This window comes from Nicotiana sylvestris, chromosome 5 (assembly GCF_000393655.2).
Source record: "Nicotiana sylvestris chromosome 5, ASM39365v2, whole genome shotgun sequence".
NCBI classification, from domain to species: domain Eukaryota; kingdom Viridiplantae; phylum Streptophyta; class Magnoliopsida; order Solanales; family Solanaceae; genus Nicotiana; species Nicotiana sylvestris.
This window is the reverse complement of record NC_091061.1, coordinates 166260485-166332573: the sequence shown is the minus strand read 5'-3', so window position 1 is coordinate 166332573 and position 72089 is coordinate 166260485. Positions and strand designations below refer to the sequence as shown.

General features: G+C 37.8%; 3 protein-coding genes across 4 annotated transcripts; 1 reads left to right on the top strand and 2 right to left on the bottom strand.

Moving 5' to 3' along the window:
* The first annotated feature begins 34644 nt into the window (after positions 1-34644).
* LOC104222456 (NAC domain-containing protein 78-like) lies at positions 34645-41003 on the top strand. 2 transcript variants are annotated; one of them, XM_009773689.2, is made up of 6 exons: positions 34645-34984; positions 35948-36228; positions 36584-36772; positions 39464-39937; positions 40028-40136; positions 40295-41003. In XM_009773689.2, exons 1-6 carry the CDS (start codon positions 34816-34818, stop codon positions 40696-40698), a joined length of 1626 nt encoding a protein of 541 aa, XP_009771991.1. In that variant the 5' UTR covers positions 34645-34815; the 3' UTR covers positions 40699-41003. The 2 variants fall into 2 exon arrangements, with proteins under 2 accessions (XP_009771991.1, XP_009771992.1); XM_009773690.2 differs by lacking the exon at positions 34645-34984 and adding an exon at positions 35576-35670.
* A 555-nt stretch (positions 41004-41558) lies between these two features.
* Positions 41559-46606, bottom strand: LOC104222455 (malate dehydrogenase [NADP], chloroplastic). Its single transcript, XM_009773688.2, has 14 exons — positions 46322-46606; positions 45835-45928; positions 45250-45336; positions 45053-45137; positions 44527-44708; positions 44353-44423; positions 44172-44262; positions 43359-43433; positions 43186-43287; positions 42982-43104; positions 42452-42520; positions 42289-42357; positions 42052-42105; positions 41559-41936 (listed from the first exon to the last, which is right to left on the bottom strand). Exons 1-14 carry the CDS (start codon positions 46486-46488, stop codon positions 41883-41885), a joined length of 1323 nt encoding a protein of 440 aa, XP_009771990.1. The 5' UTR covers positions 46489-46606; the 3' UTR covers positions 41559-41882.
* Positions 46607-47597: 991 nt separating this feature from the next.
* Positions 47598-50244, bottom strand: LOC104222454 (5-epi-aristolochene synthase-like). The gene is made up of 7 exons (XM_009773687.2): positions 50058-50244; positions 49673-49931; positions 49198-49573; positions 48903-49121; positions 48609-48747; positions 48211-48456; positions 47598-48108 (listed from the first exon to the last, which is right to left on the bottom strand). The coding sequence occupies exons 1-7, from the start codon at positions 50166-50168 to the stop codon at positions 47812-47814; spliced, it is 1647 nt and encodes a 548-aa protein (XP_009771989.1). The 5' UTR covers positions 50169-50244; the 3' UTR covers positions 47598-47811.
* Between the last annotated feature and the right edge of the window lie 21845 nt (positions 50245-72089).

Sequence of the window (72089 nt, the reverse complement as noted above, 5' to 3'; positions counted from 1 at the left end):
ACGGACGAAGATGCCTATTCATGATTTTCTATTTAACGACCGGATTACGGTTCGAATTATGCAGGACACATATATTTTTGAATTTTGTTTTAATAAAGTAAATAAATAAAAATGGGCCGAAGTCACAAATAAATCAACAAGGTGCCGCACAGAAATCCAAAATTTGTACAGCAGGGCCAATTATTATTTTTTATTTCCTTTTGGAGCGATTGTCGTGCGAAACAAAAATCACGTGCTCACAGCTGCCCCTCTTTGTTCGGAAACACGAAGGGTTTTCGTGCAAAGATAAAGTGAGCGTGTATGAGCGATTTTTGCCTATAGACCACTCCGTATGAAGCATGTTTTTTTTTTGAAAGATCTGACCGAATCTTGCTTCAAAGATTTCCTACATATCCTGGGCTAAACAGGAATCAGGTCAATGTAGTTCGGGAAGTTTTGGTAGCTGGGACTACCATGGGATTGCAATGCTTGCTGCTACTGCTGTTTCTGTTGCCACTGCTGCGTCACTGACCGCCTTATTACAACCAAGCGAAAATTGGAAACTGAACTAACTACTTATATGCATGTCAACTGCTAGTTACAAGATTCCTATCTATGATTCTTTTACAACTTGATCTTGGGTCTTAGCTGATTTTGCTTGTAGACTTCGATCTGAATCTTGATGCTTGCGAGTTGCGGCGACTTGTTTAATCTCCGGGATACTGAGTGAGACGCGATTGGTAGGGTTCAGGGCCTTAGTCAAATGTTGGAGTCGATCTGCTCTCCATTCACTCTGATATCTCGGGATGTCTTCTTTTGTCTTTTTCTTCTTTGATTCTGAGTTGAGACTCATCTCGTGGGTCATTTCGATCCGTATGGCTCGAGGTTAGACCTGCGGGAAAAACAAACAAACGAACAAAATTTTCTGCCCCAGTTTCAACTAGGAAAATTTCGTTAATTATTCACCAGGAAGTTCATAAAATTGATGAAAGAGGATATGCATGCTCAGTTCAGGGTTGGAGCCCTAACACCGGCTAGCTGGGGAAAGGTTCGGTTTGGGGTTTAAAACCCTAACGCCGAACAAAGGAAGAACTCAGTTTAGGGTTTAAAACCCTAATGGTGATTGCATGGAAAAGCTCAGTTTAGGGTTTAAAAACCCTAATGCTGGCTGAAAGGAAAAGTTCAGTTTAGGGTTTAAAACCCTAATGCTGATCACATGGAAAAGAGTTCTCGGGTTATGCCGAAAAGATTCATCGAGTCATGCTGGGAGGATTCATCGGGTTATGCCGGGAAGTTTTATCGGATTATGCCGAAAAGATTCATCGGGTTATGCCGGGAGATTCATCGGGTTATGCCGGGAGATTCGGGTTATGCCGAAAAGATTCGTCGGGTTATGCCGAGGGGATTCATCGGGTTATGCCGGGGGATTCATCGGATCATGCCGGGAAGGTTTATCGGTTTATGCCGAAAAGATTCATCGGGTTATGCCGGGAGGATTCATCGGGTTATGCCGAAAAGATTCGTCGGGTTATGCCGGGAGGATTCATCGGGTTATGCCGGGAAGATTCATCGGGTTATGCCGGGAAGATTTATCGGATTATGCCGAAAAGATTCATCGGGTTATGCCGGTAGATTCGTCGGGTTATGCCGGGAGGATTCATCGGGTTATGCCGGGAAGATTCATCGGGTTATGCCGGGAAGATTTATCGGATTATGCCGAAAAGATTCATCGGGTTATGCCGGGAGGATTCATCGGGTTATGCCGGGAAGTTGAGGAACGAGGTCCTATGCTACCATGATTTGTTTTTTTTTTCTTTTGGGATGTTCATTTTTATTCCTTGTCTTCTTTCCTTCCTTTGGTTCTCCCCTTTCTCTATTTTTATTTATCAGAAATGCACGAAAGAATTAAGGGGAAACTTACCATTGGTCGTTTTCCGCTGCAAGGCTGTTTCAATGCTTGTGTGCTCCATTTCTTTTGGACTACACCAGCTTCATGCATGGCTGCTTTGGGTCGTACCTGTCTCAATTTCCTACACAAAGAAAACATTGTCAGTTTGGAAATGGCGGTTGGTTTTGGGGGCCTTGATCGTTCCAATTGCTTTGTCTTAGCCTGATTCTTGTTGACCAACTCTGCCATTGATGTGAAACCCTTTGGACTACTCAGACTTGCGTTCCCAGATTTGTGATGATTTGCCTTATAAGGCTTTGGTTTTCCCGTCCCGTTCCGCTTGGGGATTTTCGGTGGGGATTTCATTAGGGAGACTCTGTGGGGATTTGTACAAGAGAAACTTCCGTGTGGATTTGTCCAATGCGAACTCTGTGAGGATTTTTTTTTTTTCACTTGCTGGGGATGTGCTGGGGTGGACTTCTTTGGGGAATTGTACAAAGGGAGATTCCATGGGGATTTGTAACGAGGGATACCCTGCGGGAATTTATCGGTTTTGGAAGCAAATCAACTACCATGGCCAGTCGGGATGGGACTGACGCGTCACTGAGGTCGTACATTTATTTGACTCTTGCCAAACGGAGCCCTGTAAAACCGGTCCTGCCACCTTTCTTGGCGGTTATTACGGAATGAAGAGTTAGATCAAAGAAAACTATGTAAAGGAGAACATATGAGTTTAAAGAGAAAAGCCCCTTTCGGGGGAAAGAAGGACTTATCTGGAGTGTATGCCAGTTTCAAACTGACATGACATGCCTTTTGGACTAGATGCCCGACCTCCGAGAACTTGCATTTCCTCATGAATCAAAACAGATCTATATTTTTCAAAGTTGCCAGGACTTTCTGAGGTGGAATCATCTTTTTGGCCGACAACGCCCTTTGCGGGTTTTCGCTAGTCGACCTCTCTCATTTCTCTTCTTACTGTCGCCTGCTAGTACTCTTTGCGAGTTTTTACTAAACAAGCTCTCTCATTTTCAATTTCTCTTCTCGCATCGCCTCACGGTGCCCAAAGGTTTTCACCGACAAGACTCTCTTGTCTTTATTCTCCTCATTTGTTGTATCGGACCCAAATAATTCCGTCTTCCTATTTTGGAATGCTTCGTTGATTGATCAGAAGGACTTGAAAAAGGTTTGGGGTGAACCGAATTTGGATTGAACTACAACTTTGGAACCTTTTGGGTGGGATTATTGCTGATTCGTTATAACTTCTGCCCCAGTTTTACTTTCGGGGGGGGGATTCCTGTATTTTATTTTGATGTGACTGAACCCCAAAAAGAGGTTGCCTACGTATCCTTTCGGAATCAAGTCAGACGTAGTTCATACGTTCTCTCTTTTTTTTTTTTATCATTTCCTCATTTTTCCAATTCTTTCTTCTTCCTTCTCTTTTTTTTTTTTCAATCAATTTTTTTTTCAATAATATTTTTCAGGTTCCAAAGAGGGTAATCAAAGAAGAGTAATCGGCTCAAATGGGTTTGCAAAGGGTTGATAGTGTTTGGGTAGCGAGAATGAAAGCCTTCGTCATCTCAAACTGTGCAAAGATATCGCTAGAGTGATTTAGACATATCACTGCACCTGCTTTCCAAGCAAAGCTGACGTCGTTTCTTCCGACGTCGCCCAGATACAAATGCTCCATTTGGTAACATTTTTTGATGACGTATGGACCCTTATTTCTTGGTACAATTGCTCGTGACAAACCGCAGTTATTAAGGTTATCATTCTGTACGGGTCTAAATCCTTTTACTGCTCTCAAACTCTGCTTTTGTGACGGACATTTTCCAAACCATGAACCACTTTTCTTTAGTTGTTCCTACTTTTCAAATTCTTTATATCTCAAATTTTGACTCATTATTTGAAATCTGATCGGAGTTCTCGTGATCCGGCCATGAAGTCCGCAAACATGTCATGTTATTTAAAGCTGCATTCATCAGAATTGAAGAGAACACAAAAGAAAACATAGAAGAAGAAAGTGAGTAATCAAGCATGATTTCATTTCTTGGCATTTTGGGGAAGATAAAGAAAAGGTTGACATTCAGGAAATTAAAAACATGAAAAATGAAGAAAACATCTGAGTCACCCTCTGGGGTAATTCGTAATGCAGAGAAGGTGGCAAGGCAGGTTCATTAGGACTTCCGTTTGATCAAGAATGGCGTAGCCTTCTAGTTTTGCAACTAGGTGCTTGGTCCCATGTACGATACTTCAACGGTGCTAGTGCCCTCTCCTGGCTGGACCATGTGTATTTCGCATAGCTCTTCCCTTGTCGCCTTACATATTTCCTCGCTCTTGTCGAGCGGGGACACCTTATCATCTCCCTCTTTGTTGTATTTTGGTTCCTGTGGTATGCGTCCGACAAACACTGGCTCGTTCGGCCGAGGTTGTTTGATCGTCCCCCATACCATGGAGGCCTGCTTGAATACATCACTTATTCCTTTTTCTGGCTCCGGAGTTACCCTGGGTCCTTTTCTGTATCAGCAATAGCGATTATGGCTTTAAGTGCCGGATCAACTTCCTCGTCTTCACCAATCATCCCAACTATCGGCCCGTTGTTGTGGGCGGGCAACGGATTATTGGTCACATTTGGGATATCCTCATCTCTCAACACAATCTTCCCTTGGTCTAACAAATTCTCCACAGCTTGTTTCAATGTCCAACAGTCGTTGGTGTCGTGCCCTTCTACCCCTGAATGGTATGCACATCTGACACCCCGCCGATATGATGGTGATCCCGGGTTCTGCCCGTTCGGTGGTATGGGCTGCAACAAATTCATTTGGACAAGCTTAGGGAATAGGGTGGAATAGGGTTCGCCGATTGGTGTGTAGTTGGGTCTCCTGGGTGGTTCCCGAGGACGGAAATTATTTTGAGGAGGTCGAGGATTGTAGTGGTTTCGGTGAGGAGGCTGATTCCTAGGATGTGGGGCCTGCCCCCGATTGACTGGTTGTGTCCGCTGGATATAAGGCTGGGTGCTCATGACCATGTAGGGCTGAGGAGCGTAGGTCGCATTTTGGTGGGGGAAATACTGTTGCAAGGTTCTTTCCGAAGAACAAAGCCCGGGGTTATGATATTCTCCCACCTCTGCCACTGTCATAGACGTTTCCTCTTTTTTCTTCCCTCTTGCCATTCCTCCAGACCCGCTTTGGACGGCTTGGGAGGTTGCCCTTATGGCTGCCTGACTCAAAATTCTTCCCGTTTTCAGACCGTTCTCCACCATCTCTCCAATCTTAATCGCTTCTGCGAAAGGCTTTCCCATTGCTGACATCATGTTTTGGAAATAGTCGGACTCTTGAGCCTGGAGAAAAGTAGTGACCATCTCTATCTCGTCCATGGAAGGTTTTACCCTTGACGCTTGCTCACGCCATTTGATGGCGTATTCTCTAAAACTTTCCGAGGGTTTCTTCTTTAAGTTTGACAAAGCATTTCTGTCTGGCGCGATGTCGATATTATATTGAAACTACCCTACGAAGTCTCTGGCAAGATCATCCCATATATGCCAGCAAGATATGTCCTGGTCCATATACCATTCCGAAGCGATTCCCACAAAACTTTCTCCAAAATATGCCATTAGCAGCTCTTCTTTTCCGCCGGCTCCCCGCAATTGATTGCAGTATTTTTTAAGATGTGCAATGGGGTCACCGTGCCCATCGTATTTCTCGAACTTTGGGGTCTTGAAACCTGCTGGCAAGTGCACGTGAGGGAACATGCATAGGTCGGCGTAAGAGACGCTCTTCTGTCCGCTCAATCCTTGCATATTTTTCAAACTTTGTTCAAGGCTTCTCATTCTCTTGGCAATCTCATTTTGTTCTGCAATCCTGGGGCTCTGATCCTGCCTGGGCGCAAGCTCGCACTGAGGCGGTAGAGGATTAGTGCTGGTAGCGAATCTAGTTGGTTCCATTGAGAACGATGGTGCTTGGAATGTAAAAGAGGATGAGTCAAAGCTTGGCTTGTACGTGGTGGGTTGTGCCGTAACCGGGCAAGGCGATGCAGCAAAGATGTTCATGTTTGCATCAGTGGCCGACATTTGGGGATGAGGCTCAGAAGGTGATCCGGCAGAGAAGGCGGAAGCGGCTGGGTACCCAAATGGGGTAGCAGGGTAATTTATGGGGACATTAGACGTTTCACTTGACCTGGAGAATAATTCAGGGAATCCGGGGACGACACTTGGCGGCTCTTTCCCATTATTCCAATCGTCCAGCATTTCCAGCATGCGGAGCCGTAGGATTCTATTTTCTTCCGCAGTTGTGGATTCAGGTGTGAGGACGGCTGAGATCGAGCTTTCCTCGGAAACATGGATTGTTTGCAATGGAATTTCTGAAGACATTTCCACACTGCCTTTTGACCTGGTGAAGTAAGTGTGAGTACTACTTCTGGTCCTAACAACAGGTAGCTGAACACTTCTCCTTGACCTCGTGAAGTATGAGTGCGAGACCAGACTTTCACCAAACCAACCGTCTTTCCAAAAACCCTGGAATATGCTCATCGACAAGCGCACGGTTAATTTGCAGCAAACAACAGATAGTTAATCTCACGTTGGGCATGATGCACCTATACAGTTAAGTGGATTACTATATGTTTGCTACGAGAGCATGCGTCATTCCGGCATTTTTCCTCTTATCAGTTCTTCCCCCTTTTTATTATTTTTTTTGTTTTTCTTTTATTTTGCAGTAAAAGAAATGCGACCGGATCCGATGAGGATTGCCTACGTATCACGATGCCTACGTGAATCAGATCATTACGTAGTTCGAAACTAACAAAAATAAAGAAGCAAGTGCTCATCTAGCATAGGGCTCAAAAGATTTGGCTATTCTTTGTTTATTTACTTATTCAAGAATTTTTTATTTTTTTTTTTTTGAAAGAAATACTTTAAAAGAATAAAAAAATTTGTTTATTTTGATTTTTGTTTTATTTTTAAAAGAAAGATCTCTACAATTTATTTGCTTTTGGCTTGAATTCTGGAAATTTATTAAGAAAAGAAAATATGTTTGGTTGATTTTTTTTTTGTTTTGTTTTACCTTTTCTACGGAAGAAAGAATGTATATGATGTTCCCCCTTAAATTTTGAAAAAGGGACTTTTTAAGAAAATGATGTGAAATTCTGAGTTTTATTTATTTACAAAATCACTTCTAAAGAAAAATCCTAATATTTCGAAATTCAAATTTTCAAATATATATATATTTTTTTATATATTTTTTTTATTTAAAAAAAACATTTTACAAAAGCGAGACTAAAGCAAAGAGTATTTTATTTTTTTTTAGATTTTTATTGCTGGTTTTTAATTCTTATTACATTATTTCATATGAAAGACTTCAGAAAGAAAGAGACTTTTTGTTTTTATTTGAGTTTAAGAAAACCTTTATATTATATTTTTTCTTGTTTTTTTTATTTTATATTTTCTAAAGAAAGAACTAAAGGGAAAAAAATTTTTAAATCTTTTTTTTTGATTTTTGGAAATTGGGGCCGGAACCGATGAGGTTTGCCTACGTATCTCACACCCGGTGAGAATCAGACCCGCGTAGTTCGGTGAAATTAACCGAATTATTTTGGAACAAAATTCTTTCCTTTTCAACAAACAATTCTCCAAAAATACAAGACTATTTTTTAATCTTTTTGTTTTTTTTTCTTTTTCTTAGTAAAGCAAATTATTGAAGAAAAACATTTTCCTTTTTTATTATCGCAAAATTTCGGCAGAGTTTTGACTGTAATTGGGCATTGCTATTTTTTAAAGTAGAAAATTAGTCCTATACACTGTTATTTTTATTATATTTTTTTTTATTTTTCGAATACTCCAAAGTCAGGCAGCATGCATGTCCGAGACGAATAAATGCGCGGGAACAAATAGGATGCAACAAGATGGTCTTTTCATTTCAGGTTGCTAGTCCTAGACGGACCCAACCCCTGTGTTGAGTCCCCTAAGTCAAATGCAACATGATGCAAATAAGCGTTCCTACTAGGGATCCGGCATGAAGTCGAGTTATACTAGGTTTAAACCTTGGTATTTGTTCTAGACTGTGTACCCGAGCGGACAACTCGAGTCGAGGAGGGGCAACTTACCGGGAACCAAAAGGCCGTCCGGCTTCGTAACTTATCCGTCCTCTTTCTTATTCCAGGTATCGACACTAACAGAATAAGGAGTCTCGACCAGCGAGCTTCTCCCCGGAGGTGAAGAGAGAAGGGTTCGGCACAGTTTATATGCAGTTCAGATAATATCAAAGCGGTAAAAGACAACATTTAGTATGTTATGTCAAAACATGTAATATATATCAGATAGTGAGGCCAAATACAACAATTATTCTAAACTCGAATTCTTGAACCCTGAACCAGCGGTTCTGGGTCTAATTCTCCAGCAGCGGTTTTGTTATACTGGGTTTATAACCTGGGTATACGTTCTAGACTGTGTACCCGAGCGGACAACTCGAGCCGAGGAGGGGGCTACGTACCGAGGACCCGCGAGATCGTCCGGCTTTGTAACTTGTCCGACCTCTTTCTTATTTCAGGTATTGACACTAACAGAATAGGGAGTCTCGACCAGCGAGCTTCTCCCCGGAGGTAAGAAGAGAAGAGTTTCAGCACAGTTTATATACAGTTCAGATAATATCAAAGCGGTAAAAGACAACATTTAGCACATTATGCAAAAACATGTAATAAAGATCAGATAATAAAGCCAAATATAACAATTATTCTAAGCTCGAATTCTTGAACCCTGAACCAGTGGTTCTGGGTTAATTAATTCCCCAGCGGAGTCGCCAGAGCTGTCACACCTCCTGTTTGCGCGCCCGTCCCCGAGGGGTTAGATGCGCGGGTGGAGTTTTTCCAATTTAAGTGACAATATTCGAAATGGGATTATTTATTTAATTCAGAGTCGCCACTTGGGAAAGGTTTGGTTTTTGGTGTCCCAAGTCACCGGTTTATCTTGAATCCCAAATCGAGGAAATTTTCGACTTTTCCAAATGAAGTCTGCGAACCAGAAATTCTAAGTAAGGAATTCTGTTGACCCGAGGGAAGGTGTTAGGCACCCTCGAATCCCGTGGTTCTAGCACGGTCGCTTAAATTGTTATAATGGCTAAATATCTAATTTAAATACATGTTGTGAATTACGTGCTTTTATTAAGTTTAAACCGCTTTTATTATTATCATTTATTTTATTAAATTGCAACGTCGTGAAAATGCATCTCGAACTACGTCACAATCAATGCACCCGTAGTTGTTAACACATTTTTGACTTCGTTGAGATTTGGATTTGGGTCACATCAATGGGCACCCGAATTTAAGAATATGATTTAATTAAACCGCGCCTAAAGAGCCTAACGCGTTATTACTTTTTTTTGAGAAGGCCATGAGATTCACTAAACGGCCTAGCCTGAATTCTAAATATTTATTATGATTATTTATCGAGGGCCCCGCGATTTTGCATTTTTATTTGGCTAGGCTCGTCTCTATTTTAGAAAGGATATCCTAAAGTGGCTACATTTCTAATGTGTTTTGTCTCTAAAAATAGAAGAAAAGATGCATGCTAACCCAATTATAATGCTTTGGCCAAATCCAGATTTTTAGTTAATCGTCTGATTAATTATTTACAGAGTGAAGAAACGTTGTACCTCATGAAAACATGCTTTTAACTTGATAGAAGAATTATATACAAGATTGATGAAATGCTACGAATGCTGCAAGAGCTCCCTAACTCTGACTTATTTAGACAAGATTAATTAAAACTACTTATTAGAAAATGCGACTAATGATATTTGAAACTCATCCTATAAACTGCCTAATGAAACTGAAACTCAAGAATCTGAAACTGTATTATCTTTAGCTAGATTTAAAACAACCATTTGCCCTTACATATTCAAAGCATGCTGAAAGAGCGAGTTTAAGTTAAACAATTGTATTAAATAGCTGCACATTTCATGAATTGTATTTTCATCTTGTATACTACTTAAACGAATAAAATGTCGCAGTTTCAGATTGGCATAGACTTTAATTAAGTACCACCTTACTAATGTATCTCTATTAGGCTAACAGACTAGAGACTTACAACATTTATATAAAAAATTCGTAAGCAATGCGACAGATGATTATAACATTCTTCAGTTCTTTCGATTCAACTTTCATTGCAACATCAGACAGATTCGAAATGTGTACCTGAGGAAATGCTTACAATGAAGAAAGTAGGGGAGTCAGTTGAGCAACAGTGCAAGCGGAACATCAGTAACAGATGAACAACAGCAGGACAAATTCCCAGTGCAAAAAAATGCTATTTAGAGCCAATGAAAGATGGCAGAATGTAGCAAATTCCCAGTAATATGGAATCGGAATTTAACCAGAATGGATCCAAAACTTAACTGATACTACACACAACTAATAATCTCAAACAAGACTCAGGATAGATCAATATAGAACAGGCAAAATCCAGACTAGTTGAGAATCAAGACAGAGATGAAAAAATGCAGTTCCCTTCTTTTCTGTGTTAGGCCTCTCTTTATCTATTTCTGTCCGTGTGTTTTCAGATCACTCTCCTTTCCTGTTTTCTTGTCAATGCCCCTTATCAGTGTATTCCCTTCCCTTTAATATCAATCTCCCTCTGTGTGTGTGTCTATATGTGTATATGTATGTATTTTTGCTCTCTCTTCTCTTCTCTCTCCCAGTCTATCAAATGTCCTCTATGTCTGTCTGTGTGTATGTCTCTCCCTCCCTGTATTTCAGCTCTCCCCCCCTTTTATAAGCCTAAACCTCAGCCCTTTTAACAGCCTGTTTAGAATATCACCATACCCCTCTCATGTGCTGCCCCTTTTCAGTTCCACTTAGCTACTTAAGTATTAGAAAGTCCCCATCATATTCTCTTGGCAGGCTTACCTTTTGTGATGTTTATTATTTCTGAAACTAAAGTAGGGTATGGGCAACAGAATATATCTGACAACATATGCTGTCAAACCATTTTTAAATCAAAAGCCCTTTATACAGGGACCAGGCTGTGCACAATGCACATGCTGTGCACAAGTGCACATGCCATCAATTCAGATTTCAATTACAGACCAAGCCTCAGGTTTCTGAAATCATATTAACAACTATAAGTAACTGAACTTAGTTCTTAATTGATTCAGGCAATGTTCAACAGAAGCAAATCAATTTATTCTTGTTCAGACAGTTGAAACTAATTGACGACATATGTCGACTCGATTATATTAGCATTAACACATACAATCGTAGCCAGAAATCAGACGTTTAACAGTATCACATAAGGGGTTCATATTACAATGTTAACACAGAAAGGCCCTAGGAACTAAATGAATGACCAATTACGACTTCAATAGAACATACATTTTATACACACGCATTATGAAGAAAGATTTGACTGAATACAGAGGTCCGACCAAGGTGGACAATAGCAGTTCAAAAACATAAAACAAAAAAGTTCGACCATACGGACAGATCTTTAACAACACACAAACATACGAACTGAGATAAAGAAAAGAAAATTTAACTCACCTTAAAGCTTTTTTAAGGAACAAATCAGAAAAATCCACTGGCGTTTGATCATACCTTCTTTAAGGTTGAATGGACTTTTAAACGAAGTGTTTCTCGGATGAGAAACACTTCGATTAAGGTCCATTAGACCTTAATCTCTTTGGTTTGAAAGGATATGGACCAGTGACGAAGAATCAAAAAGTTCTAAAACTCAGATCTGGGATTCATGCTTCCCTGATCAGATTCGGACCAAACCAAGTATGGTTTGGTCACGAGGGGGTCTGGGAGTGTCTGGTATGATTTCAAGGCAGATCGGTGTAGATTAGGTTCCGACTCGAATCTTCAAATGAAGATTCGAGAAGGTGGGATAGGATTCGAGGTGTATGGTTGGTAGATTTGGGTTCAGGACGTCAAGGGGGTTCTATGGTGTTAGGGGCGAGGTCACCAGCGTCCGTGCCGCCGGTTTCCATGGTGAGGGGTACAGGGGCGGCTCTAGGGTTTGGGGGTTATGGTGAAGACGATGAAGACTGGGGTTCGGATAGGGGGGCAGGGTAGTGTTACGAGTTTATATAGTTAGTGGGTAAGTGGATCCTGGCCGTTGGATGAGATGAGATGAAGGGCCAGGATCCTTTGGCTATCAGGGAACGACGTCGTTTCAAGGGTAAAGGGTTGGGGTCGGTCCGGGTGAGACGGGTCGGGTTTGTTGATGGGTTATGGGGAATTGATCTTGGCCGTTGATCAATTTGAGATCAACGGCCCAGATCAACCTGCACCAAAACGACGTCGTTTGGATTCTCTGGGCATCAGGTGGTGTTGGACCGGGCAGGCCTGGGTTTTGGGCTGTTCGTTTGGGCCAATTTTGTTAAAATTGGCCCAAGTCCGGAAGAATAAAGGGACCCTTTCTTTTTTTCTTTTTTCTTTTTATTATTTTATTTATTTCCTTTTTATTTTAAAACAAAACTAAGCCAAAAATCAAATTAAAATTTAATACACACTCAATACAATTATTTGCACACTAAAATATTTCAAAACAAGTAAAGTTAAACAAAAATAAAATCACGGACGAAGATGCCTATTCATGATTTTCTATTTAACGACCGGATTACGGTTCGAATTATGCAGGACACATATATTTTTGAATTTTGTTTTAATAAAGTAAATAAATAAAAATGGGCCGAAGTCACAAATAAATCAACAAGGTGCCGCACAGAAATCCAAAATTTGTACAGCAGGGCCAATTATTATTTTTTATTTCCTTTTGGAGCGATTGTCGTGCGAAACAAAAATCACGTGCTCACATTTACCATGGAGTTATAGGTGCTTGATGTGGCTGTTTCTTACAACTTGTTGTTAGGTCGACCCTGAATTCATGCTGCCAAAGCGGTCCCGTCTACTCTGCATCAAATGGTCAAGTTTGAATGGGATAGACAAGAAATCGTTGTGCACGGCGAATATAATTGGTGTGTTCCCAGCAATGCCATTGTTCCGTTCATAGAGATCGAGGACGACAAGGGGCCATGGGTTTATCAGGTTTTTGACACGGTATCGGTAGAGAAAATTCCAGAAGGGAAGTGCATTCCAACCCCAAAGGTAGCTGCCGCATCAGTCATGGTAGCTACCGAAATGTTGAAAAATGGTTTTGTACCTGGCAAAGGTTTGAGTGCATCTCTGCAAGGTATCGTACAGCCGGTGTCTCTCCCCAAAAACTTGGATACGTTTGGTTTGGGGTTCAAGCCCACAACTGCGGATGTGAAAAGAGCTAGAAAGTTGAAACAGTGGGCTTGGGTCCTCCCAAAGCCCATCCCATGGCTCTTCAGGTCATTTGTTAGGCCTGGCACCGAGAAACGCCCAGTGGCAACAGTTCCCAGTTCAGTGGTTGATGTAGATAGATATTTGATTGAAAAGTTTGAGAGGTTATTCGCCGATGGAGCATGTTGGAAGCCAGAGAGGGTTCGAGTAAAGTGGATGTGCAGTTTGTTGGGCCCAGTGCAAAGATTAACAATTGGGAAGTTACTCCTCTCCCCAACAGGAAGGAGTTTTGGTAGTTTTCTTTGATTTTCTTTCAGTTTATCTGGATTATTCCAGGGTTGTAATTTAGATTCTAGGTTCCGTCCGTTCGGATGTATAAACCTTGTTATCTTTAATTTCAATGAAATGCAATTTCCCTTTTTCTTCCTTCCTGATAGTTTTATTTTTGTTTTTCTTCTCTTCCTTGTATAGTTCTTTTTATGATGGCTTCAATAATATGACATGCATGAGGAATCTCCGGCCTAGTCTTAAAAGCCAATCTAATTCTGAAATAGTAATTCAAGAAATAGAGTGTGATGGTGAATCGGAATATGACGAGGATGAAGCCTTTGAAGAGATTAGTAAAGAATTAAGCCATTTCGAAGAAAAACCCAAGCCTAACCTGAGTGATACAGAAGCAATCAATTTAGGGGACCAAGATAATGTCCGGGAAACAAAAATAAGTGTCCATCTTGAACCACAACTCAGAGAGGAGAAAATTAAAGCATTGTTCGAGTATAAAGATGTTTTTTCATGGTCCTATGGCGACATGCCGGGTCTAAGCACTGACTTGGTGGTTCACAAATTTCCCACTGACCTGGCATTCCCCCTGTTAAGCAGAAGCTGAGGAAATTTAAAACTGATATGAGTGTGAAGACTAAGGAAGAGGTCATCAAAAAGTTTGAGGCCAAGGTCATTCGGGTCACCCGGTATCCCACCTGGTTAGTCAATGTTGTGCCTGTGTCGAAGAAGGATGACAAGACCAAGGTGTGTGTTGATTATCGAGATCTCAACAAGGCAAGTCCCAAGGATAACTTACCATTGCCGAACATCCATATATTAATCGATAATTGTGCCAAACATGAGATTGGTTCTTTTGTGGATTGTTACGCAGGCTACCACCAAATCTTAATGGATGAGGAGGACGCAGAAAAGACGACATTCATCACGCTATGGGGAACGTACTGCTATCGGGTCATGCCATTTGGTTTGAAAAATGCTGGGGCAACCTACATGAGGGCAATGACGACTATATTCCACGACATGATACACAGGGAGATCGAGGTTTATGTGGATGATGTGATTGTAAAGTCTAGAAAGCAGTCTGACCATGTCAGAGATCTGAGAAAGTTCTTCCAAAGGCTTCGCAGGTACAATCTCAAGCTCAATCTTGCAAAATGCGCGTTCGGTGTTCCGTCTGGAAAATTGTTGGGATTCATAGTCAGCTGTCGAGGTATTGAATTAGACCCGTCAAAGATCAAAGTTATCCAGGAATTGCCACCCCAAAGAATAAGACTGAGGTGATGAGTCTGTTGGGGAGATTGAATTACATCAGCAGGTTTATTGCTCAGCTCAAGACAACTTGTGAGCCTATCTTCAAATTGTTAAAGAAATATGTTGCGGTCAAGTGGACAGATGAATGTCAGGAAGCATTTGATAAGATAAAGGGGTACTTGTCAAACCCACCTGTGTTGGTCCCGCCAGAACCAGGGAGACCTTTGATTTTGTATTTGACGGTCTTGGACAATTCATTTTGTTGTATGTTGGGTCAGCATGATATTACCGGCAGGAAGGAGCAGGCCATCTATTATCTCAGCAAGAAGTTCACATCTTACGAGGTTAAGTACACTCATCTTGAGAGTATGTGTTGCGCCCTCACTTAGGTGGCACAGAAGTTGAAGCACTATTTGTCATCTTACACTACTTACCTCATCTCTCGTTTGTATCCGTTAAAGTATATCTTTTAGAAGCCTATGCCTACAGGGAGGCTCGCAAAGTGGCAGATTTTGCTTACAGAATTTGACATTGTCTATGTGACTCGGACTGCGATGAAAGCACAAGCATTGGCCGACCATTTGGCTGAGAATCCTGTGGATGAAGAATACAAACCTTTGAAGACCTATTTCCCTGATGAATAGGTAATGCACATTGATGAGTTGGAACAGATTGCAAAGCCAGGATGGAAATTTTTCTTTGATGGGGCTGCTAACATGAAAGGCATTGGGATAGGAGCGGTACTTGTTTCTGAAACAGGGAATCACTACCCTGTTACGGCTCAGCTTCGGTTCTACTGTACTAATAACATGGCTGAGTACGAGGCATGCATTTTGGGTTTGAGGATGGTTGTGGATATGGGTGTCCATGAAGTCTTGGTCTTGGGTGACTCGGACCTTCTGGTGCACCAGATTCAAGGAGAATGGGAAGCACGAGATTTAAAACTCATACCATACCGACAGTGCTTGCAGGATCTTTGTCAACGGCTCCAATTAATAGAGTTCAGGAATATTCCAAGGATTCACAATGAGGTCGCCGATGCTTTGGCTACTCTGGCGTCAATGTTGCACCATCCCGATAAGGCTCATATGGATCCTTTGCAGATTCAGATCCACGATCAGCATGCTTACTGTAATGTGGTGGAAGAAGAGCTTGATGGGGAGCCTTGGTTTCACGATATCAAGGAATACATCAGGATGGGGGTGTATCCAGTACAAGCCACAGGTGATCAAAAGAGAACAATTAGGCGGTTGGTAGGCAGTTGTTTCTTCAGCAGAGGGGTTCTGTACAAAAGGACCCCAGACCTTAGGCTACTGAGATGCATAGATGCTAGGCAGGCTACAGCTTTTATGACCGAAGTAAATTCTCGAGTCTGTGGACCGCATATGAGTGGGTATGTTCTAGGAAAGAAGATTCTCCGAGCAGGTTATTATTGGCTCACTAAGGAGCGAGATTGTATCAGTTTCATGCGTAAATGTCATCAGTGCCAAGTGCATGGAGATCTGATTCATTCTCCCCCATCTGAATTACACACGATGTCTGCACCATGGCCTTTTGTCGCGTGGGGCATAGATGTCATTGGGCCAATTGAGCCATCAGTATCAAATGGGCACAAGTTCATTCTAGTGGCCATCGACCATTTCACCAAGTGGGTAGAGGCTAAAACATTCAAGTCTGTAACTAAGAAGGCGGTGGTTGATTTTGTGCACTCAAATATCATTTGCCGGTTTGGGATACCAAGGGTGATCATTACAGACAATGGGGCTAATCTCAATAGCCATCTGATGAAAAAGGTATGTCAGCAGTTCAAGATTACACATCGCAATTCTACCCCGTACCGCCCTAAGGCAAACAGAGCAGTTGAGGCGGCCAAAAAGAATATAAAGAAGATACTTCGAAAAATGGTAGAGGGTTCTAAGCAGTGGCATGAAAAGCTGCCATTTGCATTGCTGGGTTATTGCACTAATGTCCGTACTTCAGTAGGGGCGACTCCTTATTTGTTGGTGTATGGAACCGAAGTAGTGATACCCGCAGAAGTGGAAATTTCATCCCTTCGAATTGTCGCGGAGGCTGAGATAGATGATGATGAGTGGGTCAAAACCCACTTGGAACAATTAAGTCTGATTGATGAGAAACGATTAACAGCAGTGTGTCATGGCCAGTTGTATCAACAGAGAATGGCCAGAGCATATAATAAGAAAGTGCATCCACAGAAGTTTGAAGTGGGTCAGTTAGTATTGAGACGTATCCTTCCACATCAGGATGAGGCCAAAGGCAAGTTCTCTCCAAACTGGTAGGGGCCATTCATCGTAACCAGAGTGTTGTCAAATAGCGCTTTGTATTTAACAGATATAGAAGGCAAATGCGTAGAAATGACCATCAATTCTGATGCGGTCAAGAGATACTATGTATGATTTTCTCTGGTTATTTTATATTTGTTTGTACTCGGCATATTTTTGAAGATTTGGAATGACGAAGGCATTTTGTTCTACTATCTAAACATTTTATCATTTGTTACCCCCTTTGAGCCTTATTTATTTTCTTTCATACCCCTTTTTCGGAATCAGTAGCAAATATCAGAAATACAAGCGTGAAAGATAAGTAAAGGAAGAAGAGAAAAAGAGAAAGAAAAAAAGAAAAGAGAAAGAAAAGAATGAAAAAAGAAAGAAAAGAATGGAAAGAGAAAGAAAAAAGAGAGAAGAAAAACAACAAAAGGAGAAAAAAAGCAAAAAGAGAAAAGAGAAAATCACAACAACAAAATAATTTCTATGACATGAACTACGTTCGACCTGATTCCTTTTAAGGATACATAGGCAGCCTCACGGTTCGGTCCCATCAAAATAGAAATCCAAAAGTCCCCAAATAAGAAACTGGGGCAGAAGTTGTGGTTGTTGCCAGAAATCTGATTCCGAAAGTTGTAATTTTGAACTCATTCGAATTGTTTTGAGCCTTTGATATCCTTTTTTTCTAACCCTATCCAAAAGCCCATGTTACGGTCCAAAGAAAGACCTTCCGATCAGTCTTTGATAGATGCCAAGTCAAGCCAGTGGAGGTGATTCATATCAAGGGCAACACTCTGATCCAAGCAGAAAATATTGAAAATGAGAGAGTCTTATTGGTGAAAACCCTCACGGGCACCATAAGGCGACGAGAGCTGAGAGAAATAAAAAATGAGAGAGTCTTATTGGTGAAACCTTCACGGTCACCTTGAGGAGAAAGTGAGTTGAGAGAAACAAATGAGAGAGGCTTGTTGGTGAAAACCCTTCCGGGCACCGCAGGCCGAACAAGGTCAAGGTTTTGGTGAAGAAATCAGGTTATGGAAATTCTGGGGCAACAAGTATGGCAACTGAAAGTTGTTTGGTTGGAAATATTGGGCCGATTAATCTGAAATGCATGTCATGATCATTGGTGTCAGCTGCTCCACTCAGATAAGTCCCTTTTCTTTTTTTTCCTCAGAAAGTCTTCCCATTTTGGATTTTGCTTATCTTTAACTCTGAAAGTCATTGCATTTCACTTCTTTTGGGTTTATTTCTCTAATATGTTCCCAATGTCAGTTTTGTTTAAGCAAATAAGAAGGAATTTCAAAGCCTACTGCCAACTTCCAAAGTTGCACAAGGCGCAGGGCAGCCAAGGCATTGCTAGAGGTAGTATGACGTGAAATGGGACATAAGGTGCTAGTGAAAGTTCCATCGGCGGAATGATTCAGTAATTTCATGGGAGATGCAGAAGTTTAGTTAAAGGGGTCAGAGGTGAAACAACGGTTCGGGTATAGAACATTCGGGTCATCCGAGGTCACGTGGATTGAAAATCAGTCAGAAAGCCAAGCGGTTCAGGGCCAGTTCGGGGAAGTCAGTCAAAACAAAACAATGCGGCGGAAAGACTTTTAGCAAAGAATGTCATCAACTGACCACCACATTTTAAACTAACAAGATTTTTCTTTGATTGAAACAGGGGCAGAAAGTTTCGTTTATTTCAGGGAAACCCTCTATAAGGAAAGGCAAGCACCAGACAGGTTTGACCTTAAACTCTTAGGAACCTCTTGGATAATGGGATTTCATTTGAAGTTTGCAGGACCCGCCTAGATAATGGGATTTCATTTGAAGTTTCAGGACCCTCCTGGAAAACGGGACCTAGTTTAAAATTTAAAATAATTATGAGTAGTAAAACCTAGCATAAATGTACCCCAAAGGAATGTAAGATGGTTTCAAAGTTTGCATGTTTGAGATAGGATTCAAGTAGGAGTTTTCAGGATCCTCCTGGATAATGGGATTTAGTTAAATTTTCAGGACCCTCCTGGATAATGGGATTTAGTTAAATTTTCAGGACCCTCCTGGATAACGGGATTTAATTTTAAAATTTCAGGGCCCTCCTGGATAATGGGATTTAATTTTAAATTTTTAGGACCCTCCTAGATAATGGGATTTAATTTTAAAATTTCAGGGACCTCCTGGATAATGGGATTTATTCTTAAAAATTCTCAGGACCCTCCTAGACAATGGGATTTAGTTAAAATTCAAAACGTTCACGAGTAACAAGATCTAGCATAGGCTCTACCTTGAGGAAATATAAGTTTAGCTTTGAAGTTTTCATGCTTAGGATAAGATTCAACTTGAAGTTTTCAGGACCCTCCTGAATAATGGGACTTAGTTTAATACCTTCCTTAGATGCTAAGATTTAGCACAAGTTTCACCGTTAGGAAGTTGAATTTTGATCTGAAATTTTCACCCTTAGGATGAGATTTGATTTTAAATTTCAGGACCCTCATGGATAATGGGATGTAGTTTTAAGACATTATTAGATAACAAGATTTAGCGGAAGTCACACCTTTAGAAGATATAATTTAGATTTTAAAGTCATCATTTAGCTAGGAGTTTTCAGGACCCTCCTAGATAATAGAATTTAGCTTTCAAGTTCATAGAGATATTTGGTAACATGATTCAATTAACACTCACAGATGTGCCCAACACCAAACTGGGGCAGAAGTTTTCTTTGTTTTTGTCTATTTTTTGGAAAGCAGGCGCTCACCTGAAGAACAAGGGAATACATTTCAAGTTCAGTAATCAGGCGCACATCTGAAGAACAAGGGAATACATTTCAAGTTCAACAATCATGAGCCCACCTAGAGAAAGGAATACATTTTTCAAGTTTAGCAGTCAGGCGCCCACCTGGAGAACAAGGGAATACATTATCAAGTTCAACAATCAGGCACCCACCTGGAGAACAAGGGAATATAGTTCAAGTTTCAGTTTTCAAGTTCTTATTGATATTTGGTAACATGCCAAACTGGGCCAGATGTTTTCTTTGTTTTTGTTTATTTTGTGGCAATCTGGCACCCACCTGGAGAACAAAGGAATATAGTCCAAGTTTCAAGTTTCAAGTTCTTAGTGATATTTGGTAATATGTCAAACTCGGGTAGAAGTTTTCTTTGTTTTGTTTATTTTGTGGAAATCAGGCTCCCACCTGGAGAACAAGGGAATACATTTCAAGTTCAGCAATCAGGCGCCCACCTGAAGAACAAGGGAATACATTTCAAGTTCAGCAATCATGCTCCCACCTGAAGAACAAGGGAATACATTTCAAGTTCAACAATCAGGAGCCCATCTGGAGAACAAGGGAACACAAAAAGTTTCAGTAACCAGGCGCCCACCTGGAGAACAAGGAAAGACAGTTCAAGTTTCAAGGGAAAGTAGTTCCGAAGGAAGACAGTTCAAGATTTGGCAATCAGGCACCCACCTGGAAAACAAGGGAATTCACTTAAGAATGCAATTCAAGTCAGCAACAAAAGAAGCTTGCGGCAAGAATGCGAAACAACAGTCCGAGGTGATTAACAGAAGTTAGTCACAATAAAGAAAGAAAAAAAAAAAAGGCAAGAAGTTAATCCAGATGCAGAAGTTGATGAAAGATGTGGGCGGCTCAAGACATGGCCGAGGTCACAAGCACTGCATGCCCGGTTTTGATCCGAAAAGCTAAAGAGGAATGAGCTAGCACCTGCAACTAGCAAGCGTCAAGGTTCAAATCCAAAGTCTGCATGAAGAACCATTCAGGACTCAAGATCAAGCTCAGAAGACTTATAGATAGGAATTTTGTAACTCGTAGTTGATAGGCTTAGCTAGTCTTTTTCATGTTTTGATTTTTTATGTAACATCAGAACCGCGGACCGGAACCTCGGTGGAACAGCACCTCGACCAGCTCTCCACCTCGGCATACTCCATCATCTCACTCACCTCTGAACTACACGTGACCTGATTCCTTTATAGCCAAGGATATGTAGACAGCTCAGATACCAGGGCTCGGTCACATTCCCCTTTTCTTAGTTTTAGTCCCTCCAAATAAGGGTCGGGTCAAAAAACCTGTCTAGTCATTCTTTGTCTGAAAACTCTTCGCGTTTCCAGTCAAAGAGGGGTAGATGTAGACATGTGATTTGTGACCCTCCCCAAGATTTTTTATATTTTAGCATAAAATATTTAATTTAGGCTTAATATAGCTATTTTAACTCATTTTTACTCTTTTACTTTATTTTATTACAAGAAATTAAAAATTATAAAAAATAGTTTCATTAATATTTTGTAGTCATTTTTAATCTTGAGAAAATACCAAAAAAAAAGTCTTGTTTTAGTATTCAGTCTCATTTTAATAGTTATTTTACTTAAGTAGGACTAATTAATAAATGATATCGTATTTTAATCTTGTTCGCGAGGAAAGAATAAAACTTGGGCTCGAGCCATCCATTTTTAGGCCTAATTTTGGACCTAGTCCATAATTCCCAAGCCCATAATTCCTAGGCCCATACCCCCTTAACCTAAAAACCCTTCTATATAACCAAAACTAGTCTTAAAAGAACCCTAGACTAGACTTAGGAGTTCAGGCGTTTGGACACAAGGGAGGCTTCTTCATCTTCAACCAAAAACCATAGGCTGAACCCTAGAAAATGCCAGTCAGCTCCCAGCCATAAACTACCACCCAATCACCGAACAACAATAACCGCTGCCTGTCAGTCAACTCGCCGGAAAAACCAGAAACCCACTGCCCTAGCCCCTTCGCCTGAAAACCCGTCATGCCGCACCATCTCTCTCTCTTATCGAACCAGCATCAGACCTCTCCTAAAGAACTAGTCGCCGCACCTCCTCATTACCCCAATCGCCACCCCAGTACCCTCCCACGAAATATCCTGATCGGACTGGTTGGTTTTTCGGTCGAAGCCACGTCCTTCACCGGTGACCATACCACCTTTCTGGGAGTTTTGTGCTTTGCCACTGCTTTGCCATATTTTTCGGCGAGTTTCGAGTTTGTCGAGGTCCCTGGTGCAAGCTTTCCGTTTAGTCGTTGAGTCGGGTAGTATTTGAGTTATATCAGCTTTATTCAATGGAGACGCTGGAGCAATCGGACGCTACTTCTGTATTGTAAACTATCATTTTGAAGAAGAAAATTGAAACAGAGCAGAGTTGTGCTTAGGAGATTCGAGTTTGCCATTGAGGTTGTCATCGAGTTTTCCGGTCAGTAAAGGTCCTGCTAGAATCGCCGACATATGTTCTGGTCGGGCGCTGGTCAGTTGTTGGCTTTCCGTTCAAGGTCAGTTGGGATCCTTCTCACTATTTTAGATTCCTCTGTACTAGAAGACTTCAGTTTTTTTAATTAAAAGGTCAGTTCCTTTCTCCACGGCATTATTCCATTTTCAAATAGTTTTTGATGGACTTTGCTAGTGCACTACTGCTTCATTTTCATATATGTTTGTTTTAGAATAACGCATATCATTAGTAGTATGTTTGTTTAATGGGAGTTTAAGAATGATGGAATGTGAATAAGTAAAGTAGATGTATTGAATTGGAAATGCAAAAGTTTGATAGGGATAGTTTGGTTGTTTCTGTGAATCAACTTTCGTTGTGTGGAATCAGAATAAATATATGCCTTAATAAACTAATTTGAGACGTAGGTTTAATGTTAAAACATGTAAGAATGATAAATAGACTACAAAAGATAACGACGATACTATTCTGTTTGGAATAAATCACATTAGTTTGGATTTGTGTCATAGTTTAATTACATATAGGCCTAATAGGTGGAAACGATCATTTCTGATAAATTAATAACATCAAAAAATGAATGTGCGTAGTTGCTTTAGGCGCATCATTTAATAATATTACCTTCCTAAACTCGGGTGCGCATTTCATGTGACCCAAATCAAAATCTTAACAATATTAGATAAAGTATGTTGCGGACCACGAGTACATTTATTTGACGTGGTTCAAGACGTATTTTTGATAACGTTGAATTTTTCTTAAAATTAAATAAAAATGGTTAAAAAGTTAAAATTGCACATAGGTTCAAAATGTTTTAAAATCAGATAATTAAGCCGAATATAACAGTTAAGCGACCGTGCTAGAACCACGGAACTCGGGAATGCCTAACACCTTTTCTCGGGTTAACAGAATTCCTTACTCGGATTTCTGGTTCGCGGACTGTTAAACAGAGTCAATCCTTTCCTCGATTTGGGATTTGAGCCGATGACTTGGGACACCATAAAATTATCCCAAGTGGCAACTCTGAATATTTAAATGAAATAATCCTGTTTCGATTGTCCTTTAATTGAAAAAACTCCCATATACTCCCTTCCGGGAGTGTAGGAAAAAGGAGGTGTGACAGGGTCCAGGAAAAGTTATTCTTCTTCTCCTTCAACAGTGAGAAGAATCGATGGCTTTTGTTCGAGGACCTCGATATGAACCGACCCAAGGTAGCTATACGCCCAGTCAACCTCTGAACGGTCTTGACGTTGTCTACCATGGGCTTTGATTTTGTCGGGATTAATCTCGATCCCTTGATTGGATATTATGAACCCGAGGAATTTTTCGAATCGAACACCGAATGGGCACTTTTCCTGGTTTAGCTTCATATTGTATCTCCTCAATATGTGTAAGGTTTCCTGCTAATGGTTCAAATGGTCCTCTGCTCGCAGGAACTTGACTAACATGTCGTCAATATAAACTTTCATTAATTTTCCTATCAGCTCTTCGAACATACGGTTTACTAGGCATTGATAGGTGGCACTAACGTCCTTTAATCTGAATGGCATTACGTTATAACAATAGGTGCCGAATTTAGTGATAAAGGATGTTTTTTCTTGATCGCTCGGGTCCATTCGAATTTGGTTGTACCTGGAATAGGTATCGAGAAAACTGAGTATCTCGTTCCCAGCCGTCGCATCGATCATCTGATCGATATTAGGCGAAGGAAAAAAAGCCTTAGGGCATGTCTTATTCATATCTTTATAATCCACACACATTCTTAGCTTATTTCCTTTCTTAGGTACTACCACTACGTTGGCTAACCAATATGGGTACTTAACTTCTCGAATAGATCCAATTTTAAGGAGTTTAGATACCTCATCCTTGATGAATGTGTGCGTGACCTCAGATTGCGCTCTTCTTTTCTACTTAACCAGATGGAACTTCGAGTCCAAACTTAGCTTATGAGTGGTTACCACCGGCGGGATCCCTGTCATGTCAAGATGGACAAAGCGAAACAATCTATGTTAGCTATAAGAAATTCAATGAGTTTTTTCTTGAGCTCGGGAGTTAACCTTGTGCCTAGGTATACATCCAATCGGGAAAGTGTTCGATCAATAAGACTTGCTCCAGCTCCTCAGCCATCGATTTAGTGGCATTGGAATCATTGGGAGCAATGAACGACCTAGGAACTCTGTAATCATCCTCTTCGCCTACTCCTCATTCTTCTGGTTCAGTCGGGGCCGGTATCGGTGATTGCTATTTAATTTCTTCCTTTTTTGGTTGGCTTCGTGCTCTTTGATGTCAAGAACACAGGCATCGGGATCACTTCCTCAACTGCGATCATTTTTTTTTACGACTGGCTGCTCTCTATAAACTGGCTTGATCCCTCCCAGCATAGGAAACTTCAGCGCCTAGTGTAATGTTGAGGGTTCGGTCTTCATGTTGTGAACCCATGGCCTTCCGAATAAGGTATTTTACCTCATATACCCATCGATCACGTAGAATTTTATATCTTGAATCATCCCGGCTGTATTCACCGGCACGATTATTTCTCCTTTAGTAGTTTCACATGCCATGTTAAATCCATTCAACACCCAAACCGCCGACACTATTTGATCTTGTAACCCCAACTTCTCAACGACCCTCAATTTGATAATATTGGTTGAGCTGCCTGGACCAATCAACACAAGTTTAACTCGAGATTTGTTGATAAATACATATATCACCAGTGTATCATTATGAGGTTGTATGATTCCCTCGGCATTCTCGTCGCTAAATGAAATGTTTCCCTCTGGGATGTACTCTCAGGTGCGCTTTTCCCTCATGATGGATACTTTAGTTCGCTTTATCATTGGCCCCTAAGGGACATCAACCCCTCCAATGATCATGTTGATGTTGTGCTGAGATTATTCTTGGTCGGTCTATTTGTTGGAGTAACCGTTCCTGAAGTAGTTTTTGGCTCGGTCACTTAGAAACTCTTAGATGTGCCCGTTATTGAACAACTAGGCAACTTCTTCTCTTATTTGTCGGCAGTCCTCGGTCTTATGGCCATGAGTGCCATGATACCTATACATCAGGTTAGGATTTCTCTGGGTAGGATCGGACTGCAATGGTCGAGGCCACTTGGTTTCTTTAATGCGTCCAATGGCCGATACAATGCTGGCTACATCAACGTTGAAGTTTTACTCTGATAATCTTGGTGCTTCCCTTCCCCGAGCGGCCTGCCATAACCATTATTGCTTATCACACTTCGGCTATTGGCCCCATGGTCTCTTATCTTCTTGTTCCTCGTGGGGTTACGCCCGTGCCCATTCCCCCTCCAATCTGCACTGTATGGTTGATACCGATCTCGAACCGGCCTTGATTCATGATCGACGACTCTCTTAGGCCTATCGTCAGTTTTGATGGGATAAACGGACCCAGAAGGGGCTCCGAGTTGGTCGTCCTCAACTCTAATTTTTGTCTAGTACCTATTGTGAACATCAGCACAAGTTATCGTCGGGTACTCTACCAAATTTTGTTTCAGCTGCTGAAAAGCCAAGGAGCTTCGGGGGTTAAGTCCTTGAGTGAATGCCTGAACGGCCCAATTATCCACAACTAGAGGAAAGTACATCCGTTCCATTTGAAACCTTGACATAAACTGCATAAGCATCTCGTTGTCTCTTTGCTTAACCTTGAAAATGTTCGACTTTTTGGTCTTGGCCTTGATGACCCCAACATGAGCCTTCACAAAAGCATACGCGAACATAACGAACGAATCAATAGAAATTGGGTGCAAGTTGTGGTACCATATCCTTGCTTCTTTTGACAGAGTTTCCCTGAACTTCTTTAATAATACTGACTCGATTTCGTCGTCTTCCAAGTCGTTACCTTTGATAGCGCATGTGTAAGAGGTCACATGCTCATCTGGATCCGTGGTTCTATTATATTTTGGAATATCATTCATAGGAAACCTTTTCGGGATTGGCTTTGGTGCAGCGCTTGAAGGAAAAGGATTTTGGACAAATTACTTGGAGTTCGGGCCTTTCAATATTGGGGGCACTCCTGGGATTTGATCGACCTTGGAATTATATGTCTCTACCTTCTTGTCATTTACTTCAATTTTCTTTTCACATGATTCTACCCGTTTCGTTAATGCTTCTAGCATTTTCATTACCTCAGGGCTAACACTAGACTCAGCTTCGCTCGACCTCTAGGTGATTTGCTTATTTTTTCGGTGTTTTACCAAGACGGCTCGGGATTAACTCTGTTGGTGGCGCGACATTGATTTTACAGCTGCACTATCGCCTCTTGTTAGTCCTGCAACATTTCGAAGATCAATCATAGGCTAAATTCGTCGCCTTTGCCTTCGGACGCTTCTCGAGACATTGGTCGGACTCCTTCGCAAACATTGTTCTCGGGGTCAGTAGGCAGGTTGGCGTCGATATCCACCTGCGAGTTAGCATCGACTAGTCTGCAATTGGGACTCCATTGGGATTAGTAGGGGGCACCTCATTGCTAGGCATTAGATTATTGTTTTCACCATGATGGCAAGAGTTAGCCTCAACGTTCAAGTGAGCAAACTGAAAATTTGACATTTTTAAGTTGACCTGAAATTGAGACCTTAAAGGACAAGTGTAAAAAAGAGTGTGTTATGGAGATTTGTATCAAACCACCACTATTATCCTTAGCCCCATGGTGGGCGCCAAACTATTTACCCTTAAAACGGATAACAATTAAATTTGTACACGATTTTAAGGATATGTAGATTGATTCAACACAGGTAAACAAAAATGTTAGACAAACGAATTGAAGATAAAATAAACAACCAAACCAGTTGTGATGTTGAGTCCGAGCTCGAATATAAGTTGAACAATAGTTTTGCCCTTGATCGGACCCTTGATTCGAAGCCCAACGTATATTGACTATGATTAAAATAAGAAGTTTTTAATAGCTAGAAAATAGAGCAATAAGTTTGTATTGCCTTGATATACATTTTACAATGTCACTATCGAATAAGAAACTTTCCCTTTATATAGTAGAGAAATTTTACCTCTAGTACAGTTCTAAAAAAGATAAAAATCCTCCTTGTACATTAATTATTGATACGCTACCGGCATTGGGTGAGATACGCATCGTGATATCCGGTTGGGTGCGAATATCACGGCCCTCTGTTAGTTGTGTGCAACCGTTTGTAGTAATTTCTGAGGTCTTGGAGCTAGTTTCAGGTTCGGGGGGGGGGATGTTGTCATGTCAAGCCCGGTTGCGAGCACCTCGTTCCAGCCTCGATTCAAAGAGTTCTCTTATTCGGTACCTATCTTATACATTTGTATTTCTTACTTCGTTTGACTCACCGGGAACTCGGGTTGTATGCTAACCCCGAGTTCACCAGTATACAACATATACAAGAAATTTATGTCGAAGTTTACGGGGTCCGATAACCCCTCAATATTATACATAGGTCTGCTTTTGGTCATGCTTTCTCAGCATTTTCACTATATATACATTGCTAGAATAATCATCATCATCATATCTCATATCTTATATCTCATCTCATCTCATCTCATCTCTCATATATATAACACCTCCAAGTCAAAAATTGATTTACAATTTTATCCATTAAAAACTAAGTGGCCATTTTACCCTTCAATCAAACATTACTTTAAAATATTTTTGTTTAAAAATGTAAATACACAATCAAATAATTAAGAAAATTAATTGAGAAAAACAAACGTAATACCCCTTCATTTGTCAGCTTTTACACCCTTTTGATCTTCTCTATATTTTTATCCGTTTTGGGTTTTTTCCTACTTTTTGTTATTTTATCTTATTGTGAGAATAAATGTTGTAGTTATTACTTCTTCACCTATTTCTGTTCCTTATTGTATAAGACTTATTGTAGGAATAAATATCTCAATTATTACTACTTTGCTCTTTCATATCTCATATAGTAAAAAGAAAAAAAAAATTAAACGTGTTCTAATTACTACAAAAACCTTTCTACTTCCTCCATGAAGAAAGAAACAGAAAAAAGAATTGAAGCCCCGTAATAAATAAGGACAAACAAAGACACAGTTTCAAAATCATTTTAAATGCATGATAAATAGGAAAAAAAGAGACACCGTTTCAAAATTTTAAATTCGAAACTTCTAGCTTTTCAACTTCCACAATTTTAAAGGTAAAACCATCCTTCACCTATTTAAATTTCGGTGTTTGTCCTTCAGTAATGAAGAATGGAAAAATCGTCCCAACCTTTTCACCATCTTTTTAACTTTTGATCTCCATTCTCTGTAATTCTTTTTTGATTTTTACGCTGCTCTGCTCTTTCACCCAAAGAATTGTGATTAAATTATAGTAGTAATTATTTTAGTGAATTCATTGAGCTTTGTGTTTGATGGTTTGTTTTAATTTGATGTGTTATTTTGAGTTAGATTCCCTAAATTTTCATCTTTCATATGTTCAAAATTGTCAGCTTTCAATTGCCTTTGTGATAAATCGGAATTAAACATAAAATATTCTTGTGGTATATTATCTATTCAAGTTTGTAAAAGTTTTACTTACTTTGTCTCCTACATTCATTGGCTTTATTAATTTTATGATGCATTTAAAATGATGATTAAACAAAAAATATAGTAAAAATTCTTATTTCTCTATGTTGAATATATCTCTCATGTCTGATTCTTGAATATCGTCCTTTTTTGGCGCTAGGGAAAAGAATGTTGAGGAAGTGTTTGCTATGTCCTATTGGATGTTTTATTCAGTACCGAATATGGTAAGTTTTATAATTACGATTTTACATTTGTCTGTAATGACAGTTACTTTTCTCTATATTTGAATCTCTCTGGTTTTTACTAAAGGATTTCTTTTTCTCAATTTATTGTATAGGTGATGAAAATATTAAAATTGCAAGAAGCAGACTGTTGGGAATTTCCCCGAAAATTGAAGAAGAAGATTAATGGAGATTTGAAGGCATAAAGATGGAAGTAACATTTATAAATTTATGGACTAACCGTAGGGAGGAGGGAAAAGATGAATGAACAAATAGAAGATTGAGGGGAAGTAACGAATTTTCTGTATAAGAAAATATTTAGGCGATGGAGAATTTGATAGAGAGATTATGAAATAGAAAAAGAAAGAAAAGAAGAGAGCATTGAAAGAAAGTAATCAAAATACCTATGTTTAATATAAGACTAAGAGAATTACTATGTAGCAAAACCCCGTTACAAATATTACGTCTAAAAATGACAATCTTATTTGAAAATCTTTTTATTTTTTTCATTTATTGAGGAAAATCTAATAATGAAAGAAACAATTCATCTAGGCTCTAATTCTAATAATGATATTTCACAATTGCGATTTCATCAATATTTAAAATTAATTGTAATTTTTACATGAAATAGTTTATCTCATTTTTTTGACTAAACTTATAAGAAAACATTTCTGAATTGACTAATAGATAAAATTAGTATTTCATATAATATAAACTGTACTTCTTGTGTCTAAATTTGCTAGGTAGTTGCATTTGTTTTAGAGAGAGTACGAAAGGATTGATTTTTTTTAAAACAACTCTCTCAATAGAGTGTTCTGGTCATTAAGAAATTTGCTTGTCTGGCTCTTCGGATAGTCTAATGTCTACTTGTAATTCCTTTCTGAAGGTACAAAACTTCATGTTTGGTTAGTATTTGATTTCATGTATTTGCATTAAATTTCTCTTTTTTCCATTTCATTAGGTGTTTGCACAGTATGTATTTAGCTTTCTTTGCCAATATCTTTTTCCTTTACTCTCTCAATCAAAGCAATATTCCTATCGTTAATGTTTATTAAGAGTAATATGTATTGATGCATGCTATTTATTATAAGGCCACAAAGAAATACAATATACGAGGCCTGCAGTGAGCTAAGGAGTCAAAATCATAATTTCCTACCAACTTATAAATTTGATCACGTTGACAATATCCTTTGAGAACAAAGTTTTTGAAGAGGAAGATATACTTCAACGATTATTGATAGTTTGTTGATATTAAATGCTTCAAGGTCTTGTACATATATATATATATAGTCTTGATCTATAGAGAGCTGACGTGACACCTCTCCTAATAGGCCAAGTAATGTATTATCTTTTCTCTCTTCTTTGTAAACCTTTTATTCTTATTTTCTTAATTTGAGGTTAATCTTATTTCTACCTTATTTATTGTATTTTATTAAATATTAATAACAAATTATTTAATTTCATCAGCTATAAGAAATCCTTTGGTTTATTTGTTATTCAAAAACATGTTTCAATAATCTCAAGTGATTATTCAAAATCTTGTAATTAAAAAAAACTTGGATTACACGTGCAATACACGTGTTCAGAGACTAGTATACTATATTATAAGCGGAAAGACCTAAATTTAAAGTTAGATTACAAAAGTGACCCTCAAAAGTTGAATGACCATTTTGCCTTTCACTTGAATATTATTTCAATATATATGTCTTTCTACGGAAAAGAACCTATATTTCAATTACCAAAAAGAAAATGTATATTTCAATTTCAATGAATATGATAATGAAAAGATAACTGTTTTGACTTTCGTCCATTAGTGCAGCCTTTTCAATTTACTCGAATTGCTTTCATCTCCCTTGATTAGTGAAAACGTATAGGAGAATAATTTATCTCAATCTTTGGGTTGTTCGTCCTTTTAATTTCAACCGTTACTGCAGAATGCAGATTAAAATACTTGGGCATTCTCTCATCTTTATTTATTGCTAAATGATTAGCTAACACAATTCAACAATTCATCTCATCTATGACACACCACCATTATACACCTTTCAAATCAGGTAAACTTTTTTCTTTCTTTTTTACTTTTCACCTAAGTTTTGTTAATTTCTATCACTCTTTCTTTTGCTCTTCCTAGCCGCTTGGCTATACACGATAGTAATTGCGTAGAAAGTTTTTATATTTTAATGAATTGATTGTCAAATCTCGACAATAGCTAGACATATAAAAAAAGTAAAAGGTGGATTACTATTTTGGGATATGCAGTTCTTAAGTAATTTAACATTTCTTCATTTGTTATGGTATATAAGCTAAATTTCTTTGTGTATGAAATTTGTTGCTACAATACAATCTTTTATTTAATCATATGAGTCATATTTTTTCTTGCTAGAATAGAGCTTTTCCTGTTCATTGTCTTAGTGGCAAGTTTTGCTGGAAGTTTTGTTTATTATTTATTTTCAGTATGTTTATTCACTTTTTCCTGCCAAGTTTATTTTGATTGAATGGAAAAAATTTCTTTCACCTAACAAGTAAAAAGGAAAGTCCTCAACAGGTACGTAAGAACCCAACATAAGTAATTAACTAGAAACTATATTAACGTTTGATTTTTTATGGTATGCGTGGACTAAGGTCTCATACGTATATACCAACAAAAGTCATGATGGAATAATAAGTATTCAATTATTTTTAAACCAAAGATTTTGAGCTTAAATTTTGAGAATAAAATTGTGTTTAACTTCAGTCATTAAATCACGTTCTATTAGAGTCATGCATTTTTTTCCAGCTTTATTCTTTTTCAATAGTCATTTTGTTTAACATGTTATCCATTTAAGGAAGGCACATGTGTTGATCGAGTTTCTATACAGCTTTTACAAAATATTATTTTTATTCAACTACCTTCTTGGTTATGCATGCGACCGTAAGCTGGAGGACTACAATTTTTTCAAAAGAAGGCAAAACTTTAAGACATGAAACATTTGCAACTATAGCCGACGCTGCTTAAATTTATATCTAATTTACATGTTGTTGAGATATAAAAATGTGAATTATTGTCGGGGTAATTTGTTTTTTGGCTCTTTACAAACTTGTTTTTAGTTTTATGACCTTACATCTTTTTTTTGTTACACATGAGAGTTTTGCTTTTACACGTAAGAGATTTATTTTTTACATATAAGAGATCTAGAAAAGTCATTTTCTTAAATTCAAAATTGTAAAGGGGCATAATGTACAAATAGCACATTATTGTCAATGAATACTTGATATATTATGGAATTGCATAATTGAAGTAGTTCAAATATTACCTTTCAAATCCATTTGATTGCAAATTTTCAGTATGATTGTGCTTCAATTTTGAGATTGCATTTTCCTTTCACCCACTTAGCTAGCGTTTGGACATCGATTTCATTAAAAGTTGATTTTTTTTGAAAGTTGAAGTTGTATTTGGACATGTATATTATGTGAAGAAAAGTTCAAGTTTTGTGAGTGGAAGAAAAAATTTCACCCAAAACCTGGACAATTTTTGGGAACTTGAAATTTTTTTATCCAAACATGATCATATTTCATAAACAAACAATATATTTTTTTTATAAAATAAAGCCAAAAATCTATGGCTAAGCTGGAGCTTAGTACAATATTTAAAATGTGTACTAATTAGCATAGGTGCAATGCACGTGTTCGAAAACTAGTAGTTTAAAAGGAAAAAGACAAAAAGGAGAAAATTTAACTTTTTTTTTAATTAAAATGTTAAAAACCTGTGGCAAAATTCATCTAAAATGATTTTGGGAAGACTAAGAAAAAGAGATAAACATGTAAAGCAAAACGAAACTTAGAACAATTTATATTTAAGAAAGAAATACAAGAAAATACACTTCACTTCACGTCTTAACAAAAAATATCTATATTTTTAAGTTTTACTTGACCTAGCTCATATTGTAAATATTTTGAAAGCACTAGCAAATTCAAAATCTATTTTCTTACAACTATTGTTTCTAAAAGCTATGGAGTTAAATCTATATTCTCACAACCATTGTTTTCACTCTCTTTTCTTCTTACATCTTCTACATATTCTTCAAGGGGCCGTCCGCCATTACTACTTCTTCCTTGTGTCACCTGGTTGCAATGTAAGAAAATTAAAGATTCAACATTCCACCATTGAAGGACATTCAAAGCTTTACTGTCAAAAATAAGAATTTTTGAGTTTGTTAGTTGTTTGAATTGGATGTTGTTCCAATTGATTGAAAATATCAAAATGAGTTCAAAAGTTAAATTTGAAGTGATTTGGAGTAGATTTGAGTTAAATTTCAGAAAAAACGCAAGGAAGAAGACGAAGACATTTTTTTGTATAATTATGTAGAATCTTGTATAATAGTGTATATAAGTGTATAAACACATCTTATACACTATTATATATTTTTATACACATTTATACAAGCGTCTGTAGACGAACTTCTTCCACGATTTTCAGTTGCAATTTTTGTTCAAAATCAGTCCAAATCTCCATTAAATGACTTCAAATTTTCTATACAACATCCTTATACTATTTCTATCAATTCTAGATAATAGCCACTCCAAATTTCTCACAAAATCCAATTGGAAATCTAAACTCACATATTTAAGCTTGTTAAAAATCTAATTTTCACCATCCAAATGGATTTGGTTTGTTGAACTAATATTTGAGTTATAGTTACTGATTCGAAAATTAACTTAAAAACTTAAGCAATCTTTTTTAAAAATTAAATAGTAATTTTGAGAACGTATTAAAATTGAATGCTAAATCTTAGCCTATTACTTTTAGATTAATCGATTATAAACAAAAATATAAGCTATAAAATTAAAAAGTAGGAATCCTAGCTGTTCTTGTAGAATTGGGGAAAATATACGGAGAGAGAAGACGAGGACTAACAAATCCTTTTGGTGTCCTGTTTGGCCACTTCAGAATCACGTGTTACCTTTTAATTATAATAATTTAACTACGATGTTTATTTTAGATACAGACAAAATATATTATCTACTTTGATAAACTCAAAGGACTCATGAAGAATATATTCTAGGGTGGATTCTAGATCTACGTTAAAAGACTTTCTTATCCTTTTTAAGGAGAAGGGATATACCAATTGATCAGATATTTAATTTTTTGGTTCTTTACAAAATTGTTTTAAGTTTTATGACCCCACTTTTTTTTTACACATAGGAGATTTAAAAAGGTTATTTTTTTAAATTTAAAATTATAAAAAGGCATGATGTACAAATAACTATTGTTATTTATTACTGTGCGGTCTTAATATATGTGATGATATTAATTAGATACAAAATTTTAACCTTTTTTTTAAACTTGTGGTTTAAAATAAATATGAATATTTATGTGATTATAATAATTTTATTAATGATAAAATAAAAATAAAATAAAATTATATTAAGTATAAAATAAAGTCATTCTTTTTTTAATAAAATAAAAAGTTTGCCACATAAATGGAATAGCCAAAATATATTACTATAAATTTTTGCCTTTCTCAGCTTTTTTCCGCCATTAATAACTTGTAATTTAACAAGAATAAATAACTCTTCTCTTTGTTCCTATCACTTACGGGTCAAATTAAAAATATCTGACTATTCCTTTTTTTCCCCGTTCAGAATATCTTATTATTCCTAGAAAACTTGTCAAAGGGGCTATTAAATTTACGTCACTATCTCAAATAGTAAACAAATCGTCGTCTCCTTTTAAACTACAAATAGCTTATAGAGTATTAATTAGCTGCTTTCTTAATAACAAAGTCATCCAATTTCTGCTTTTCAACTACTACTCCAAAAATGGCTTTTTTCCAAGTCCATTAACGTACCAACAAAAACCCTAATCCTTCAATTTTTTTCTTCTCTGTATTAAGTATAAGGTTTATAGATAATATTTTCGCAAAATTTGATTGATGGAATCAAGAGGATCGTTGAAATCGTTGGCGCCGGGGTTCAGATTTCACCCGACGGATGAAGAATTGGTTCGTTATTATCTCCGCCGTAAAATAACTGGGAGACCCATTAAATCTGCTCCTATTTCTGATATTGATATTTACAAAGTTGAGCCTTGGGATCTTCCTGGTTAGTGCCTTTAACGTTCCTACCTTTCTTCTAGAACCTTCTATAACTCATATATTGATGTAAAGTTCTTATTTTTCTTTTTATGATCGATTGATTGTCTGTACAGATCTTTTGAAATCATAGTGTATATGGGTTGTTCAGTGGCGGTAAGGATTAAAGGGGTTTACTTTTTTCCCAATTTATTGGTAAATTGCCAAGAATTTATGCAATTCAGGTAATATAAAAGGTAATTGTATAAATGGTAAGCAAATTGCTATAGCAGGTTAAATTATACGGATGATGTAAAAAATTCATTACTTTAGCGGTCTATATATCTTAAATCCTTATTTGTGGGCTTAATGGCTATGCTAGTTAGAAGAGTGGTACCTATTGAACTTATAATAGATGCCTGATTACATAAGTTCATTGTGATGGTTTGTTCTACTTGCTAATTGTAATTTTTCTTTTGTTCAATTTGGGTGATAGAAATATTGGCCATAGTTCAATGATCCCAGGGGTTTGGTTTAGTGTAAGAGCACAACACGTGATGTGCGGGTTGTTGGGCTTGAGTCACGGGTTCGAGACAAAAGCCGGGTATTTAAGTAGAGAAGGATAGAGGGGCGGGCCCATTATCTGCACAATGTCCAACTGTGAGCCACTGGCCGTTGGGGATTTCTCGGCTATTAATGAAAAACTGGCAATCACATGTATGTAAATATTCTGACTGCAGTACCTATTTTATGTGTCGGCATGTATCACTTGTGAATAATTATCATCAAATTATTTTTTTATGTTGCCTCCCTGGAAGTACTAGAACCAGAGCTTTAAGCTTATGTCCATTGATTGATAAAAATTTGTTGACCGCAACTTGGCAGCTTATTCGGGATTGGATTATGATAATATCTGTAGTATGCATTGGTTGAATTGATTGTTAGGTATTTGTGAGTTATATTGTAAGCTTAGTGGAATGTTATGGTGCAATAGGCAAGTCGAGGCTGAAAACAAGAGATTTGGAATGGTACTTCTTTAGCGTTCTTGATAAGAAGTATGGTAATGGAGCAAGGACGAACCGAGCTACAGAAAAAGGCTACTGGAAGACAACTGGAAAGGATAGGGCTGTCCATCGTAATAAGTCTCAGGTTGTGGGGATGAAGAAGACTCTAGTTTATCACAGTGGTCGGGCTCCAAAGGGTCAGAGGACTAATTGGGTGATGCATGAGTACAGACTGATTGATGAGGAGTTAGATAGAGCTGGAATTCCTCAGGTGAGGGTTCTTATTTCTTTTTATTTTTTGAAGTTGTCTGTATATAGTCATACTTGTCATTGGAAAATAGTGGCTTTGTTTTAGTTTTTGTAAAATTTATCAGCATCTCACATTCTTGTCCAGTTGCCCCAATACTGCTTCTGGAGGGAAATAGAGAGATGCTGAAGATAAATAGTCAAATGGACAGAGTGAATGCAAATTCTTCTTTCTACCCGCTTGCCCTTGTTTGTGAGTGCTTGTGGGGTTGTCTCTTTTTTTTCTCTTTCCTTTTTTAGGGGGTGGGGGGATCCTCTTCGTGTAAGACGCTCACCTGTTGTTGTCACCTATTCTAATTTTCTTCTCTTTTTGGCGGAAGGATGCGTTCGTGGTATGCAGAGTCTTCCAGAAGAGTGGTGCAGGGCCGAAAAATGGGGAACAGTATGGGGCACCTTTTATAGAGGAGGAATGGGAGGAGGATGAGTTACAGGTGCTTCCGAAGGATGAGGCTGCTGAGGAATTTGTATTTGATGATGATATTTATTTAGATGGAATTGAACTTGACCAGGTATTCCTCTCTGATATATCTGTTGCTGTTCCCTTTATTTTGTGCATGTGTAGGTTATGTGGAATGCCTTCTCCCCCCCCCCTCTATAAACTGCACAAGTTGTTCTAGCGTGACAAGTTACTTATAGCCTGCTTGGCCAAGCTTCTAAAATCGGCTTATTTTAGAAGTGCTTCTCAAAAAAGTAATTTTGGTGAGAATCTGTTTGTGTTTGGCTAATTAATTTGAAAAGCACTTTTGAGCAGCACTTAGTGTTTAACCAAGCTTTTAAAAAGTGCCTAAGTGTATTTCTCACAAGTGCTTTTCGCCAAAAAGCACTTTGGCCAAAAGAAGCTTGGCCAAACAGGCTATTAGTGTTCGAGAGTATTATAACACATAGATATGCTCTCACTTTGCTATATTTCTATATGTTAGTAATTGCTTGTGTCTTGTCATTAGAAGTAGTCACTCTAAGAAGTTAGCATGCAACTGCAACCAACAGGTCACTTTTACTATAAAAAAGCCAATTTTCTGGACATTTCCAATTCCGTTGTTTCTCTTATTTGACAAGGTGTACAGGCCTTCTTTGAAACTTAAACCTGGTGAAGTTTAGTAGCATTCTACACGAAAGTTTGAGCTAGCATAGTTTTATCTCGCATTGTTCTGCCTTTAAGATTTAAGAGTTAAGGGTCTATTACTCTGGGAATCTGGCTGTCTTTTTTCTTCCTTTTCCCGGAATGGCGATCTGGATACGCGGTCCTGTTGTTACTGACTTGACATGCATCATCTAATAACAAAAGAGCCTAGCCCTGCTGGAATGTGCATTTACTTGCTGCTGAGTTCTGTGGCAAATAGATCAACTTGCTGTTGCTTTTATTGGCTCGTGGCCATGTCTCCATGGGCTGTTGGCATCATCAGAAAATAGAAACTCATCCTTTCTGCAGTGCATGTGTTTGAACGCTAAAGCCTTACTATTGAAGACATTTGTCATTAACTTTAAAAAAATTCATCCTTGTCTTGCTGTTCTGTGGTGTTACCTAAAACCTATCTGTGAAAATTTGGATGTAATAACGACAGTATGAGACCGGGATCATTTTGTTCCTGCTGGTTGAATGTTTATGTGGTTGGGATTCGGACCCTTTTGAAGCTATGGGCAGGCTAGTTGTTTGTTGAAATTTACAGTAGTCAATTGATATTTAAATTTCTAATTTAAAGTGTCTTATAAAAAATAGATATATATATTCCCTTGTTCCTTTCTGCAGTACTGGTGTTTTCATAAGTTATTACACATCAATTTTCCTTTTCCTCTTCCGAGAAGTAATTCCTGCTTCTGTCCGAAGTAAAAACTGGCTTTTTAAGGTAGAGAATTGATGGAGATAAGTTTTAACTGAGTGGGGTGTCTCGTCTCTTTTTCTTGGGTTGGTATCTAATTTTAACATTCAAATCTATTTCAGCGCTTCTAAGAGAAGTTAAGTCATGTATTATAACAGTTAAACCTATTTCAGTGCCTGTAAAACAAAGGTCCTTATGAAGTTGTATATTAGGGTATACCTAAGTTGCTCAGATACGGGTGCGGATCTAGAGGTCGGATCCTTCGAAATGTAAATTCTAAGATTCGGGGATACGGATTCTAGTACAAATACGGGGAAGGGAATCCGGCTAAACATATTTAAAAAAAAATAAAAATATAAAATATCTCTAAATTATGAGAAATTTTGTGGAATACTTTTTTTTTTATTTGCACCGGGTGTTCGAGTCTCTACGAGCCCCGACTAATCCCGAGTGTGCATAGGCTCTCGGCAAGGAGTTGCCCGCAAGTGCACCACGGTTAATTCAGGTTTTACCAAGTCTGATGGCCCTCAGAAATTGTTTGCACCCAGTGGGTTTTGAACTTGAGACCTTGAAAGTCAATTGCTACCAGGCCAACCCCTGAGGGTTTTTTGTGGAATACTTACGTATAGCTTGTAAAGTGTGGATTTCTTTTTTGTTCTCCAGTTGTAGAAAGTAAATGATTTATTTCCTAGATAAGGTATGCTATTTTCTTCAAATTTACCCTAGTTTGGGTTTTGATTTCGGGAATCAAGTTGTATCTCATCTCGAATTTTTTCATCCATCGTGGTCAAAGTACCCGAAATTGTTTGACCAGATCCGGTGCGGCACCTAAACTGCCATATCGGAGCAACTTAGGGGTATACCCTTCTTGTGAGCAGTATGAATGTGTTTTTGGAAAAAACCCGCCTCTGCTTAATGGTTTATTCAATTTAGTTGAGGTGCGTGCAAGCTGACAAAGACACCACCCATATAAAAAATAAATAAATGAATGAATGTGTTTTTTAATTGAAGCAATATCTTTGAGATTTCTGATCACGTGAACATGGTAATTTTCTTACCTCTTGAATCTTTAACGTAGATGTATTTCCAGTTCTATAGGAAGTTGTACGAGGTCTAGAAGTCTCTGATATCATGAAACTTCAAAATAGTTTATCACCATCTGTGAATACAACAGAGAGTTCTGCTCCGTTAATAATATTTGCCAACATGGTGTGCTGTTCTGATGTCTGGTAATGCTTCTCTTGCGTCCAGATTCTTGGAATCGAAACCACTTCGAATCGTGTTCCCTTCCTGTTCATAATATTGCCAAAACTGTGTGCTGTTAATATTGGATTAAGGTTATCTATATGTTCTGATTTCTCTTAATGCTTCTCTTGCACCTAGATTCTTGGAACTGAAACAACTTTGAATAGTGCTCCTCTTCCTTTGGACTATTGTTATGGTGAAAATGGAAGTAGTGAGGAGACAAATAACTCCTCTGATGCACAAAATTGGCTGCAGCAACCTGACGAGCTAAAACCAATTGATCTAGCTGTTCAACAGAATGTTGATGTCGATCCAGTCATGCATGAATATATTGGTGAATCAAGCAAGAATGTGAACTCTGAAGATGTGGATTACTTGCTTCATGAACCAACTGTAAATGCAACTGATGACCTTCAATTTAAGGAAGAAGCTTTCCTCGAAGCTAATGATCTTTCAAATCCCATTGAGGTTGATAGCTCTGGTTTTGACATGCTTGAGGAATACCTTACTTTCTTTGATGCAAATGATGATTTCCAGCATATGGGCTTTGATCCTTCAGTTTTGTTTGGAAATGATGATCAAATTTCTGATCAAGCACTGCTGGCTGAGAAGGTAAACTTTATTTTTGCCAGCTTCGCTCTCTCTTAACTGTTGTAGTAGTGTTCATGCTGAGGCTTACATGTTATTTTTCTATTGTGGCAGAACATCGGCGAGGTAACTCAGCAATTTATTGCACCCAATGAAGGGCTTGGTGAAAATAAGAATGATTTTGCGTCATCCTCTAAACTAGAACCGACTAAATTTGGATCAGGTAATGATGGGACTTTCTATTTTGATTCCTGATTGATACTTTTGGATGCTAATTTGGTCTTTGGAGATTTATTTTGCACCAGTACTAGTTTTTAGTTTTCTGGCTATTGGAGCTTCTGTTTCCCTGATATCATTGCTATTTATTTTTCATTATTGCAGATCGTCAGTATCCATTTATGAAGAAGGCAAGCCAGATGTTGGGCAATATTCATGCTCCTCCAGCATTTGCTTCAGAGTTCCCTACAAAAGACGCAACTCTCCGTCTGAATTCATTATCTCAGTCATCTAGTTCAGTGCAGGTCACTGCTGGTTTTCAAATAAGGGACACGACTGTGGGTAGCAATGGGACGGGATGGCCATTGGGCAAGTATGCGGATTACAACATTATCCTATCTTTTGGCATTTCACGACGTAGTGATGATTCTGCCATGGAGTCATTTTATAGCATTCATCCTGGAAAGACAACTTCGATCATATCAAGGGGCTGGTTCTATTATCTCTTCTTTTCGTTCCTAATGCTTTGTATGAGCTTCAAAATTGGGACAATTATTTGTGCCAGTTAAGGTATGAGCACTTTAGAAAGCTCAACTATGCTGAAGCTCGAGGTTGCTGTTATTTACACAAATTCTCAGTACATTATTACATCTCAACTAAGACTTTATACCATGTCCTATAGGAGTAGTTTCCTTTACTCTTCCTTTTTGCCTTCCTTTTTTGGGTGGTAGGTTATATAAAGTACATTGTTGCAGTGTACTGATTGCTTCAAGTAAACGAGGTTTTGGATCATTTTAAGCTTCCAGCTCTGAAACTTGAACATGTTATTTATGACTGTTTTTGAGATTTTTATTTGGAAGCCTTTCTTGAAACATGTAGGAAATCTGTGCCAGCATGATTGTGTCTTCTGTGTTAAATCCGCGTCGGGATTTTACTTGCTGATGGTTTGTTTATATCATATATGGACATTTTTCTTTCAATCGCGAAATCTCTGATTTGGCGTGTATGAATATGGAGGCAGACGTTGATGAACTAAGTTGAGTAATAGCGATAAACATTCTATGAAGTTGGACTAGATTGAATATTGAAACTTTAGAAAACTATAGTAAAGTAGCTAAGTTCAAAGGAGATGTAGGCAAGCAAGAAGTTCATCCATTTTCGAGACAAGAAATGTGGTTCCGGATCTCTTGCATCATATTTGTTACGGCCTTGGGGTCGAGAGGAGGTAAATGCTCCTAGAATAGACCCATCCCTTCATTGTGAGGGCTTCACCTGCAATCGGGCTTGTAGCTCTCACCTTACCAACAAGCCGAGAGCTGATGGCTATTGGTCACGACTACTATCACAAAGCTCCTGTGAAGATAAATACTATATCACATGGATTAGTAGACTTGTGAACTATGCTAAAGTTACTTCGGTGCTTTGAAAGTAAAAGCAATCGTGCAATTTATCAATAAACAAGAACTTTCTGAGGCAAAGTTTTTAACTTCAAGCAAATAAAATAAGATACATAGAGGAACTTGTGCATAAAAAGATAACTACTCTCAGCAGTAGCCAAATTTCTTGCCTTTAGGAGGGCACTTTTTCAAATTGTCTCATTCATTATTCCCTAGTCATCCAAATCTATTGGACTGCACATCAATAGTATAATAAATTACAAACAACATTGACGTTGGTAAACACTAGTATTATCTTGTCTATGCAAAGCTCTTCATATAATCTGATAATATTCAAAATGTTTTGCTTAGTGGTTTCACATTTCTCCTGGAAGCATTGTATCCCCTGGCAGATCACAGACAGCGATACCCTAAAAGGGGACGAAAAAAGAAAAAAAAAGAAAAAGAAGAAATTAGTTCATTCCGCGATAAAGAAGAAAAACAAAAAATTTCAACGGTATCTTGCAGCTGTTTAATAATACTCACCTCTCCTGTAAGGTGAGCTACACATCTTTTCTCCGCGAGCAACTCATCTTCTGACTGTACAATTTTAATAATATAATTAAAAAAAATATCTCGAGACGCCTCCTATCATGTTTAATTGTGTAATCACCTCATCTAAATGTCTAATTACACAATCACATTATGTCTCAATACTAGATCTCCTTTATGTTAAAAGAGTGTGTACTTCAAAATTCCCAAATAAGAGAAAAGGTTGAATACCTTCTTTATTCGGCTCCAAAGGTAGTCGTCAAAAATTACTTCCTTTACTAGTTCATAGTCACCATCTCCCTGCAATCAGTTAAGTATCTCAGAGCTCAAGATAGTGTGTGCTTAACATTTTGTCTAAATAAAATAGGAAATTACAAAGGAGAAAAAATCTTACTTTTGATCTACAAGGCATGCTGAAAACTATATCCTCTGCTATCCCATAAGGATTTCCACTGGTATACACCTACACATTTGTAGCAATACTATAACAAGAAACTCCCAAATGAAAACATATAACGTGTAATTGGACGAAAACTTGGTCTTTTGCTCAGGTAATGTTATACTGCGCTATACTGGAGATTCACTGTGTGTCACCTACATCATCTGAGTATTTATAGTCACCAAACCCCACAATTTTCTTCTAAGTGTGCGTAAACTGGTCCATAGATAGGTAAAGGCAGTAAGCTAGCTGTTCTATGCCAACTCGGACACCAATTTGTTGGGCTAAGCCAGATCAAAGACACTCTTAACATGGTATGATATAATCTGCTTTGGACTAAGCCCTCACGGTTTTCATCGACTAGTCTCACACTATTAAGTGTACCCCTACACATTGTGTATCTTCTTTTCTTATCAACTTTCAATATTGACTTTTTTCACACACCCAACAGTAACTTATAGTACGACGAAAGTTAATGAACTTACTCCGGTAGAAAACCAATCGCCTTCAGGCGTAGGAGTGACGAGCGACCTTATTGCATCAACAATTGACACAGCAGTTGATGCAGCTGAAGATCTTCCCCATTTCTGAATAAGTACACCACCTCTCTGCCAATTAACTTTAGCATTAGAGACTTTGAATGATTCAGATAAAAGGTGTAAACAACAATATTAAAATTGATACTTTACCTTTTGGACTTTTTCAGTGAACTCTTCCTCTAACCATTTAGTGTCTTTAATCACCTCTTTAACTGGCAATCCATTAATTTTAGCATTTAAAAAATCTGGAACCTGATATCAAAATGAAGTCAGTAAAGCTAATGATATTGAAGAAATTACAAATGAGAATGAAACACAATGACCTGAGTAGTTGAGTGGTTGCCCCATATGGTAACATTAGATACTTTATCATAGAAGACTCCAGCTTTTAGAGCCAGCTGCACAAACCATGAGATTGTCTTACTCTTTGTTCACTAATGGAAAAAAGCACTAAGTTTCCGCTATGCACGGGGTTGGGGGAAGGGCCGGACCACGAGGGTCTATTATACACAACTTTACCCTGCATTTCTGCAGGAGGCTGTTTCCACGACTCGAACTAGTGACCTCCTGGTCACATGACAACAACTTTCCCAGTTACGCCAAGCCTCCCCTTGTTCACTATGGAAAAAGGGCAGCCCGGTGCTCCATCGGACCACAAGGGTCTATTGTACGCAGCCTTACTCTGCATTTCTGCAAGAGGCTGTTTCCACGGCTCAGATCCGTGACCTTCTGGTCACATGGCAACAACTTTACCAATTACGCCAAGGCTCCTCTTCTTGTTCACTATGGAAAGAGGAGTTTAATTTCACGTACCATAACTGGAACTTTACTCACTCTAACAGTCATACGACCTTTTTTTGTCATATTAAAGTAACTGAATTTTTCCCATTATAATAATTAAAGGCACGAAATCTTACTTACTATAACAATAAAGTCATCTTGATGAATACGTCTTATCGTTATAGTTGGTAAATTTTGTAACATTACTGTTAAAGCAGATAAAGTTTATACTTTAAGATGATAGAAAATAGCATTGTGACTCTGCTGTTACTGTGAATAAACTTCAGTGACGATATGTAAAATTACTCTTGGAAAGAAGTAATGCAAATACTTAAAGGTAGCGAGTGAAGGGATACCTGGCATTTGGCTCTATTTTCATCTAACCTAGTCAAAGCATGGAAGTTCTTTGCAGGTATGTTTGGAGCATTTTTCAAACAAATCAATGCACTAGAAAGAGAAAACAGAAAGATATGAGCAATGGAGTAACAGATTCACAGAAAAAAAGCAGAATTGGAATCGAGTGAAATAGTTCATTACTTGGTATTACAAGGGTTCCCAACTACTATCACCTTGACATTACGCGATGCAACATCATTGAGAGCTTTCCCCTGTAACCATTTGACAAACAATGCAAAATATTGATCAAAAGGATTATTATTTCATTTTCTCGGAAATCTTTATAATCTCAGGAGAAGAAGAAGAAGAAGAAACCTGCTCCGCGAAGATTTGACCATTTATATCCAATAAACCAGCTCGTTCCATACCAGGACCTCGAGGCTTTGCTCCGATAAGAAGTGCCCATTCTGCATCCTGGAAAACCTCGTAGGGATCTGTACCGATATTCACTTCCCTAAGCAAAGGATACAAAGAGTCTTCTAGTTCCATAGCAACTCCTGCATATTAAAAGCTGAGTATTAGTAAAGCATAGAGATTTGGAAGTCCACACATGTCCTATAATTGCATAGCAAGGATGAAATGTGATACTCGCTGCGATCTAATTACGTGACACTATTTTCTTATTAGTCCATTTAAAAAAGAACGACACCTTTCTATATATAAAAACGATTTGCTTTTGTAGCCATAAAATATCATGGCAGGTTTACGATCACAAGTTTCAAAAGTCTTTCTTTCTTCTTAAATACTGTGCCGAATCAAACACCACCACATAAATTAGAACATAGGGAGGAAAAATTATGAATGTAAGTGAATAGAAAATGGAGAATAACTGAAAACATACCTTCGAGCGCTTGGATGGAGCGCTCGGACCCCAATAACCTTAATGCAATAGGCTGATCTGGTCCAAAAACCTCACCAGATGCAAGCTGAAAATCAAACACATTATCTACTTTGTTTCCAGGCATGTTACTAATTTAAGAGGAAATTGTGCATAGATTTGGTTTTTTCCAAATTTAAAAAAGTTTAATTGCGTCTTACTTTGAAAAGAAGATGATTAGCAATCATGCCAGCAGCACCAGACACAGAAACAGTTATCATTTTCTTCCACGACTTCGTCTCTTCTTCCTGTTAATAAAATTAAAAAGAAAAACAGAAACAGAGATTATGGGTCACGATTTACCTTTTGAAAAGTCCAAGCAATATACATTTTCAATTAAATGCTCCAAAAATGGCCTCTAAAAGTAGTGCATGTTCGAGGATTCGACACGGATGCAACAACAATTTTAGAGAGTCCGAACAATATAGTTTTCAGTTGGATGCTTATATTTTTTCCGCATGATATGATATTATAATCAAACTTTGTTAAGTTCATTTGTTATCTTATATATTTGGACAATGTATCTTTTACTATAGTAGTGCAGTTTAACTTCTGATAGCAGATTAGTTATCATTTTTACCAGGTTATAGTCAACGTTTATCACAGAAATATACATGTAATTACCAAATAAGTTACCTGATTACATTTTTTACACGAATAAAGCGTAATACTTAAACTCATAATAGGATTTAAATCAAAATGAAGAAATCTAAGAGTAGTTTCAGAGTATGCATGTTAGAACTTACAGCCTTGAGATCATAAGTGAGACAAAAAACTCCATAGCACTCTGGTTTCTTCTTTGGATCATCAGTTTGTACTACTGTTGGCGCTTGAACTTCTCTGCAACACCAATTAAGATGACAAAAATTAAATCATAAAAAAAACACTACCTAAAAAACTAGAATTAGCTACGAACGTCCCCTAAATAGCACGTAGCAAGAGGCCATACAAGATTTGGAAGAACCCACATGGACTTCAAGTAAACTTACAAAAATAACCGAATTCACAATCAAATATTTAAAGATATTTAGTGAACTAAGTTACTGGGTCCCGTGAACCCGTAGGTCAAACTCTGGATCCGCCCCTGCGCATAGCTAATAGATTTTCTTGACAATATGTCACTAATCCGTTAGCAACGGATTTTACTGTTTAGCTACATAATTTGTCCGTGTTAATTTCTGTTTTTTAGTTGTGAAAAAAAAAGAATTGAAAATCAAGAAAGTAACAACATACTTCGACGTTACGGAGCAACAAATTTGAGAATAATGGCTTCTTGGTAGAGGTCTAAGACTGAAGCGGCGCTTCTGGGAAATCTGAGTTGATACATAAGAAAACTGTGATGAGTAAACATTGGTCTTATTTGTAAATGAAGAAGAAGGAATAAACTCTGCTACTGCCATTGTAGCAGAGAGAAAAGAAGAAGTATGTGTTTAATACAAAGACAAGTGAAGTATGAGATTGTTTTCAGGGAATATTGAGAAGGTTTGTGGTTTTGGAGGAAGAAGAGAGGGACAGGGTTTTGGATGAAGTGTTGATTTTGAAATGTAGGTATAAGGCCATAGGATATGACACTTGTCAACTACTATCCTCATCCCTTCACCTTTATGTTGCATCTTGTCATCTACATTTTGACTTTATCACACTTTTATAATTTAAATTTTATGGGTTCGAGAAAATTAAATTAAGTAATTATTTAAGTTATTGAGTTTGAAATTTAATATTTTTTTTTACGTATTTAGTCGATTTTTTTCTTATAAAAAATACATACATATGGTCTGAGTTAAATTTATGTAATTCAGTTGAACACATAGTTAATACTGTACATCCGCCTCTGACCATGCACTTTCCCTTTTGTTATGTTTTTTTTTTAATTCTTCTTTTTGTTGCAAGAAAAACAATGAGATAATTATCTAGTGTTATGGTAAAATTAGATATGATTATTTCTGCAGTAAAAGTTATTACTAATTTATTCTTGTGCTTAAGGTCATAGAAATTAAGGATTGACGTGGGTAGGGAGGTGAGGATTGACGTGGGTAGGGAGGTGAACTCGTACCTTTCTGAATATAAAAGACGGGTATTTAAGTGGGAAACTACCTAATTCAAAGACAATTCCTTAGTTATAAGAAACATATTATAGAAACTAGCCAACTAGGTAACTTTAAGCAAATATAAGTAGAATGTGTGACAAATTCCTGTTTTGCTTAAAATAAAATGGAAACAAATTAAGTGAAGTAGTTTCTTCTCCCCCCCCCCCCCCAAGGGGAAACCTAATATGCATATACAGTTGGCGCTGCAACTCAATTCTTTAGGAGTTGATTTCATCTTTATTGATTTTTCTTATTCTGTTTTTGGAAAGAAAAAAAACTATTTCAGAAAAGGTTAATAAAGTTAAATTGTTAAAAAGCAATTACTGTGCTAATTGTTACTTATGAAATAGTATAGAACATAATAAGAAATAATGACAACAGTAAATTCGAAAGGGTTTTTTTCCAGTTCCACATTAGTCACATATGTTAACCAGAAAATGGATTCATAAACTTGTAGCATTATTTCTTACAAGGATTTTGAAGGAGATCCTAGTTAGGAAGTGCACTGCACAACAGCAAGAGCTGCTCCCTTACAACTTTATACAACATGATACAAATAAAACATAGTATATAAATCTACTTTCTCAACAAATCAAAGAAGAACGAAGTTTGGGAAGATGAGCAAGAATTGGCAGCTCAAATTTCGATGGAGTCCACAACTAGGGCATTAATGTGAGGTTTTAAGACTTTTTCCGGATGAGTGTATCCATCTAGATTGTGTATATATGTAACCTCAACAATACGTGCAAGATTGAGAATACGAGATAAAAACTCTGTAGAGACAGGAGTGGGCCTAAGAAGTCCTTCATTAAGATCCTTCCATGCTGCCTCAGCCATTTCTTGAAATTTAGTCATTGCCTCTTCTGTTGATATGCCATAATCTCTCATGCAGCACTCAATTCCTGTTGCAATTTGTCCCCTAGTTTTCTCAACCTGGAAAGGTAGATAGATTAGGGGTTAGCTTTTATATTGTCGCAATACTTTATTTGTCCAAATTACATATAATTATATAAGTTTGTGAGATACAACTCATACCTCGTATGTGGCTGTGTCATCAATAACTCGGCATATTATCACACTAGCTTCAAGAATTTTAGGATTCTTTGACAACCATTCAAAATCCTGCTCTGTAACAGACTTCATGCCTAAATACGATGTTGTTGCGAGGTAGTAATATGTAGTAGTTGCTAGTGCATTGCTTAGGTATTCAGAAACAGGTGGCTTATATCCTTCAATAAACCATGTTGACTCGACATTATAATTTCTTACTACTTCTTTCATCTGTGAATACAAAATATATATGTTAAGTGTTAGATAATTTTGATTGAATTGTATCAAATTTTTGATCACTAAAAGACATACAGAAGGTAAAACAAAGCGAAAAACAGATTAAGAAAAAAAAATATTTCAATAGTTAAGTTGCTCAAACATACTCTTTCTATTGCATGGCAGACAATATGAGATCTTCCAACACTAGATAATTCCTTTTCATAATCCTTATAAAGATCTAGAATAGCTTTATAACTGATTTTCATGTAATCAGGAAGCCGATCAATTTCGTTTATATCCCACCTGCAGGATGACAAAATTCAGGATGACAAAATTAAGGCGAACTCATGCATTTTGAAAGAGCACAACTATAATGAGTAGAAGTTCGTCTTTGATCTTTTCAAGACGACATTAACTATCAAGGAATATCTGAATAAGTGAATTGATGAAGTTTATACCTTTGTATGGCATCTGTGTATGCCTCAAGTTCTTTAACTGTACCGTAAGCATCAAAGGTATCATCGACAATCGAAATCATTGATATGGTCTTAACGAGCATGACGCGAGCTTGGGAGTATTGAGGCTCAAAATAAACTCCTAATGCCCAAAAGTAACATTCAACTACTCGATCTCTAGCATATGGAAGTGTTGTTACGAAATCCAAATCTTTCCACCACCTACAACATAACAAATTAACATCAGTACTTGAGATATGATCAATCAAAAAGGGTTCATCGTTTTTATATATCGCACCTTGATACTTCAGCCAGTTCTTGTTTGTGTAACATCTGGAGCAAGTTAAAATCCAATTTGGCAAATCGAAGTAACATATTATTTTTTGATTGTTCCTTCTCATAGATTGATGAGATGAAGAATCGGGTCTCGACTCTAGGAACGCCCTTGTGCAAACATTGCTCAAGGGCATGTGTCACTTGCTCTCTAAGTGGAGATTTCAAATGTGGAGCTACAAATTCAAGATGGATAGTGGAGAAAGCAAGTGCGTCTTGTAAGATATCGTCAGCATGAGTCCTTGCATGTGAAGCTTCATACAAGTTCAATAATCCTAAGACATCACTAGCAAGAGACTCTTTGAATTTGCCATTTTCATCTTGGAATTTGCTGAAAATTTCTGGTATTTCAAGAAAGAAAGCTCAAGATTAAATTTCCTTCTTCCTATAAATTGAAAATAATTTTATCAACATTAAGGCATGCTTTATGATGAACTTACCAGGAGAGATGTTGAAACCATGTTGCCTGAGCAATCGAAATTGAAGTGCAGAAGTGCTCAAATCATCGCAGTTTGAGTTTTGGTTGTAAATCTGATCTAAAATCTCATCAATTTCTTTTTCAAAGTGGTAGGAGATGCCAAGACGTTCAATAATGTCAATCAAATTCAATGTATCAGCCAATTTCATTCCAGTTGCTAACAGCATATTCCTCGTTTGTTCCTTCGGTGCTTCAATCTCTTTAGCATACTTTTCCGCAACCTATTTATAATGCATTTAAAAAAATAAAACTGAAGTTAGCAAAATTAATGTTGTTCAATAAATATAAAGAAGAAATTAACCATGCTTGCACGAAGAAAGTATATAATAAGGAAATTAAAATATTACCTGATTATCAATGGAGAATGAAAGGAACTGATCACCCCATAGACTAGGGGAGAAGTCGGCGACGGGGCGAACAATATCTTCTTCATAGTTGCCAACTGCTGCTGCGGCCATTGCTATAGAATTTTTGGTTATTAATTCTCTGGGGAAGAAAGAAAGTCGAGTGATGAGTGAGATGACACAAATGGAAGAGAAGGCATAATTATTTATAATGCCTTTTTATTTCTTCATTTCAGTTGCCTTACTTGACTATATACCAATCATCAGCAGCCTTTTGATTTCTTCATTGGCGTCTCAGTGAATCCAATATAATAGGATTTTGTGTTGTGGGACATCATACCTATGGAAAATAATGTTTACGTAACTACTCTTTATTATAAACGTCAAATATCTAGCCGCCTTTGGTTAAGAGTATCCAACTCCCCTCCATTTCTTAGTCTCTCCATTCTCCAAGTTCCTATTTGGATTGGAGACACTTGTCATGGTTAAAAATTAATTGACGAGATTTAATTGACTAAAATAAAGCCCTAACCATGATTAAAGTATTTAATCCCTTCTAGCTACACATTATCTAAGATTCTTTCTCACTTTCTTGTAGTAGTTTTCTTTATGTGAGTTAGTTTTTTTCTACTTCTACAAAATCTTCTAACACTCTCATTAAAAATGAGAAATATTAGAAGTAAATTCCAACCTTTAAAAATAAAAATTAACGGCACGTAAATGACATTATTCCATTAAAATATAATCAAATATTTATAGCACCAATTATATGCTTCAGTAAAGGTTTCAATGGATTTTCTAGGGATATTATTAGCAGCTAAAATAGAATAAATTCTATTTGTCCCAAAAAGTATGCATGGAATTTGAATTGTATTCAACTTATTATATTTGGACTCCAAAGATTGTTGACCCTAAAAACAGGAGAGTATGTCAACAAAATTTTTACCAACTCCGGGAAATGTCCAATCACCACTCAAGAATTAATTAATTAATTAAACTAACTTATGTACTATTATTGTTTTATCAAAAAGAACAGCCCTATTAAAGTTTATGTCGGTGAAATTACAAGTAATTACAGTTGAAAAATAAAATATCTTCGGCTGAGGCGCGGATATCTCGCTCTCTTTAAGGAGATTCAAGTCCACTGCGGTAGCATCTTCACCGGTCCAGCAGTAATACTCTTGACTTGTCCCCTCCAGGATACAACAGCCCGACAACGTCGTATAACTCGAACAAACTCTGAATAAGTTGTTAAGTCCAAAGCTTCACCAAAATGAACATCTTCCTTCAACAAAAATAATATTCTCTTTTGTAGAGGATTAGTTGGAGACTTAGATTTTCTCCTTCTCTTAACTCTCTTTTTCACCACACCAAGTTCACTTTTTCCATACACACTACCATATTTTTCTATCTACAACACAAGGAAGAAATACCACTATTTCTAGGTGTAAAATCTCTTCCATAAAATAAATAATAAGGTAGTGGATAATAAAATTGTAGAACATAGTTGGTGCTTACAAAGTTTAATTTTTAGTGGGTAATTAGTGGTAGATCATGACATTAGTGGTTTAATGAGTTACAACAAAGTAATGACCACTTTCTTGCCAACTTATAAGCACTACCTCATAAAAAATAATGCAATTTAATATTATAATTTAAATTTAAAATACACTAACACCAACAGTTTAACATAAGAAAAATGTACTTTAAGTTTCTATATAGTTGAGGTTTTTTTGGTAGCCATTTACTCAGTTCAATTATATCAAAAGGTCCTTTCGTCTATCTCGGCAAGCTTTCCATTGTCGCAAATATTTTGATCCTCCTTTCCGTTTCTCCCCATTGCATAATTGACTTCATTAAATTATTTTCTTTTGCAAAATAATGTATCGTTTCAAACCTGGCTAAGCTTTAATTTTTCACAACGATTCACTTCAAACTATCAATGTAGCAACTTAAAGCAAAAAAAAAAAAAAAAAGCCTTAGATTAAAGAGATTTAAGAGATGATGAATAATCATTAGGACTTGGAGTAATTTTTTAAAGTTTGCTAGAAATAGGGATATATTTGATCGGATAGTATAACATATATGTATATTTGGCCAGATAATATAACAGTAAGAATAAATTTGCCGAAAAATATAACAGAAGATGAATATAGATAATATTCAAAAATAACAGGATAAATATGACCCTTTATCCTTCTTATAAACGTCAAATGTCTAGCCGCCTTAGTTAAGTGTACTCCGGAAATTACAAGAGAATTTCCCCGGCATAGTGACAAAAACATTCATATTTTGGATTCACAATAATTGGTACACAATATTTGTTTACATTATTATGGTTCTTTGAGTCAGCTGAATTGTTTTGACATAGAAAAATAATTGGTAAAAATAGTCTGCTTTGACCAGATATTGACAAACAATAGTGGCAGAAAAATACTACTCCATTATATTTGTCTTTACATATCCCTTTTCTGGCCAAAACGAAAGCCTATACAAAAGATCATAACTGAATTTTGAAGTATATCATCGAACCAACTAATCCTCCATTTTTCTCCCAAAATGGAATTCTTCAGCCTTTTGATTTCTTCATTGGCGTCTCAGTAAATCAATATAGTAGGAGTAGTATTTCTTTATGTTTTCTCAAGATAACTGTGTTGTGGGACGTCATATGTCGGAAAATAATGTTTACTAGTAACTACTCTTTCTTATAAGAGGAAAGTGTCAGATTTTACTCTCTACTTTCGAATATATATTGTCTATATTTATCCTTTACTCTTTCTTATACGGTGGTCATCCAATAAGTTATCTTATGTTTTTGAACCAAATTGTGTTTCGAAGGTGCAAAAATCTCATTTTAGCCATTCTCAATTGCATGTGCGGTCCGTATATTTTTTCAGAACATATGTTAAAAACTGCTAAAAATAAGAATTTTGCCTTGAAAATTAATTTGAGTTGACTTTGGTCAACGTTTTGAGTAAACAGAACCAGATCCGTACTTTGACAGTCCCGGTGGGTCCGTATCGTAATTTGGGACCTGGGCGTGTTGATACCCCATTTTTCCTATGTATTTTAAATATGCATAAATACCTTCAAAATAGCATATACCTGCATATATAAGCATGCACAAGGGCTTTATAAATTTTTCTCCATAATTTTAAGGATTTAAATTGATTTATTTCCTTCCCTTTTATTCACAAAAATCCCCAATAATTATTTCCCAAATTATTGTTATGATGATTTATTCATTTAATTTCTATACTTATGCCAAAATATGGTTAATATATTTTTATGCATTTGGTATTTTTTAGGCTAAAATGCCTATAATTGCAATATTAGCCCATTTAATGTATAATTACTTTTTGTATGTGTAAAATTGGTCCCTATATTTTTAAAATAATAAATATATATTTTAAATCATTTTGGTACATAAAATTATTTTTCAGAAGTTGTTTATTACTTATTATAAATTTAATAGGAAAAATTTGCTATTTAAATTATAGCCAGATTTGCATTTCAATTGTAGCCTAAATCAGAGCCAACCCCAGCCCAATTTCATACCCAATTACCCGACCCAGACCCTACGCACATCTACCCGACCCGAAATCCATTAAATCCTGGCCATTGATCTCCAAGATCAACGACCCGTATCACTTCTTACCCTTTTTAATTCCTACAACCCGTAACCCTATCTCATTTCCAAAATTCCGCCGCCTTCAAATCCTCTCATCTCTTCTCTTCTCTCAACCTAACCCTAGCCTCTTTCAACCGCCTCCCTTCTCCGGTCTTCTCCGGTGACCACCCTTCAACCCCAAGCCTCCAATGGCTCATCCTTTGCCATGCTCATCTTCTCTAAGGCCTTCAAGGGCCCTGGGTCACACCGACTTGCATCTAGGGTTTTCCATCTGGTCTGTTCTTGGCTATTTCAGTATAATTCCAAGTGAAATCCTGCTATATTTGTTACGATCTTTGAAGTTCTAAGCAGGTTCTTCCGTTTCTATTTGGGTTTCTTTTGAAACCCTAATTTTCGTTTGCATCTCTTAGATCTGTGCTATTTTTAAACGATTTGAGTCTGTTCCTTCTATGTTTTACACTGTTCTCGAACCGCTTTTGCAAAAATAATTGATTTCAAGTTGTTTTACTTTCTTTTAAAGTTAAGGTTTTTCGGAACTTTTTCTACACTTTGTTTAAATCGATTCTTCATGTTTTAACTTCTATCCTTTGCATATCTTGACTGATTCTATGTTTTTACTCCCTTTTCAACTCGCCTATGTTGAAAATCCTAATTTTTTAGTTCCAATCTTGGGTTTCTGGGTTCTGTTTGATAACGTGTTCAGTAAATCCGTATGTTTCTATGATTCTGTGATGTTTTGTCATATGTTTGCTTGTTATGGTTCTTAATTGTAGTTATCCCTGCCTATTGTGTGATTTCACCTTATTTGGTTCACCAATGTTTCTGATTCTTCACTTCTCCTGCCTGTATCATGCTTAGCTTACTAATTCAGACTATGCTCTACATGAATCCCTAATCTTATATGTGATTCTTGTCCTACTCGACCTCTTAGGGTTCTGATTTTGCCTGCAATGTGCTTGTTCTTATAGAATGGTGCTAAATCAATGCTACCTCTTATTCTTCAATGTCTATTGATACTAGCTTCTCAAATGTAAAATCACTAGGATCAGGTTCTTTTGCTTCTTGAATTCGATTCATCATTGAATCTTTGTGATTGATTTTTCACTGATTCCGCATGTTATTTCTGTTGATTTTTTACCTTGTAGAATGCTTTCTGACCTTATTCTATGGTCAATCATGCTATTAATTGATTTCTTAAGACTTTCCTTGATTGAAAGTGCCGAACCTGGCCTCTATTACCTGTTGTGTACTTGTACTATGCAAAAAATACTTCCTTATTTACCATGTTCAACCTTATATGATTTCCTTCTGTACTTGTCATATGTCTATGACCGTTTGAAGTTAAACTATGACCGTTTGAAGTTAACTCCTCAATTAAAGGGAGTACTTACCTTGATTTCCTGACTGATTGATTTTGAGTTCCTTAATTGCTAATGGACTTTGATTTTTACCTTATTTACTACATGTTTTCAAACTATAAATACTCTAGCCTTTCATTAGCACAACACACGAACTCTTGGTTCAAAAACTATCTCTCACACTTAAACTTTCTGCTCTCTTTTGTGCTATTTGCTACTGCTCTAAGTTAGCCGGCTGCAAGCCAAGGCTAGCCATTGTGTTCTCTTGTTCTCTCACATTGCTTACTATCCTCTTTACTGGTATGTTCTTGTTTCAATTCAAAGTTCTAACAACAATATGATTTTCTTATTGCTTCAGTTCATTTTGTTTCTTGTTTGCTTCTATTTATGGGTTTGTTGTGAAACTTGTAGTTGATGGTTACATTATTGGCATGTTATTATGTCTTCCCCTTCCTTGAGATCAGTATATTCCCCTTTATATGTGTTTCTGAGCATATCTTTCCAGTTATCTCTTCCTTGTGGTGTACTTACCATCATGTGCTCCATGAATCCCCCATATCCCTATAACCCATGTAAGTGATCTTGTCCTTTGTGTCTGGTTTTGTGACTATGCCTGGTTAGCTGTTTCTGAGCATGCCTAGACCTTTGCTTGGTTATGTGCTTGCAATCAAGTGCTCTATGTATCCCAAACCCCTTGACCCCTGTTTGTGACTACTGAACCTACTTTAGGTGCTATGACCCTTGGCTGTGTATGAACCTGTCCTAACAGTGTTGTGTTTGGACTTCTGTTCATCTCTTCAATCTCTTTTCAAATAGTCTCTGTTGCTTTACTACATTACTTTCAAATATACTTCCTTTAAATACAGCTTTTTACTAAAACCTTTCAACTTGTGTCAAGCACTTTCACTCTACTCCTAGTCAATAAGTTTTGCCCCCTCTAGTATGTGTACTACCTTGGGATCCTCTTTAGAATCCTCTGAACTCTGGCATACTGAGGTTGGCCTTTCCACACTGTACTTGTTCAAATTTGGTTACTAAGTCTAGGTGTAAGCACTGCCTGGGATCCTTGAGATCCTTAGGGAACTTTGATGCACCTAGACTTTGACTTTGTCTATGGAATTGAGGCATTTGAGGCCATTGGAGGCTTTGAAAAACCTGGGCCTAATCGGAGGCTCCCTATATAATAACTTCTTGTTTTTTTATTTACTTATGTAATTCATCCATTGGTCTGTAGTAACTTGTAAACAATATTGGGGTATTTATTGAAAAGGATGGGTAGATGCATGTTTTATGGGGTAATTCGGATAGAAATCATGTTCATAGGACTTTACTTTTAAATCTGTTTGCTCTACTAAATAGAAATCATGTTCATAGGACTTTACTTTTTAAATCTGTAGAAATCATGCTCATAGGACTTTACTTTTAAATCTGTTTGCTCTACTTAATAGAAATCATGTTTACAAGGCCTTACATATTGTCATGTTTAGAAACCATGCCTACAGGTTTCAAATAATTTCGTAACAGAAATCATGCTTTCAATGTCTTAAAATTAGATTCACTAATAGATGTCATGCCTATAGGATTTAATCTAGATTCTGTTATAACAAGTGTTTATGTATGTTTCCCTACCTGCAAATCGTTAAAATCAGTAACAAAGTTAGATATCATGCCTATAAGGAACCATATTCGAAATTCTGCCTGTCAATCCAATTTAGTCTAAATAAATCAACTTAGTCCACGTTTAGTCATTTCTGGATTGGTTCAATTAAGTATCCCATACTTCCTAAAACAATTCTTTAAAACTGCCTCAATTTCATTAGATATCATGCCTATAGGTATTATAGAAAATCCGTTTCAAAACCTATTTTGTTTCACTATACAAATGTTCTAATCAATACTCCGCGTATAGGCAAGACTTTAGGGCGTTTTCAAAACTACATTTCCGAAAGTTGTTTCTATTGCTTAATGTTTTCTGATCCTAACAGGCTTTAAAAATCAATAGACAACTGCTAGGGTCACTACTCTTGAGTTTCTAGAAAATAAGTTGCTTGTTTCTACATGTTCACCTAGATATCCTGCCTTAGGACACTGTCTAATAAAAGTCCTTAATTGTGCTTGAGTCGTGCTATTTATGTGCTTGTTTGAGGAGAAAACTTTGAGCCTCTAATTGCTCCTTTTATGTGTTGAAAGTCCTAAGTGTTTTTGATTGTCGCCTTAGAATTTTCGCCTTTAAAACCTTAGGGGTTCGACAATAACCACCTATAGGTAGAGGTCTTAACTCCCTCTAGGACCATTAAGAAGGGACGGGTAGCAGCACACAATAGAAATTGTTGACCAAACACTCGCTTTGCATGACCACTAAGGTGATAGGAAGGGTAGACATGGGATATGATAACTACGTGCTAATGTCATGTGTAGCCCCTAATTGAGGAGTGTTTACCAGACATTGTGTGGGGTGATCCTATAGGCTAACCAACCTAGGACCCCTCATTTACCAAAATTCCCTTTTCATTTAAAACCTTTGTTTTACAACTTGTCCAAATCTTTATCTTATCACTTGAGTTATCCAACGTGCTTTACTTGCAACCTATTTGATTCAATTGTTTACTTGTAATGGACTAATTTATGAATATAAGTTAGGCCGGGACCCAGAGTTGTGGACTAAGAGGGGTGCCTAACACCTTCCCCTCGAGGTTACTTCGAGCCCTTACCCTAATCTCTGGTAATGCAAACCAACCCAAGAGTTAATCGCACTAGGTGCCCAACGCACCGTAATACGTTAGGTGGCGAATCTTCAAATATCCAATTCCCAAAAGGAAATGAGTCATTACACCCCATGGAATGTCGGAACCCGGACTTCCCCGTCAAAAGGGAAAAAAGGGGGCACGATAGCATGACAACTCTGCTAGGGATTTTTTTAGGCTCCTACCATAACGAGCTTATCTTTTACAAAATTAGTCCAAGCATGCTTATCCCGTACCCTTATCCCTTATTTGAATTTAACTGTCTATTTTTCAAGCATTTATGATTTTTGTATTGCCTTGAAACTGACTTGTCTCTTTGTTTTCTCTTTCCTATAACTCTCTTTCAATTATTTAAATGTTGTATTTACTTTTCCTACGTGAAAATACTTGACTACATATTATTAATTGCTGCATAAATCATGCTCCGCATCATATTCCACTCGTGCGTATCAAATCCTATAGCAACACTTTAATGAGTGGTTGCGCTCTTCCTATTTACTACCCTTAAATTCGAAAAGACTTATTTGCGGTAAAACCAGTCGATCAGTGGTGCAATCGACGATTCTGTGCCTTCCCTCTTGAGTTGTCCATTTGAGGGTATCAGTCTAAAACCTCATAGAAACCTTATTCTGTTTAAAATTGCGCATAGATCATGGTCAAACCTAGTCGGATCAATTATGTTGTCCACATAATGATCCTTTAAGATAAGCCTTATCCAAAGTCCATCGGGTTTTCCATAATCGCAACGGACACAACCACGTTTTGTGCATTAATTTGGAGAACTAAATGTCGATATATTGATCATAAGTGTATAAATAGTCGAGTCTGGTGGGGGTAAGGTCTAACACTTTTGTTTTGCAGAAAATGAGGCATGAGGTCCCCAGATTCGGTATGGTTAGAAACATCCCCCCATTTATGCTAGATTGGTGGGAGGACCTTTCCTCAAGTGACAAGAAGCATGTGAAAAAGTACCTGGGTAACTTGCCTTCCTTGCTAGACATTGAGCGAAACAACAAATTGATCGAGGCTGCCACTTTATTCTGGAATAATGAAAGAGCTGTGTTCCGTTTCGATGACATGGAGATTACACCGCTTTTAGAGGAAATAGGAGGACTTGCGGGGTTGACTTGGGATAGTCCCGGGCTTTTGGTACCAGAAAACCGCACGGGCAGGGGATTTTTGAAGATGATGGGGCTAAAAAAGAATGTCGACTGAGTATGCTTGAATGATTCTTACATACCTTTCGAATATCTGTATGAGAGGTATGGCCATAGCAAGTCTTTCCGCACTTACCATGATGAGATCTCTCTCACTTCACTGGGTCACATCTACCGCAGAATGTTTGTATTCATTGTGTGCTTTCTAGGCCTGATAGTGTTCCCAATGAAAAAAGAGAAGAATTCACACTAGGTTGGCAATGGTTGCTAAGACTCTGATGGAAGGGATTAATGGATAGACATATACCATGGTCCCCATGATCATAGCCGACATCTACAGGGCTCTGGAGTGCTGTCAGAGAGGGGTCAAGCATTTCGAGGGTTGTAATTTGTTGTTGCGGTTATGGTTGCTAGAGCATCTCCAAAAGGGGTGCTATTATCAAGAATTCCCGCTAAGGGCTTGGAACGAACACATTGCCTTCCATCACCCTAAGCAAATGACCTACATTCCAGACAGATTTGCTCATTTGAAAAGCGCCAACGAATGGGTAGAGTTCTTCGACAATCTGACCGAGGGACAGGTGCAGTGGATGGTTGAATGGTTCCCAACAGATGAGTTTATTATCAGGTCAAGGGATGCTCCGCACTTGGTGCTGATCCGGTTGAGAAGGATATATCCATACGTCCCTATGCGAGTTATGAGGCAAGCAGCCAGAAAACAGGTTGTACCAAGGGTTGTCAAAATGAGTCATTTCAGGGTACACTTCCAAGATGATGATGTCCCTTACAAGTGCCAAGCTCAGCATATATGGCACTGCAAAATCATTTTGAAGAAAAGCACTATTGAGCCAAACATGTATCATGCAGGGTGCGAGCCTCTCTACCCGGCATGGTTGGAGAACAATCTGAAAGGAATGGTGACACCAGGAACTGGTCGAGGGGACAAAATCATAGATGAGGAAGCTGAAGCTCAAGTCAAGTACAACAAGTTGCGCAAGAGGGTCCACGACTCTGAGAATGAGCACTGAGAAATACACGAGAGGAACGTGAGGTTGATCGAGGAGTGGAAATAAATGGCAATCACTTCCAATAGGAAACTGAAATATCTGGAGCGAGGAATAGTGGATCTGGAGGGAAAAGTCATAAGTAGGATTGAAAATTGCCAGAACACTGAAGGAGCTGAGGGAGGACATCTGGCCAGAGCCTACTTGCTGCTGGGACTGCGCGAGCTGGGAGATCTGTATGATGGAGTCCGGAAGATCGAATCTGGGGAAGGTCCTTCTGGGATCAAATAGATTAGATTTACTTGCTTTTCCTAAAAATGTAATAAGGCCAAGTGTCAGTAGTGACTTATTTTATCATTATATTAGTGTCGTTTTGGGATTCGTCTATTTTTATGTTATGAAACGAAGCATTTATTGGCATTTGAAGTTCTCCAAATTTATTTGTCACTAGGTCTACCTCGGGCACAATGAGGCTCCCAAATTAGGATACGAGTTTACATTTTGCAATATTTGTTTAAATACAACAAACATTTCAGAATCCTCACTGACTTGTTACCTTTTGTTTTTGTTTTTCTTTATTTTTTGATTATCCCATCCCCTTAGGTTGGTTCACTCATACTGGCCTCATCAGCATATCACACCAGATCTAGAGGCCCTCCTCCTCCTCCTCCTCCAAGCAACACAAAGGGCAAAGGAAAGACAAAGATAGACGACTTAAGTGGAATCCGAAAGGAAAATGTTGAAACATAGAGACTTCCGATGGCCGTAGTACTCTGGCCCCGAATGACTTGGTTTTGAGACTGGAACAAAAGATACTAGAACTGCAAGGAGAACTTGAATAGGTCCATAGCTTGGCAAACCTGTCACTTACCCTTAATGTCCCTGACATCCACCAACAAAACACAAAGAACCCGACGCCTCCTCAGAACACACAAAACCAACAACAACAAAATCCTCCCCCACCAAATCAATACACAACTCCAGCCTAAAACATCAATCCACTGCCAATACCAACTCCACCACAACATCATCATCAACTAATTTCGTACCCACTGTAAGCACGTGATTTTTGCCCTATGAAAGAATTACTCCAAAAAATAAAAAATTCAAAATAAAACGATTTTCCTTTGTGTACTATTTTGAGAATTTTTGCGGCATTTTAGGATAATTATTTGTATTTGTCCATGCATGTTTATTTGTTAAATTAATAAAAAATACAAAAATATGTCGCATTTGCATTTAGGATTTAATTCTACAATTAGGAGCAATTAAGTTTGTTTTTACAAGAACAAAAAATCACAAAAATATGCATCGTTTGCATTTTTAGCATTCAATGTCAAATTGTGCAATTTTGTTTTAATGGGTGTTTAATTATGTATGATAAATGTTGCTAGGAATTAGTTAGTATTTTTGATAAGTTAATTTAGTTTATAACTTAATATTGAATTTTAGTTTTATTAATTAGAAAGTAAAAGAAAAGAGAGCAAAAAAAATAAAGAAAAATCAAAATTGGGCCCCTTCCTCAATTTTGAACCTAGGCCCAAAACACCTCTACCCAAACTAAATAACCCCTTATCCAACCCAAAAACCCATATCGGGTCAACCCGACCCGGTCCACCCCATTACCAAAAATACCCGCCCAACACCTCTATCTTCCTCTATCTCACTTCAACCTAAACAAACCCTAACCATTCCGCCCCCCCTCTCTTCATCTTCCCCAAAACTCCAAAACACACACATCCATGGCTGCCTTCGAACCAACGACGTCGACCACTGCTACTGCTTCATCTTCTTCGTCTTCGTCGTCGAGCTCGAGCTCCCATGGCTGTCTTCTTCATCGAGCTCCATGTTCGACGCATCCATAGCTGCCTTCTGCTACGTCCAGCCATGGACGACACCAAACCACCACCACCATCTTCCTCTTCACGACCTGTTGCTTCTTCTGATTCACCATCCAAACACTGTTGCTGGTTCATCTTCTTCATCTTCGTCGAGCTCGAGCTCGAGCTCCCATGGCTGCCTCCGCTCACCATTGCACAAACCACCATCGTTCAACTCCAATCCATGAACGACCACAGTCACGAGCTCCAGCCACTGCTCCTCCAGTCGCAAGCTCCAGCTCCACCACGGCTGAGCTTCGTCGTGCACCTCCAACCAAAATACCCCGTCGCCGCTGGACAGAAAACCAACGAGCAACAACATCTCCAAGACTGCTACTCCAGCTCCACGTTCGTCGACCACTCATACTCACGTCGACCAGCAGCTCCATCACGTCCAAACAAACCCCATCGTTACTGCTTCACCTTTTTCCGTCGCCTCCAGTCCAAAAACGAGACCCAACCATCTCGTTTGTTCGAGCTTTGGTCGGGGTTTGTCGAAACAGTTCATACACAGTCGAGGTCGTCGAGTTGGAGTGCGCCGAGGTTGCCATTCGAACCCAATCCCTTTAATATGGTAGGATTCTGATCTATTTTTGTGTTGTTGTTAGCTTTCGTTCATCTTCTGTTCAATTCTCGTTCCGGGTAAAATTAAATATTTGGTTTATTCTGATTTTTCTTCTTCTTTGTATCATTGCATATTTCAAGTTAGGAAGTTCAATCAGTCTTGTATAAAACTGGGGCTATTCCCATAAGTGTTTATTATTGTTATTGGTTCAATTGGTTTCGTTTTGTGTATTGTTTGGTTTCCTGCTCTTTGTTGTTCATCATATGATTTCAGTTTGCATTTCGATTCAGTTAATTGTGATTCATGTTGTTTCAGTTTACTTTTGTTGTTAATATTGTTGTCTCCTTGCTCATTCATTTTTTATCTAAGTTAACCAGGATTGGTTTCCAATATGGTTAACTTATTCCCATTAATCTGATGTTGTATGATTCAATCTGTGTTCATGGGATTTGTTGATTGAATTTGTTTAGGAATTGGTTATATTTGCTGTATTTTGGTTGGAATTGATTAGGTGAATTGGTTATAGCTGATGGGGGTAGATTGGTAAATTGCAGTACTTTCAGGGGTAAAATGGTAATTTCAGTAAGGTCGGAGGGGTATTTTTGGAATTGTAAATTTGAACTATTATTTAATCTGAGTGCTCTGTCCACTAGGCATTAACAATATTAAAATAGTACATGGTGGGGGACAAGACATAAGTTAGTGGGGAGGTGATATAATTGTTTAATGTAGTGGGGGACAAGACATAAGTTAGTAGGGAATAATGTAGTTGTTTAATATAGTGGGGGACAAAACATGTAGGCATGGGGGACAAGGGAATTAAATAAGAAAAAACATTAAGTAATGGGGACAAAGCATGCAATTAGGGGAATATTTCGGGTTAGTGGTTCAAGACAAGAGTCTTGCTATAAATAAGAGTCATTTCGACATAGAAGAGGAGGAACATTTTTGGGAAAACATTTTTAGGAGGCATTTTAGAGAGAGGTTTTTAGAGAGGATTTTTGGAAGAGGAAGACATTCTGAAAATCTCAAGAGAGTGTTGGAGAGTTGAAAAGAGAGAACAAAAACAAAGCGAGAAACGAGTTTAGTTTCGGGTTTAATACACGCTTGTTTAGTCTGTTTGTGGTAATGTTGGTTGTTGCTGTTTAGTCTTTTCACAAACTTTTGGGGCTGTTCTATCGAGCTCGTTTGGTTTTTTCTTCAAATTTTTCTGAGCCTTGAATCTGGTTCGAATTGCTGCTGTTGGGTTGCTGTTGCGTGGCTGTGTTATTACTGTTGCTGACTCCTACTTCTCTTCTTCTTGTATTGCCATTTCCAGGTACACATTTGTACACTCTTGGCTTGAGGCGAAATGAAATATTGACCAGGCTTTGTTCCTGTTGAATTCCTCCTGTTTAGATTTGTGCTTGAATAGAATTTTCCTTTCTTTGTATAAAAATGTAGTTGATTGATTAATGAGTAATGAGGTTGCATATGTATAATAACTCCTTCATCTAATAATGTTAGTTTAAATTAATCAAAGAATAGTTAATTTTTTTTGATATTATTGTGTGTCAATCTCATGTTCTAGTGTTATTAAATAATAGAATATAGAACGAAATCAATCTCTCTTTGTACAAACTCGATTGCAATTTTCCATTTGCATTAGCCGTAAACTAATAACTAATAAGTTACGTCTTTTTAGCATGTAATTAATTGAAAGATTTTCTTTTATTTTAGAGACGAACTTAATAGAAAAAATGTAGTCACTGTAGGTTTATCCTTTTAAATAAAAGTGAGACGAGCCTCGCCAAATAAAACGCACAGATTGCGGGGGCCTCACAAAATGTATGTGTTAGTTACTTAGAACTCGGGATCGGTCGCTTAGCGAACTCCACGACCTTACCCAAAATAATAAATACGCTAATCGCTTTAGGCGCGCATTTTAATAATCTTACCTTCTTAAACTCGGGTGTGCATTTCATGCGACCCAAATCCAAATCCCAAAACAGTGAATAAAAATGTGTTCCGGATTGCGGGTGCATTTCATGTGACGCAATCCAAAGACATGTTTTTAAATGATGTTCACATTCTTTTAAAATATAATAATAAAAGCGGTAAAGAGTTAAAACTTGCACATAAGCGCATAATTGTATAAAATCAGATAAACAAGCCGAATATGACAGTTGAGCGACCGTGCTAGAACAAGGGAACTCGGGAATGCCTAACACCTTTTCCCGGGTTAACAGAATTCCTTATCTGGATTTCTGGTTCGCGGACTGTTAAAACAGAGTCATTCTTTTCCTCGATTCGGGATTAAACCGGTGACTTGGGACACCCTAAATCTCCCAAGTGGCGACTCTGAAATAAATAAACAAATCCCATTTCGATTGTCCTTTAATTGGAAAAACTCCTTCACCCCTTGTGGGGGCGGAAAAAGGAGGTGTGACAGCTCTGGCGACTCTGCTGGGGATATCTTCAACCCAGAACGTTTTTGTTCAGGGTTCAGAATTTGAGCTTGGAATAATTGTTGTATTTGGCTTTGTTTGATTTTGTTACATGATATGTGCCTAATGTGCTAATTGATTGCCTTTCACCACTTTGATATTATGTGAACTGTATATAAACTGTGCCGAAACCCCTCTCCTCTCTGAGTCTTCTGAATCATGAAGAAGGGTGTACTTCGTACGACTTCTTTTCTGTATAGTGTCAAATCCAAATTTAGAACGAGGTTTGGATAAGTTGCAAAGCCGGCGAAGCTTTTGTATTCCCGGATTGCTGCCTCCCTCGGCTCGAGCTGTCCGCTCGGGTAAGCCAGGTCTAGAACAAACACCCAGGTTCTGAACCTAGAATAACTCAACTTCATGCTGGATCCCTAGTAGGAACACTTATCTGCATCATGTGCATTTGTGACTTAGGGGACTCAACACAGGGGTTGGGTCCGTCTAGGAATAACAACCTGAAACAGAAAAGACCATCCTAATGCATCCTACTTACTGCTTGTGCATTTTATTTGCTTTGGAATTGCATGCTGACCGGTTTTGAATATTGAAAAAATTTGAAAAAAAAGGAAAGAAAGAAAAATAGCAGTGTATATGGTTAATCTGCTGCTTTGAAAAAAATAACAATGTCCAAATAGTGTCGAAACGCTGCCGAAATTTTAAAAAAACAAATATTTTATTTTTAATAGTTTGTTTTACTAAACGCAAAGGAAAAATAGAAAAATAGTCTTTATTTTTGGAAATTGTTGAAAAAGAGTCTTATAGAAAAAGAGTTTGTTTGTTGAAAATGAAAAGAAAAAAAAAGAGTCGTTATTTTGTCTTGTTTTCAAAAAAATAGAAAAGGAAAATAGTTTGTCTTGCCATGAAAAATGAATATGAAAAATAATATAGTTTGTTTTATTCCCGAACTACGCGGGTCTGATTCTCACCGGATGTGAGATACGTAGGCAAACCTCTTCGGTTCCGGCCCACTATATTCCCAAAAATCCAAAAAAAATATTTTCCATTACTCAGTCTTTTAGACCTCAATTAAAAAAATAATACAAAAATATTTTCTTTTAATCTCTCTCAAAATCCAAAATATTTGTTTAAAAATTCAAAAGAAAATTCAAAATTCAAAAATATTTTTTCTTTTCTTTTGTAGTATATCTTTCAGAAATTCAGAGTAATAGTCCAAAAATATTACCTTTTTCTTTAGAAGATTTTTTGAACTTTCCAAAAAAAAGAAGAAGTTAAAATCCAAAAAAAAAAAATATTTCGTTAGTCGTCGTGTCTTTTCAAAAATAAAAAAAACGAATTAAAAAAAAACAAAAATCAAAATTCAAAAATAATTTCTCTCTTCTTTGTAAATATTTTTATTCGAAAAAAAGAGAGTTAGTTTATTCCCTTTATTTCTGATGGGCGAACTACGCCGGTTTGATTCTCACCGGATGTGAGATACGTAGGCAACCCTCATCGGGTCCAACCTCCCCTTTTGCTAAAATAGCCAAAAAAAAACATGTCAAAATTTTAATTTTGTCATAAATAAGTCGGGTGATGTCCAACTTCCCCTTTTGCTAAAATAACCACAATATGTCAAATGTTAATTTCATCAGAAAAATAAATCAAGTAAGGCTGTTTTGCCATAAATAGCCGAATGTTCCCGAAAGGGACGTCGGAAGGCTGAATTTGCACAAACGGCCATTTTTGTAATTTTTTGACCGGTAAACCTACACAGCCTTAAAAATCTTCGTCCTCGAGGCGTTGAAAGGCCGTGTTTGCAAAATTGAGTTTTCTGTTTTGAAAAACAAGAAAAGGTCATAAATATGTCGGTTGACATTGTTTTGTCAAAACATAGTCGAATGTTCCCGAAAGGGACGCCGGAAGGCTGACTTTGCATAAACAGCCACTTTTGGGGTCATTTTTTAGATTTTGACCGATTGACCCTCACAACCTTAAAATCTTCGTCCCTGAGGCGCTGAAAGGCCGTGTTTGCAATACCGGGTTTTTTATTCTAATTTGAAAAAAAAGAGTCGTAAATAAGTTGGGTCACGCTGTTTTGTCAGAATTAGCCAAATGTGCCCAAACGGGACGCCGGAAGGCTGATTTTGCATTAACAACCACCTTGGTCATTCTTTTGGGTTGTGACCAGTTATCCCACACAGCCTTAAAATCTTCGTCTCCGAAGTGATGAAACGCTGTGTTTGCAACACCAGGTCTTTTATCTTATTTTTTTTAAATAAAAAATAAAAATAAAAAATAAGTGTCAGCGGCCAGGTGAATACCGTTTGGATTTTTAGTCAAAATAAGCCGAGCTAGCTTCGGCAGTGTCTTAAACCGTTCTTGCCGAAATAACATTAGAGTATCTTTCAGTTGCCGAAAGGCTATTTTTGTAAAAGAACGACAAGTTTGTAAAGTGTCATAAAATAATCCCCCCGGCCTCAAAATTCATGTGAAATTTGGAAGGGGCCACATTTGCAAAAATAACCGTTTGGTTGTATTTGTAAAACAGAGAAAGGAAGCTGGCCGTTTGTTTTTGAGTTTGTAAATCTTTTGATTAGAATATGTGGGTTGTTTGATTTTCGAGTTTGTAGGTCATCTTTAAACCTTTGAAACCCGGTTTTTTTTTTAATGAAATTGATAATAAAAAAAAAATGTTTCATTGTTGTTACCTTTCATTTTGGCCGAACTACGCAACGTTTGATTCATGCGGGGTCATGATACGTAGGCAATCTCCAAAAGATTCGACCACCACTGAAAAAAAGGAATAATAATAGAAAAAAGAGCAAGAAAATAAAGGAAAGCGCGGGTGCGTTGCATCTCTGATAGAACGATTTAACTGCTTAGGTGCATTGCATCTCTGATATATGATTATCTGTCAAATGCCCTAACACTAACATGATGGCTTCACTTTACTGTGTTCATATATAGAAAAGTGGTTGGTTGTGGTAACTCCTCCCTGCAAAGCAAAAAAGGACAATGACACAGAACCTCAGAACCGAGTGGGTCGGTACCGATGACCGATAACAACTGGTCAAATGGAACAACGGGTTGGTAGAAGAAGTGAAAATGCTGAGACAACATGTGACAGATATGTATCGGGCGTGGATGGCTCGGAAAGCACCACCCCCGCCACCACCTAGCTTCCTGGAATATGTCCTTACCCAAGCACCCAACACCATAACGGATGATCCCCCGTACTCTCCATCCCAACCCACTTATGATAGCTTTCCTAGCCACCCGAGTAGCTCCATCACTCGTCAACGCTACTTCCCTCCACGAGACTCCCAAAGACATGCTTCGCTTTCCCAATACCCAACTCCACAAAATGCCTATACACCCTCACAAGCCTACCGAAAGCCATCTGGATCAGGTTTCCGGCCCAATCAAGCATGCAAGAATGAGAGGGTGCTGAAAAAAAGAAAGGCTTTCACCCCTATTGGTGGATCATATGCCGGTTTGTTCCAAAAGTTGAAGCAATTGGACATGTTGAAGCCGATTCATATAAACATACCAAACCCTCTGTCAAAGAAGCTTGATTTTTCTAGAAGGTGCGCATATTGCTCAGATGCACCAGGGCATGACACAAAGAAGTGTTGGAGGCTGAAGGAAGCAATTCAGAAGCTTATTGATGCAGGTGACATTGTCGTGCAAAATCCGGATGCAACAGACACTAGCCAAAGTCCATCGCCTATTCGAAGTGAGATGCATAGGTCGAATATGATTTGTTTTGAAAAGGAGTATAAGAATTCTTCTGAGATCCTTGGAGGTCCACGCATGACAAAGTTTTCAGTGCTATCAGAGGTTGTTCTTAAGAACAAGCCCGCAAAGGGAACCCAAAAGCAATTTGTTAAGAACAGTGAGACGAAAGTTGGTGGTGATCCCAGTAAGGTTGATGCTGAATTCAGTGGATAAGATGCCGAGCTCGGCAATTGGAAAGACGCTCCATTCCTTGGTCTGCCGGAGTAGAGTTTTTGGTGGTTCATTTTGTTATCATTTCTATTGTCCGGGTTATTTGTAGGGTTGTAGTCCGGACATTGTCTTGTGTCAAATCCTCTTATCTTTCCATTTTTTTCATAACGGTGTGTGTAGTTTTGTCCAGGTTTGTTTTAGGATTTTATTCTGGTTTGTTTTTGTTTGTTTTGTTATTCAAACCATTTCACCGTTAGTCTAATGCAAAATACGATCTTTTTATTATTTCCAGTCATCTTTTTGTTTAGTTCTTTTCTCATTTTGTTCAGCGCCAATTCTAGTGACATGACATGCGCACACAATTTGCGCCTAATCTTAAAAGTTAATCATAAAACCATTGAGAGGTGATCGGAACATTTAAAAGAAATAAAGACGGTTTGAGATTATTCGGAGCTCGAGTCATGCGGAACTGGGGCAAGTATAACATAAAGAAAACCGTTAAAGGCAAGATTCGCCAAATTGACATGAGGGTCATTCATAATAATGAGAGGGAGAGTGTTGCCCAACAGTGCTTTAGAGATGACAAATGGAAAAGCAAATGTGTGAATATAATTGTCAAGTCCAGCACCATCAGAAGAGGCTACAAATCTTTGTTTAATTGTGTTGTTTGCACTTGGCATGTTTTGAAGACTGGAATGACGAAGGCATTTTGTTCTGCTACCTAAACACTTTATCCTTCGTTACCCCTTTTTGAGCCTTATTTATTTATTTTTTCATACCCCTCATTCGGAATCGGTAACAACAGGTTAGAAAACACAAACATGGAAGGTAAAGAAAAAGAAAAAAAAAAGAGAAAGAAAAGAAAACAACAAAACGACAAAAGAAAAAGGAGAAATCAAAAAGAAAGAAAATAAAAGAAAATAATAGGAAAATGAAAAAAGAGGAATTGGGAACTACGTTTAACCTGATTCCTCAAAGAGGATACGTAGGCGCCTCACGGCTCAGTCATAATGGCCATAATGGTCATAGTGTGCGTAGTGTAACATAGTATAATAAAAATAAAAATCCCCACGCAAGAAACTGGGGCAGAAATTGTGCTTGATGTAAAGAAAGCCGGTTCCGAAGGTTGTAAATTTTGAACCCCAAATTGATTTATTTTTGAGCCTTTAATACCCTTTCTTTCTAGCCCTATCCAAAACCCCACGTTACGGTCCAAAGAAAGACCTTTTGACCAGTCTTCGAAAGAGGCCAAGTCATGCAAACGGAAGTCGGGGATAGCACCCCGATTCCCAACATAGAAAAGGACCATGGATTGGAAGTGAATTGATAGCCGAAAAGAATCCCCAGCAGAAAAAGTCATATCGGCAACACTCCAAATCCCCAGCTGGAAAGTGATACAAATGAGAGAGTCTTATCGGTGAAGATCTTCGCGGACACCATAAGGCGATGAGAACTGAGAGAAAAACCAAAATGAGAGAGGCTTGATAGTGAAAAACCCTTCGGGCACTACAAGTCGAATAAGATTAAGAATCAGATGGGGAATCGCCAAATGAAGATCTTGAAAGACGATTGACGGCAGAGGATAGGCCACATGTGCATGTCATGACCATTAGAGTCGGTATCTGCGTTTGATAGGTTTTTGTTTGTAGTTTCTTTTGTTAAAGAGTCATCTTTTTCCTTTGTCTTTTATTCAGTTCCTTTTTTTGTTTTTCATCTTTCTCCTTTCATAGAAAATTCCCCAATATAGTCTGTTTGGTCAGAACAAGTGAGAAATGACTTCAAAATCTGCCACCAGCTTTCTAATTATGCAAGACCAGATCTGATTAGAACATCCAAATGGTCTAAGTCAGGAAGGAACGAGCACGAGGCCAATGTCAAAGATATCCCCCAGCAAGAGGGAATTGACAAAAGGATGGACAAATGTCAAGAGGGATATCCCCGCCAAAATCAAAGGTTATAGACCTCAAGGCCGAGGCCCGTGGACAAATCAAGAAAGAACAACGCGGAGAGCAATAGGCATGATTTGGGAAATTCATATGAGACTAAAAGCTCGCGGAAATGCAAGTTTATGAGCTATGCCATAAAAGAGGAGGGATATCCCCAACAGAAAAGGTTGTTTTCAGTGACACGAATAAAACAAAGAAAGTGGTTAATCAATGAACATGCAAGATCTGCAAGTGAGGTCAGATAAAGAGACTGGGAAAATGGTTAAGAGGTTTGGGAGTAATGAATCGTCAAGAAGGGCGGAAGGTATCAGCCCAAGCTTCAAGATGGATAGACAACGCATAGATAGAGAATGGTTGATGGCATCCCCAGCAGGAGTATCGCAACCAACCACCACATTTTAAACTGACCAAATTTTCTTTGATTTGAAGCAGGGACAAGGAATGCTACCGATGACGGAAAGATGCGCCACAAGAAAGATTGTCAAACTGGGGCAGAAAATTTTCGTTCATTTTGAAAATTTTCGGGAAATATAACACAAGTTTTAAGGCAAAACGAGTTTTAAGGGAGATAGTCTTCGAAGGAAGAAGATAACAAAACAAAGAAAAAATACTAATAATAAAAAAAAAGAGAGAGAAGAAGAAAAAAGAGAAAGACCAGTTTTGCAAAAGGAAACAGTTTGCAGAGGAATGAAACATCCTACTTAAAGGAAGTAGTCTTGGAAGGAGTAAGATAACATATTTTGCTCAGCAGAGTTATCCTCAACAGTGTTCTCCCCAGCAGTGTTACTCAGCGGTTTGCAGTGTTATCCCCAGCAGATCATCGAGATGTAGAAGCATCCTCGACAGATTTTCGACCAAGTTCCAAGAGGGTCGAACAACACAAAGTGGGGAAGGAAGAAAAGGAAAATTCATCCCCAGCAGAAATATCATCCCCAACAAGTAACGTTATCCCCAACCAGTTTTGGGAGCGAAGAGCAAGGGAAAGGGAAAGAAAAAACCATCCCCCCAGCAGGAGTGACACGATCACTCACCATGTTTTGAACTAACCAGGTTTTCTTTGATTTCTACAGGAAAATAAAGGTTGATGATGGCAAAAAGACACGCCACAAGGAAGGTCACCAAAACTAGGGCAGTAAATTTTTTGCCGTTGTCAAATATTTTCTCGGAGGGACGAGGAAACAAATTCAAATACTTTTCATGCTTTAGATAAATAGGCGCCCACCTGTATAACTAGAGGAATAATTTTCATGCTTTAGATAAATAGGCGCCTACCTGTATAACTAGAGGAATACTTTTCATGCTTTAGATAGATAGGCGCCCACCTGTACAACTAGAGGAACACTTTTCATGTTTTAGATAAATAGGCGCCCACCTGTACA

Excerpts from the sequence above, each read along its gene's own strand:
- LOC104222456 (XM_009773689.2), top strand. The coding sequence starts at position 34,816 with ATGGAATCAAGAGGATCGTTGAAATCGTTGGCGCCGGGGTTCAGATTT. Across the intron at positions 36,229-36,583 it reads ATAGAGCTGGAATTCCTCAG|GATGCGTTCGTGGTATGCAG; the intron begins GTGAGGGTTCTT and ends TTTTGGCGGAAG. Across the intron at positions 39,938-40,027 it reads AAGCACTGCTGGCTGAGAAG|AACATCGGCGAGGTAACTCA; the intron begins GTAAACTTTATT and ends CTATTGTGGCAG.
- LOC104222455 (XM_009773688.2), bottom strand. The coding sequence starts at position 46,488 with ATGGCAGTAGCAGAGTTTATTCCTTCTTCTTCATTTACAAATAAGACC. Across the intron at positions 45,337-45,834 it reads TCACTTATGATCTCAAGGCT|GAAGAAGAGACGAAGTCGTG; the intron begins GTAAGTTCTAAC and ends TTTTATTAACAG. Across the intron at positions 45,138-45,249 it reads CTAATCATCTTCTTTTCAAA|CTTGCATCTGGTGAGGTTTT; the intron begins GTAAGACGCAAT and ends TTTGATTTTCAG.
- LOC104222454 (XM_009773687.2), bottom strand. The coding sequence starts at position 50,168 with ATGGCCGCAGCAGCAGTTGGCAACTATGAAGAAGATATTGTTCGCCCC. Across the intron at positions 49,932-50,057 it reads CATTCTCCATTGATAATCAG|GTTGCGGAAAAGTATGCTAA; the intron begins GTAATATTTTAA and ends CATTATAAATAG. Across the intron at positions 49,574-49,672 it reads TGGTTTCAACATCTCTCCTG|AAATTTTCAGCAAATTCCAA; the intron begins GTAAGTTCATCA and ends TTGAAATACCAG.